Raw genomic sequence first — 72,089 nt, forward strand, 5'->3', positions numbered from 1 at the left:
CATTTGAAGGTGTGGTTGCTCATATCAGCATGACTCAGACTAATGCAACGATGGTTACATGCTCAAAATCTGCTTGTTTTGCTATGTTCTGTCATTATTGGATGTCAGTTATGCGCGCCTATCAATATATACCCTTTTGCGGAGCAGTTTTCTCTACAAGAACGAGATGGCGCTTTCAGCGGTGCAATATTGCCTCACAGAAGCATATGAATAGGGAACCATTACCACTTATGCCCGACTAGTGTGCGATCAGCTGTCGCAACTGGGCGTTCGCTCACTGTGTTTGATTCATGTTTGCAAAACGCGGAGCGGTAAAGGGACGACGTGTACAGTAATGAGCGGCAAAAATCGCGACTAGCACGGTAAGGAATAGAATGAATCTGAGCAAGTTCACTGACCGCTGCTACGTAAGGGCTGCCTTTGCTGGCGGCGCTTCACGATGCATTGCTTTCCTAGAGGATAAAAAAATCGGAGGACGCTTAAGCTTCGCCTTTAAGAGTGGAACGCGATAAAATTCATAGATACCTGACTGCTTCTCATGCTTCCCGGTACCTGGAGCGCATGTAACCGTAATGTTTACGAGGAAACACTGGCCGCAAACGCTATGCGCGAAGGCTGTCTTTGTGGTACAAACGCGGCCTTTTGCGTGGGCCGCGAGGCGGCGGAGGTGAGCGCCAGCTGGAGTTGGGCTCCGTTTATGAAACTGGTTGGGTAACCCCACTAGCGGAACGAATATTGGAGAACTATAGCAACGGGAGAATTGATCCTACCCCCCATTGCCTGGTCTTGACTCTGAGCCACCAGCGCCTAGCAGGGAATGAAGCTGCGAACACGGCGGCCCGAGCACTCATCTACCGGGTGTCCAAGTTAGATCATGAGTACCTGGAATCCGAAGGCAGCTATCTTGTTACATTCAAAAATATCGCAACCTTTTACAAAGATAGGCATCGCAACTACCCAACTCCTGCTAAAGGGCTTGACAAGGCTAATGAACGCATCTTGATCCGACTTTTCAATAACACTTTATTGTGCACGGCAATCTTGAAATATTTCGATTGTTCCTTCACTGGCAAGTGCCAATGCTGTGGGGAAGTGGCTGACACCTACCACATGGTTTGGGCTTGTCAGCTAAATTCCGCTCTTTCCCTCAACCCTAACCCGACCCGCGAGGAGTGGGAGGTGACGCTGCTCGGTTGCTCGGACGTACTGGCCCAGAAGGCCTTGGTCCAGAGGGCTAAGCTGGCGGCTCGTACCAATGGGGTCCCGGAATAGGGACTCCACCCATTGCGGAGCCGCTTAAGGGCTCCACCTCTCTTTTTGTTTTCAATAAAGGCTTTCAAGCAAGCAAGCCACCGAGGCACCCTCGTGCCGGCGCGCGCAACTGGCGGACGCCGCTGCCGGTCTGTGAATTGTAGAAACGCTGGAAAAGGGGTTTATTTTAGTTTTCGCTAACAGAATTTTTCTCGTATGGTAAAATTACAAACCGAGAGATATGTCTGTAGGTTGTGTGTATGCCGCAGTTTACGATTATTTCGCGTATGTTATTTTGAGAAATTCGATTTGTTTCAGTAAATTTCTTGCGTCACATGAATGGACTGGGTATGGGTGGTTCGAAAATCTTTTTGCCGAAACAACGTCCGATGCGGACGCCGGATTTTCTGTGACACGGGCTTGTTAACGTTATCGCGTTAAAATTCCCTCATCCACCAGCATTGCATCGCTCACCTCCAAGGGAAAGACTTCAACCCCGGAACGTCGGCAAGAGTGAACACCGCTCGTTGTACAGTGACAAAAGGAACAGCGCCGTTTTCTGGCATAGTAACTTTCTGGCACGTCATCTAAACTCACGCACTCCAACTCACACGCCACCATATGCCCACTATATTGTCAATGTACCAAGAAAAAGTGAATGGGTGAAGCACACTTCAATCAATGCGCCGAAGCATGGATGGCTGCGACTACATCGACAGCACAAGAATCTTCGAAGCTGAACATTTCGTGACGGCGCACAGAGTAAGCGAGTGACTAGCTATTATACCTCGTTGGTAGAAGCTATTAAAAAGCACAGAACATCTGCGTTCGAAGCCTTGCGCGCAGCAAGAACAAATCTATAGCAACTAAGAAGACCCGCGAGTGAGTTGGCTACAGAGAGTGACCACGCCCAAGAACTTTACCGAGCCAGAAATATGATAAGCCGCTGCTTTAAAGTGTTTGCCAAATTAAAAACGAAGAGGAAAACAATAATCCTGACTTAATTCAAAAGGGTAAAGCATGGACAGTTTGGAATAAACATCTAGCACCTTGTTTAGCAGAAGCACAGTATACTCTGCTCGTGCCGTTTAGGCAAGGCGTATGAGCTCCGAAAGCGCATCTATGTCCTCTGAAGCTGTGAGAAAAGCTTCATGATGTTCGCCCAGTCGCCGTCTGCAATACCAGCCGAAACAGAGGTTTTCTTAGCGCTACACCAATGTCATACATATCCATTGTAAACACGGAGGCAACACAGGCAGTTGAGGCAAGCAGTGGACGCGTCACCACGTGGTCAGACATGGCGGCGCCTAAGGAGTCGCCGCGATAATTATCAATATTTCAAGCGAATGACATGTGGTCGCTGTAGCTGTCGATGTAAACAAATGCAGCATTTGTTGCTTTGGGCAGTCAGAGGTGTTCTTCCGGGATATAGATGCGGAAAGCAGTGCTCCACAACGTATTGCAGTGAGTATGCTAAACGATTTCCTGAGAAGGAGTAAAATAGCTAAAATAGCAAGCAGCACGTATAAAATTAGTGGGTAGGGCTAACTTTAGTATTCATGTTGCAGCGCGATGCGTTGCGCATGCGTGCCGGCTCTCGTTGCGGCAGGTTGAATGCAAAGGGCGATGCAGACTCAAAGCCGCGTTCACGCATTGCAGCGTCTAGGTGACACTACGGAATCAGCACTTCTGTGCCCACTGCGGTAGCTTGAGGCGATGGCGTCCCTCGAGTTCTTGGGTTCGATCCCGATGGCGGTGGTGACGTTTCGATGGGGCTGCAATGGAAAACGAGCTCGGGTATTTAGATTTAGGTGCACGTGAAAGAACTGCAGTGGATCAAAATTATTCGGGCGTCTGCCACTACGACATGCCTCATAATCCGATTGCGGTCTTGGCGGATACAGCCGCACATTTCAATTAAAGTTTAACACTTCTGCCACGATGCGATGTGCAGTTTGAGGCAATGGAAATGCTTAGCTTCACGGATGGTATGAACAATGGCGCACCACACCTCAAGCAAACATGTCTCGCTGTGTGTTCTTTGTACTACGCCAACGACTAGCAGTGTGCACGCAAGGTAACGCTTAACATCATCTCACCGCTCTCGCATTCCACTAAACGTTCAAGAAAGTAAACATTCGCCATCAACATCACCGCTAATTATGGTTAGTCAAAGCAGACAGCACAGAAAGCTTCTTACATCTTTTCTCCAAGTCTGTGGGATCCGCATGATTTTTTCTTCCTTTCCCTTTCCCCACTGAGGAGTAGCAGGCTAGAGACACGCTCTCCAGTCCGACCTCTCCTCCTTTCTCTTCATTAAAATCTACTCCTCCTCCTATTCTTCCTTCCTCTATGCTAAGCGCGTTTCCAGAATGGCCTGCGAAACAGCGAACATCTGGCTGCTTGGTTAGTGCCCGCTGTTAAGGCTAGACCCGCTACGGGGATAAGCCATATTTAAGGGTTATGTAGCAGCGCTCTTGCACAATGCCTCTTTGTTCTCTTTTCTCTCGTCTTATACCCTTCAGCTTTTCTTTCCCTCACAGCTCCTATACGCTTGATTTCAACTCATATATTTACAGGTTGTATTTCGCAGCCGTCATAACCACGTGACCACGTGGGCTTGTGTAGTGGGCTAGTGACAATTTCCTCGGCGTTCCATCATCCTGCGTTTTCTTACATGTGCGCGTTATACCTTTCCAAGTCTGGTGCCTTTGTTTGCATCATTCCATAATACGGCAGCACTTTAAGATGGCGTTTTGGGAGTACACGTTGACAGGTTTCAATGACTTTCTCGACCAGCGTATTGTCGCGTTCACGGAGCCGATGCCCGCCAGCCGTGTCTGCAGCCTCTGCGGTCGGGTGCCCTCTAGCTCTGTACTGCTGCCCTGCGGTCACGTGTTGTGCGAAGATTGCCGAGGTGAAATCCTCAAGGAAGCTGAGTGTCCCTTCGATGGAAGACCTTTCACGGAAGGCGAACTTGTCCGTCTGGCCTTCGAGCTGTGCGACCTGGAGCAGCGCCGTGTTTTGTGCATGGTCGCCGGTAGGAAGTGTACCACTTTCGTGGGAAAGCTGTCTGAGCTGAGAGTCCACCTGCGCCATTGTCGCAGCGGCAACATGAAGTGCGCTAAGTGTCACCAAGCCGTTGCACGTGACGCGGCCGTGAATCACTACAGGCAGTGCTGTGACGCAAACGCTATTCGCCACTGCGTGAGTCACGTGCGAGTGCAGAGCGCCATCGAAGAAATACGAAGCATCAAGGAAGACCTCGAAAGCCTGCGGCAGCGGGCTTTGTGCGAGCGTGACGGTGATGACGATCTTGTGAACGGTGCCAACGGATTAGTCGAAAGACTGACCAACCTTGATCTTGTGCTGTTCGAGGTCCAGGGAACGGTGGCTGGCGTCGACCTTGAGGGCGCTTCGCTTCAGTCACTTAAGAACATTTCACCGACGCCAGGACCATTTCGCGCTGCATCGAGGCCCGGCGTGTCCATCGTCACTTGCGAGTTCATGGCTGTATACGCTGCACGCGACTCTATAAAGCAAGACAAAAAGCAACACAAGATATCTACAGAGTTCTACACGCTCAGTGGTTACACCTTCCAGCTGAATTGCGAATTCTCCTTGTCGGGAGGTGAAGGCAGTGAAGAGGTGAATGTGAGGTTCATCTTGTTTCTGCACGAAGGTGAATGGGACGATTACGTTGAATGGCCATTCTCGAAAAATGTGTCATTGGTCATCGCTCACCCCAGAGATGACGCCAGAGATGTCAGGCTGGCAGTCAAGATGGATGAATACAAGGTCGCCAAGAAACCGCGCCCTGAATCTTGGAATTCGGGAAGCTGTACCGACAAGTTGAGGTGGAACGAAATCGAACTCCAAGGCTACATTGTTAAAGGCTCCCTCTACGTCAATGTTGAATTCGAATGACAGTGGGAGAGCAACTGCTTTTGTACGCTTTTTTTTGTCGGTTCTGTTTATGAGCAGGAGAACTCGATTGGATTTCATGGTAGCCGTGTGATGCCTTGTCCTATCGCTGGAACAGCAAAGTTCACTCATTTCGTTTTCCTTTCTTTCAGCCAAATAAAGCCTGTCTTGGAGCTTCAACGCAATATTTTTCTGAGGTATACCTTTATTATTGGAATTCTTATGCAGCCACATGGTATATGTAAGTCATAAATGTCACTCGTGCTTTTAAGCAGATCGATACATTCGGTCTGATCAGTGCAATTACCTTCTTGATGACTATTTGGGCTGCTACTTGCATACCGATTATCGATGCCGATGTGGACAACAGTCTCACAAGTAAGTTTAAGGATTCGAAATGAAAGCTACTGCTCTTCATTTATTGTATTGAGGATGTTGTGGCCATTTGGCAGTTTTCTTTTTCTCAATGAAAGACGAGTACTGAAATAGTCAGCTTATATTGGCCGTTAACCTGATGACGCTTCCTATTGCAGTTCACTACCACTCGTAGTTGACTTTAAAGTAGTATTTTTTTACAGTAGCCGTTGCTATCGTTATCGAAGCGTGGCAGGTGTAAAAACGAAATATTTCGGACTCGACACGGGCATTTGCTTTCCGGTTTAGTACAGGTTCAGATTCGGAGCGAATACTATAAGTGTTGGAACCGGATCGGGGATTACAGAAACAGTTCGTCTGGTTCGAAGAAAAAAAAATAATTCGTATAACACCAGCACATGCGCTGTGCTCTCGAAACAATATGTACCTATACACATTCGCTTTTGTATTGTGAGGAGCCTAAGAGGGCAGTGTTCTTTAGCGCTGGTATTAGCTTGAAAAATAAATCGAAAAATGATTTGTCATCCAATCAATAATATTCATTTTGTATTTCTACATTCAGTACGCTTCATGGCAGAAGTACGGCTGTCCAACGCATTACCTAACCACTACCCTCCCGGAAAGTTTCTTGTTCACTGATTACTAACAAGCACATGTAGAAACATTTGTCCCAGTTTTCATTTTTTTTTGATGGCGCACAGACGTATAGTAAAGGTTCAACGGAAATAGGAAAGTTTCCAATGCGGTTGCGATAGAAAAAAAAAAAGAAAGGTAATACACTTGCGAGAAAAATTTTCGAACGACATAAAAAATCAAGCACTTTACATATAATCTGTGTTGCGCAGGATAAAAGTGAGTTCGAAGCATTCTAAAGCCAGTAACAACGCTATTGCATTATCAATCAGGCTGTTTATGTTGGGGCCATGTAAAGGGGAAATTAAAATGAAGCTGCTGTGTGGAGGCACGGTAGCTTAGGCTACTTAAGTAAAGAAGTGGTGAAGTGTTCGCCTGCTAAGCACGAGGTGGCGGGATCGAATCCCGGCCACGGTGGCCGCACTTCGATGGAGGCGAAATGCGAAGACCCATGTACTAAGATTTAGGCGCACGTTAAACAACTCCAGGTGGTCCAAATTTCCGGAGTCCCCCTCTGCGGCGTGCCTCATAACCAGAGAGTGCTTTTGGCACGTCAAACCCCATAATTTAATTTTAATGAAGGAGCAGTGAAATATTGAATTGCTCTTCTGCCATACGACTGGGCGCATGTGCATCGGCTAAGAAATCGGATCTGCTGGAATGAGAGTACTCAATATTAAATAAGTAAGGCATGCAGGCAGAACGTTCTAATTTAACAGTTCAGATATTCACTTAAAATGGGGACTCAGTCATTGCAGGAGCACGCTTTGACGTCAAAGTGGAATACGAATTGATCATTTTTTGTTTTAAATTGACCCAACTGAAAGTAAACTACTAAGAGCCGAAACAAAAGACGAGCAAAGCTTAAGTTGGCACCAGCGCGGATTGCTTCCATAGCTCGAAAATTCGATGATAAAGTCATTGAGGGCCGCCTCCACTACCGTCGCTGCGACCAGGCATTCGTTTGCATCAGATCGCACGCTGCGGGATTCAATGCTAAGTTCCGGGTTTCCGCTACAGGTTTCCATGCTAAGTGTTTCAATGAAAGCAAGTGGGGACTCGTGATCCCATAAACAAACTTCACATATTTTTTTTTTTGGATGGGATGGGCATGTGCAATGTTGAGCCCCTCCCCGGGCTACGCCCTTGACGGGGGCCCATTCTGTTAGTCAAATAGGCAACCATCTACATGGTCTACGCGCGGATAACACTCCCGACTCACAGCTTTCAAGGTGGAAGTTGGGCAGGCCACATTAACTGGGTACCCCAAGTAGGTTCACCTCAACTTGCTAAACCAGCTACACCAGCTACGTCCGATATCACTTTAGTCAATTAGTGAACATCTCCGTCTTCGTCGTTCTCTTTTGTATCATTTGTTGGGCGGCGGACACCTTCATTTGAAGTCTGACGCTTGGGAGTAAAAAGACCTGTGGTCGGGGACCTGAAACATTTCGTGTTCTGTCAAGTTGCTATACGAAGGCGCTCTCGTGTAAGCTATTTCTTGTCCCGTTGTATATTGGAAATTATATAAACAGATCGTTCCTCCATGTTCTTTTTTTTTCAGGGGTACAACAGTCATTAAACAAGAAATGCAGTTGAGCCAGCCAGGTTATATGCAACGGCAGACAGCCGGCATGACTAGTCAAGTTACAAAAAACGTACCAAGAAAAGGGAACCGCACTCGAAGACGACATAGGAATGGGTGGCGTGAACAGATTGGGAAATTTGCAGACATAAGATGGGCGTCAGCTGGCGCAAAGCAGGTGTAAAAAGATATCTCCGGGGAGACCTTGATGCAGTAGCCTAATGTAGACAGATGAACATGGCGGTAATGAAAAGTTGTCAGTTCTTCGCACACTCGAAATGCGAAAGTTACTGGTAATAGCCTTCGAGTGTTATTGTCGAGTGTTTGAAAGAATAAATTGAAGCCCAGTGATAGTGCGCAAGCAGATGCCGTCACGTCATAATCACCACGCTCATTCAGAGCAAGGTCAACGCAAGACTGTCGCTGCGCCATCATCGGCTTACTAAAGATGGCAGATGCCTATGTGTTGAAGGCCGATAAACATACTGCGGCCATTGATTTTCGTGTACAAACACTATGTGACTCCACATATTTTGTGGCCTTTAGGACGGCGACACGTTTATTAGTCTCGCGTGGTCCGTGAAATCTTCGGTCAAGGCCTAATTCAGCAATCTAGAGAAGCACACACAGATGTGGCCCTTCCTATAGACTGGTGAGATGAAGGTTTCTGCAGAAGTGTGTGGCACGCTGAGACAGATACTTATTCTGCAAGAGTTCATTGCTGCTATGTTTTCCTGCTCATCATTTTTGTTGTTGACTTCAGGAGCCTGTACAAGAAATAGGCACCCCTAGGTTTCCGTATTCTACTTCATCATCGCTTTTTGTTTTTGTATTTTTTTCCGATATATTGAAAAGTGGGAACAAGTGCTTAGTTAAGAAACCCAAAACGCCTTTAGGCAGGCAGTGGCGTAACTTAGCAATTAATTACGCAAGTAAGCCTGGCATAACTAGTTTGTGCATTAAGCAAACTTAAAATCGGGTTAACATTAACTGGATCGGCATCCCCTCTCGACTGATTGACATTGCCTCCTCTTTAGTGTAATAGGATTATATTTCCCGTTCCACAAAGCTCTCAAGTGAAATTCAATACCACTGATTCATATACCGTTGGGACGCCGTGTTGTAAAGTCTCTTCACATAAGCATAAGCGGCAATTATCCTATTGACCGTGACACATAACTTCTTGCCTGCGACGATATGTTTTAGTGGGCGATTTATGTGGGGGTATGGACAGCTGGGGTGGATGTGTGTTAGATGCACGTTTGCATGCATGCTTGAGTGTTACCCATGCGTTTACTGTAACTTAATTGCTTATAGAGAGCTACTGTCTGTATTACGTGCATAATAACGCAAGAAAGAAAGAAAGAAAGAAAGAAAGAAAGAAAGAAAGAAAGAAAGAAAGAAAGAAAGAAAGAAAGAAATGAGAACGACTGTGACAGAACGATTGAAGTATATGGCCGCTATTTAAAAGACCGAGGCTGTATTCCACCATAGTAAAGTACCTACAATTTTTCTTGCGCTTAAACAGGGCGTGACGTGGACAATGTGGCTGGCATGAGGAAAAGAATGGTTCAAACCGTATTCCAGTAGTTATGTTGTACTTTGCGCTGACTCTATAATGGTAGCGAACTGCTGCTATACAAAAAGTAGTGGGTTCTAATCCGCTGCCAAGGCGGCTGCAATCCGACGCGATCAGAATGCAAAGTGTTCTTATATAGATGTAAGGGAACCCTTTAGATAGTAGCAAGTCGTCAACGTGACGTTGATTACGCTTGCGCAAAGTCATTAGCGCTCCTCAATGGAGTCAACAAAAGTAGACCCTGTATTGATTTGGCACTTTAAAATGAGAAGTTAGCACTTCTAGCCAAAGGCTGCATGAAGTACTGACAACAATAGCAAGGTTTATTGAGGCTCTTGAATTATTTGGAGGGTGTTCTCTCTATATGATGGCGCGAAAGGTGACGCAGCACGCAAAGCAACTCGTGCAGGCATAAGAACTGCGTCTCTATTCGCGCATGCCACGCATTTCACAACGCTGGCACGATGAATAGTGCGACCTTTTGTAAAGTCACAGGTGTTGAAACTCGCTGGTGCACGAGATTAGAGAAACGCAGAACCTTTGGTGTTAAGTGCTTTGTGAAGGATTAGATAACGTTAGCTTACGTTTATTGCCAGTTCCGCTTAGACCAGTGATACAGCAATTCAGCAGGCATGCTAGTGTGCCTACAGTGCGCCTGAGCACAACGGTCTTACTGCAGCCGTGGAAAGCAGAATGCGGCGTGGCTCCGTAAATGGGGCGACTGCGCCTTGCGTTGATGGTGCGTCCATTTTGATTCGTCGTTATTATTATTTTTTTTTGTCAACCGAACGCACTCCGCCATCTTTGGAAACTCTGGCTCTAAGCCTTTGCGCAAACGCCGTGCATGCACCGTCGAGTGGGAACGCGCGACAACGGTGGTGCGGTGGCTGGATTGATGGATGGATGTTATGAGCGTCCCCTTCGGAACGCCCCGTTCCGACGGTTGCGCCACCAAACTCTTGTTATTTTATCGCCTAATGTCCTTCCTATGCTTAAAAAAAAAAAGAAAAGCAAAAAGAACCCACGATCAATTCCCATAACCAAAGTGTCTAAGCCCTTATTGTTAACTTTGTTTTTGTACGCTTCCGTTGATTCTCATATCCCTACTTCCGACAATCTTCCAATCGCCTCTTATTTATCTCTACTGCGGACATGTTTACTTTCCCTCTGCTCTCGCTCAACCCAAGAGCTTCAAGGAGGCCAGTGATCCCTAAATCGACCACTGGATAGATTTATTCACATTCCAATAAACATGTTCCATCATTTCCCTAGCTTTACCGCAGCAAGCGCATGCTTCTTCTTCCTTCTTGTTTCTCGCTTTATAGGTGCATGTTCTAAGGCATCCTCATCTCGCTTCGAAAAATAATAAGATTCCCTTTGACTTATCATAAATTGTGTCTTTCCTGATCTCGTTCTTTTCTTCTGAATTAATTACGCATGGCAGGCTTCTTTTCCATTTCCGCCACCCATGAGATCATTTCAGCCTCTCTGACTTTCTACTTGACGCTCGTTGTTGCTGTGTTGCTCACCATACAGGCCGCATATTTTATGGTAAACTTCCTAGTTCTTTTCCTCCACTGTGAATCAATGTTTTTCCTGTAGAGATGCCTGAACACCCTTCCAGCCCATTTACGTTCTTCGATATTCCTCAGCCGTTCTTCATACTCAATTTTACTGCGAGCTTCCCTCACTTCAAAAATAGTCCAGCCCATATCACCCTGCACAGCTTCGTTTGTAGTCTTCCCGTGCGCGCACAATGTGAGGCGACCCACTGACCAAAGGTCAGTGGGTCGACACTGACCTTTCCACATACCCCGGAGAACCTCGTACCTATTGTATCCCCATAGCGCTCTGTGTTTTTTTATGGCCACATTTTCTCTTCCGCTTTACTGTTATTGTTCTTTTTCTGTGTTTACATATATCTTCTGCCGTCGTTTATCCATATAGTAAGGTATTTATATTCTTCTACGCGAGGTATTTCCTGGCCCTGTATTGTCACTGTCTGTTCGCTGTTTTCATTGAATACCATAAGGCTTGATTTTTCAATGTTAAATTTTAGATGTAATTTACCGCCTTCGTGTCCACAGATACTAGGCAGAGGTTGCATATGACTTTGATTGTTAGCCAGCAACACAGTGACGTCTACATAAAACAAACCTGGAAGCTCCTGCTCTACTACTGTAACCGCCTGTTTGCATGGGAGATTAAATCGGACATTACTTTCCCCTAGCGCCCTTTCCATTCTCCCCATGTAGATCATAAACAGCAGTGGGGATAAATAGGATCCCTGCTTCAGTCCCTTGTTGATATGAACTTTCTCCTTGCTTCTCATCCCTTCCCATTCAACGCGAACAGTATTTTCTAGGTAAATGTCTCTCAAAAGCTGTAGACAAGCACCACTTAAGCCTTCCCTTCCCAGAATATCCCACATAATGTGGTGGTCTACATTGTCATACGCTCCTGTAATGTCTAAAAAGACCACATATAACGGTCTGTTTTCTACTTTTTATATTTCAGTAAACTGAGTAAGGACAAACACGTTATCATCCAAACGCCTACCTATGCTGAAGCCATTCTGATGTTCTCCCAAAATGCCATTATTCACTGCCCATGCTTGCAGCTTTAATTTGATTAACTGCATTGCTAGCCTGTATATTACCGATGTAAGGTCAATGGCCTATACGAGTGAGCTCTATCATTCTATATATTTATTCTATATATTATATCTTATACTATATGTTATACAATAAATTAATTCTACGTTGTCACCAACTGTCTGGTATTCGTCTATCTTTTAGATTTTTTTCTCCTGTTTTTAACAAAGGTTTCTTACTTTTTGGTCCTAGTTCATTAATCAGCCTCACGGGAACCTCGTCTAGTCCTGTGGCTGTGCGCTTAGGAATTTTCTCTGCGGCTTTCTAACAGTTCAAATTTGTCAGCACCAACTCCTTTTTTATCTGCTTCTTTTTCATGCCCCTTTTTTCATTACTTACAACCTCGTCATTGCTTCGAAAAATTCGTCTGTCTTTTTTTCGGATATAGTTTAATGCCGCATCCCACTCCAGTTTGTTTTGATCTTTGTCTAGGATATGTTGTTGTATTGTTCCAGACATCCTGCCTCATAATTCTATGTGGTTTCAAATTTCTTGGGTGCTGCCTTCTTTTTCTCACGTGTTTCTGACAACCAACGTTCACTTTCACCGTTTATATTTGCTAGCGCCAGTATTTGAACCATAGATTTTTTCTCCCGGTATATTTCCCATTTTCTTCATCCTGCGGAAACTGCGCTTTTTTTTGCATGCCTGTGCTCTAGGGATGATTTCTGTCGTTCGGCGATCGCTTCTCGTATCTCCCTGTTCTACCCGTTTTTTTGTTTCTTTATTTTTCAACGAATATGTTGCTTCTCTTTCCGTATTTCTGTTGAACTATACTTACAAGCTCACTATATTCCGACTCTTTGCTTAGCCAATTGCCAAGTTCATCCTCGACTCTTGTGACAATATTTGTTATTTTTTCATTGTTCAAATTTGGAATGGCCATTTTGCGCTCCTTGCTCTTTTTCCTTGCTCAAACTTACGGCCGCGATTGCCGAACTACAGAACGACAGGAGCGCGCGCGCAGCCATTATGCCCGCCGCCGAAAACGCAGCCAAGGCACTAGCCCCGTCACCACCGCCACAACCTGTTAGCGCTGATAGCGCCGACGGCGAGAGCGCGCCCAAGAAACGCGCCGTCGCTCGCGCCCTACCAGAACTGAAACCCGAGTTAGAAGAGATTAAAAGTACGTTGTCGGCAATTAAAGAGAGCCTCCGCTTTCTCGGAGAGAATATGGCCCGCGTACAGTCAACCCTCGCGGCCCACGGTAATCGGTTGGGGACAGTAGAACATTATCTCGAAAACGTCGTAGCCCCCGCCATTGCCGCTGCTAAGCCAGTCTCGCCACAACACCCCACGCCCAATCCACCCACACACGCGGCCCCCTTCCACCCGTCAAGCGCCCGGGCCGACACCCAAAAGCATCAAGATGGCCAGGCGAGATGAAGCGTTCCGCATCTGGCAGTGGAACTGCAGGAGTTTCACTGCGCGGAAAGCCTCCCTGCAGCAATACCTACGCAGCCACGACGCCAAGCCCCACGTAATCCTACTGCAAGAAACTCTAACACACACCGCCACGTTCACCGGTTACCAGTGGTTACCAGGCCTCGCGGGAGGACGTGGTACCGCCACGCTGGTCTCTAAAAAGCTCACCTGCCTCGCGCATGACCTCGGCACGTCGGAGGTGGACAATGTCATGACGGAGATTCTCCCAAGCGACGCGTCCCGACAAAGTGTGTACATACTCAACGTGTACAGCAGCCCCAGACAAACGAGTCACCGTTTCCGACGCCTTTTCCAGAGAGCCATCCGTCTTGCAGGCTCAAACCCGCTCGTGATAGCTGGCGACTTCAACGCTGCGCATCGCACCTGGGGTTACGTATATGACACCCCCAAGGGCACCGCGCTGTGGCAGCATGCGAACGAGCTCGATCTCACCCTAGTGACAGACAAGACGTTCCCTACTCGTATCGGCACATCTACGCACAGAGACACCACTCCAGATCTCTGCTTCGTGAAGAACACAGCCGATGCCCGCTGGTCCAATCTTGCGGAGGATCTTGGCAGCGACCATCTCATACTAGCCGTGCACTTACCCAGCATCGTCAGGAAGCCCAAGTCGTACACGTGGGTTGACTGGGACCTCTTTCGCAAGACCCGCGCCTCACGACTCCCTCCAGACACTGCCCCGAGCCTCGAGACGTGGACGGCTCAGCTCAAGGCCGACGTCGTTAAGGCCACGAAAACATTTAGCACGGATATGCCAACCGAGAAGATGGACAGCCGCCTCGCCCATTTGCTCGAAGCCAAACAGTCTCTACTGACACGATGGAAGAGCCTGCGTCTCAACCGCAAGCTCCGCAAACGCATTGCAGAACTGAACCAGACCATAATTGAACATTGCAGCACCCTATCCAAACAGCAATGGGACGAGGTGTGTAACTCCGTCGACGGACAGGTCCGCAACGGGAAGACGTGGAACCTCCTAAAACACCTGCTCGACGACACCAACACCCGCACGAACCAGCGCCACTCGCTCACCAAAGTCCTTCACCAGGCCAAAGGCACCGCTTCGCCGGATGACATCGTCAGGACGCTTGTGCATAAGTACCTGCCGATACCCACAGGCCCGCCGACCCTACATCCTGATTACACAGGTACTGACAACAGCCTCCTAGACGCCGAATTTTCCATCGAAGAGATACGCCGGGCTCTCCACGAACTAAACGGCCGTTCCGCCCCGGGCTCCGATGGCATAACCAACAAGCTCCTGCGGAACTTAGACGAGCCCTCGGTCGTGTACCTCACGGGCGCCATCAATGAGGTGTGGAGGCGGGGCGAGTTACCTGATGCCTGGAAACTCGCCCAGACGATCCTCATTCCGAAACCGGGCAAGGCGCCTGGCCTCGATAACCTTCGCCCCATCTCGCTCACGTCGTGCGTGGGTAAGGTGGCCGAGCATGTCGTACTCAACAGAGTCGGCCGGTATCTCGAAGACCAGGACTGTTACACACACCACATGATCGGCTTCCGACCCGGGCTCTCTACTCAGGATACGATGCTTCTCCTGAAACACCAGATCATAGACGCCGGGGCTACTTGGGGCACCCGCGCCATACTCGGACTTGACCTGGAGAAGGCTTTCGATAACATCCAGCACTCGGCAATACTAAAGGCGATCACGACCTTAGGGCTCGGGCGCCGGTTCTACGAGTTCGTCCGCTCCTTCCTAACCCGTCGCAAGGCCGTGCTCCGTGCCGGAGACCTCACGTCGGAAGAAGTCGAGCTCGGACAGCGTGGCACCCCCCAGGGCTCCGTCCTTTCGCCAACGCTGTTCAACCTGGTGATGATTGGGCTCTCCGAACGCCTGTCGAAGATACAAGGCCTCAACCATACGGTATACGCGGACGATATCACCATCTGGTGCTCCGCGGGGTCGGACGGCTTCATCGAATCCGCTCTGCAGGAGGCAATCGAAACTGCCGAATCCTACCTCGACCACACGGGCCTCAAGTGCTCCTCCGCCAAATCGGAGCTGTTGTTGTACAGCCCAAAACGACAAGGCAAAAGGCCTAAGGGATGGAAACCACCGACCGAGCGCAACATCACTATCCGCACCAGAGACGGTCGCCCAATCCCCAGGGTCGATTCCATCCGAGTACTGGGAATGATTATCGAGGCGGGCGGATCAAACATCCAAACGGTCCACAAGCTGACGACAAAGACGGACAACGCAATACGACTTGTACGCAGGGTGGCCAACCGTCACCACGGCCTCAAAGAAGACAATCTGCTGCGTCTCGTACACGCGTTCGTCCTATGCCACTTCACCTACGTCGCAGCAATGCATAAGTGGAAACAATCAGAGCGTGACAAGCTCAATGTACTCATACGAAAGGCAGTGAAGCGGGCCCTTGGGCTCCCGATCACGACGCCGACGTTTCGACTTCTCGAGCTCGGTGTGCACAATACCCTCGAAGAGATCGCTGAGGCTCAGGAGAGAGCGCAGATGATACGTCTGACGATGACGAAGACTGGCCGTCACATCTTGCGCGAACTAGGGTACTTTCCACCGAACACCCAGGATCCCCCGGAGCTTACGCCGGTTCCCCGCGAGCTCCGCGACCTGATCACAATCGCACCCATTCCGCGAGACGTCCATCCGGAACACAATCGAGGCAGGCGCCTAGCCCGGGCCACCGCGTTCCTCAAACGAATAAACGAGAAAGCCGACGACGTCGCTTTCGTGGACGCCGCCGCCTACCGGTGCAACCGAGCCTACGCCGCGGTAGCCGTCTCGTCCTCGCAACGGACTTTAAACGCCGCAACGGTACGCACACGTGATCCCGAGGTGGCGGAGCAAGTGGCCATAGCCCTGGCAATGCTCGACGATAAGCGAACGACAATATTCAGCGACTCGAGACCGGCCATCAAAGCGTTCGAGAGAGGAGTCGTCTCCGTCAAGGCGTTACGCATTCTCCGCGGCGCTGATCCAAGCACCCTCAAACACCACACCGTCGTCTGGTTTCCCGCCCACCTGGGTCGGATCCCGGGCGCCCCGCCCAACCTCAACGAGACAGCCCACGACGCTGCGCGCGCGCTTACCGACCGCGCCGTCACCCCCGGGCAACCACGTCTCGATGAGTTGGAGGCGAACAGGGACGCCCCAGTAACCTACAATGAAATAACCAAACACTTTTACTTGGGACGACGTCTCTTTCCGCCCCCGCACCCCAAACTAAACAGGCCACAGGCGCTTACGCTACGCTTATTACAGACAGATACCTATCCGAACCCCGCCACCTTACACATCATCTACCCGGACGTCTACCCAGACAATGCGTGCCCCTCGTGCGGGGTCACGGCGACACTCGCACACGTGCTCTGGGAGTGCAGAAACGCTCCGCCCGACTCTACCTCCGACAAGTGGGAGAGGACGATACGAAGTCCGCTCCTAGAAGATCAGCAATGGGCCGTCCAGCAGGCTCGCGCAGCGGCCGCCAGGTACTCCCTGTCGGTCCCTGCGTGGGAGACGCCCACTGCGCGCTGACGTGCGTCCTGCAGGACTTCTATTAAAGTTTTTCCAATCCAATCCAATCTTTTTCCCGACTCTATATCCTCTTTTCAAAATGATGCGTTTATCCTCAATCCCTATACTTCTACACCCCTCCTCTTCAATAATTATTTCTTTCAACTTATCGTGAATTCCTTCTATCATCAGGCAGTAATCAATGGTCGATCGCCATTCGAGGTATTCCACTAACTCTTGATTCTTCTCTGTGCAATTATTTCCGGTCAACAAATACGTTACGCCCAGCCAAGTTTTCTTTCCACTCATTGTACCTGATAACCAAAGATGCTCTTGACATTTGAATTTACCGTTTTCTAGATTGGTATACAACTCCCATCTCCCTGGAGGGAAGGGTAATTCAGCCCTTCTTCGCTTCATGACGCAAAGGTGGCGCTATAGTCACAGACCCGTCACAAACGGCCTGTGTCGTATGCTGCAGCGCTCGTGTTACAGTGCGACTGCTGCATATTTGTCACCGTAGTTAAACTGAAAACCGTCTTCACAGTGACATCATCGGCAGTTACAAATTTATGAAGGCAGTCGAGGTCTGTCAGTTGCGAAGGTAACGTACTTGCCTTGTCCGTCAGCAGTTTGTTTCCTGGTTTGAAAGGCAAAAATGCAGAGCTCTTAACGCTGTTCAGTTCAGTAAATGGGTCAAACTGGCGTATACGAGAAGGTGAACAAGTTCTGCGCGATCGAATTAGCTCTTTATCACTTCTTATAAAGCGAGAGAGGCGTAATTTATTTTATGAGGCAGTATATATAGGTGCTGTATTCGAACGTATATCGCGCTGACAGTATTCTTACATAACTAAACGTGAAAAGGAATTGGTTTCGATTCAAGGCATGTAAAATAGAATGGAATATTTATTCATATCCGCCCAACTAAAACTTCTAGGTAAATTTCTTTTATGCCGGATCGTTGCTATTATAAGCGAGACGTACACGTTTGCAACACAAATCAACTCAAAAAGTGCCACAAGCGGCTTATGGTCAATCAACAGTGTGAATGGCGACGAGAATGGGATGACAACGGGCCGTCCACTTTGTACGCCGCAGCCTTCACCACCATGGGAGGATATGCCAGCCCGCCGCAGTTTGACAAGAGAAGCGACGAGTGGCCAGCTCATCAAGTTCGACTAGAGGCATTCTTTGAAGGCAGTGGCGGCACGGACGACAAAAGGAAGCGGGCCCTGTTGGTTGCAGCACTGACGACCCACACCGTGGATGTACTTAGTGGTCGATGCGCGCCAGACAAGGTGAACGAACTTTCTACGCCCGAATGGTAGCTTTGTTGCAGCACCACTTTTCGCCGCAACTAAACGAGATAGCACAGTCTTACAAGTTATTTACACGCGATAAGCTGCCAGGCGAACCTGTCAAAGATTTCATTGTTGCCATTCGTCAAAGAGCGGATACATGCAATTCTGGCGCAACGTTGAATCGAATGCTGCGATATCGCATCGTCTGTGGGCTGCAAAGTGCAAGAGTGCGTCGAAAGTTGATTGCGAAGCCGCAGCTGATGAGGACGGAAGGCGAAGAAATCGTGCTATCAGCCGAAATCGTAGAAGCGAGCGCGCAGCCACGCCGCTGAAGGAAGCGTGCATGCGATGGGAGGACAGTCTTATCGCCCAAGAATCCGGCTACGGATTATTCCGTGTAACCACTTTGGAGCGAAAGGGCACGAAGCATAGGATTGCCGGTTCCATTCGGCAGCATGCTTTAAGTGCCAACAGCGGGGTCATATCGCCCGAGCCTGTTTCCGTCGCGAGAGAGAGTTCATTGAAGTACAACCAGGGCTGTCGCGTCAGGTAATTACTCTATCGCCTCGGGTGGGGGGCACATCTGTGGGAACGGACGGTATATTTGCGTTGGAAGCAGCGGACAGCCATGTCAGCCACGTCGGCATCACGGAACCCATTGTATGCACATTGAATTGTGGGGGCCTTTCAGTGGGCATGCAGGTCGATACAGGGTCACCAGTGTCGGTCATCATGTGGCCAACCTATGAGCAAAACAAAACAGTGTAGCCCAAGCTGCGTGACTCGCCATTGAACCTGACTTGTTTCCTGGGAAGGCTTCCCGTTCGGGGACAACGCAAGCTCAAAGTTTCGTGCGGAAACCGGTCGACTGACGGATCCCTGACAGTCCTCGGTTGCTCCGGCCCCAATTTGCGCGGACGTGACCTGACCCAGGCGTTCAACATGCTCGAGGCGCCAGTAATGAACGTGAACACGACAGGTGAGTGAATGCCTTTCCCCGGCACGGACGGTGTTAACGTGCACCGTTTGGTAGCAGAATTTGCTGACGTGTTCGCGCCAGGCCTAGATCTCGTCAGGGGTACGCTGGTACACTTTGAGATGCGGGACAACGTGGTATCGCAATTCTGGAAAGCACGTAACGTTCCGTACGCTTTCGTCCAAGGGTAGAGGCTGAACTGGAGCGAGTTTTGGCCGCGGGCATTATTGTTCCTGTGCCTCATTCTAAGTGGGCCGCACCGGTGGTAGCGGTAGTAAAGTGCTACGGCCGCATTCGCTTCTACGGTGATATTAAACTCACGGTAAACAAAGCTTGTCACACTGAGCAATATACGTTGCCCCGGGTGGAAGATATCCTGGCGACATTGAATGGCGGTCAGGTTTTCACCACGATAGATTAGCGTGAGGCTTACAATGAGCTATCGTTGGATGAGGAAGTCATGCTACTTACGACCATAAACACGCATAAGGGACTGTTTCGCTTCTCTCGCCTGCCATTTGGAGTGGCTTCCGTGCCGGCAGTGTTCCAATGCCGCATGGCGACCATCTTGCAAGAACTTCCTGCGGTTCAGGTCTACTTAGACAACGTTATCATTGCAGAGAAACACAATGACTGCACCACACTGCACGAAGTATTGCAGCGGTTTCGGGAAAATGGCGTGCGCTTAAATGCTGACAAGTGGAAGTTCCCTCGAGCACAGGTGAACTTCCTGGGACATAGAATTAGTGCTCAGGGGCGGCAACCGAATTCGGAAAACGTGGAGGCCATTCTTGAGATGCAGGTGCCGCGGAACCTCGCAGAATTAAGGTCGTATCTGGGCATGGCAACATACTACAACAAGTGTCTTCCCAATGCATCTACGGCCATAGCGCCCCTGTATCAACTGCTCTGCAAGGAAGCTAAGTGGGAGTGGGGTCCCAGACAACAACGGGCATTCAGCAAGGTGAAAGACCTCCTCGAGTCCGCTGATTTCCTGGCGCATTTTGACCCACGCAAGCCTCTTGTCCAGGAATGCGATGCCTCCCCTGATGGGATAGCTTCGCAAGAATTAAAGTTCAGCCGAGCAAACGATTAGCTTCATCTGTTCGAGTGTGCGCTGTTCAAGACCGAGCAGCTCTGTTGGCTTGAGGAGTGGAGGAAGGAAGCAACATCTTACATTGCACGAGGCAGTCGTTTTCTTGTGGAAAGCCGCCGCACCATTTCAAGCTGAATTTTCTGCAGCTGTGTTGATATTTGTAGGCTGACTTGGCATAAATGCTTCAAGCTTCTCACACAGAATCATTTTGTCGGCCTTTCAACAAGTTCACTTCCCCACTTCTCTATAAATACTCATACACCATATGTATATACAACACGTTCACTTTCATTTGCACCTATTTGCTTGAAGCGTGTGCAAGAGTGGTTCGCTGTCTGTTCAGGATTATTTCAGCGGCCGGCATTCAGTCGGAGTCTTGACTGTTCTTTTCAGGGTAATTTTCTTCCATATGCCAGACGGAGCATCACGTAGCATTGAAGAAACCGAGCCAGACACGCGCCCTAGGAATCCGCACAATTATCGAGCTCGTCATACGCTCAGTGAAGCGTACTCGAAGTGCGCATATGACTATAGCGGGTGAAAATTTTTCTCCTGGAATCTGGAAGATCACGTTTTTCAGAAATCCCTGTCTCACGGCGTTAAACCCGGCGAAATTATCGCCCCTGGCTGGTATGTTTGTGGCCGAAGTTATAATTCCGTGCAAAGCAAGCGACGGTTTCCGGTTAGTTTTCTTCTTTGCAGGAATACTTTCACTCTGTTTCGGAGCCGGAGAAGCTTGGTATTCGCGAACCTCACTGACAGTATTCACTCCTTTCCTGAGACGTCTAGGTAAATTACGGGAAGTCGAAGAACCATTGCGACTGCTAGCGCAGCGCGTCCTGCCTTCTGCGTGTGAACAGACTATATAAATGCCCGCTTTGAGAATGACGTATTGCAGCAAGAAACGTCACACTCTTATACTTTCTCTCACAATGCGTTAATCACTTTCTTCCTAGTTTCTGTCTGAAAGCTATTAAGCACAGGTGTGTAATAACAACACAGTGAGTAACAGACCACGCGCGCTTCGCGACAGACCCCTGACCGCAGCGCCACTCCTTGCTGTCATGATGCGGAGAAGCAGTGAACTATGCCGGTTGGCACACTTACCCATCTAACCAGTGTAACGGTTGTGGCAATGACGGTGGCGCGTCGAGCAAGTGCTCGCGCAAGTACTGTTGCAATAAAAATCCCTTCGTATACTACAGTCACTTCAGAACAAAGCTAATAGAAACAGACTCTTGGCACAGTTTAACTTTAACAAGCTTTACTAACTGCTGTTTATATGTAGTCCAATTTATACTTGCGTGTACCCATTCTTTCAAATACTTGCCTCTTCTTCTTGTTAGTCAATAAAATAATCTGCGACAAGACATGCTATTCTCCAAACACCATGAAAACGTTGTTTAGAAGTTGGAAAGCTACTATCTATAGTATTTATATTTGGATAGCCGTCTTTATATGCTTCCTACTTACTTGCATATGCATATGTTTGTTGATAGATCTATTTGCTCTATTAGCGTTGCTCCTAAGTTTCTTTTTTTATTTACTCTAACCCCTCTATGCAGTGCCTGGAGCGGGCTCTTAGGGAAATAAAATGAATTGCATATGCACTCTTCATGCCAAGACAGTCTTTCAAGAACGTGAAGTGTTGATTACGCTCATCGTCATCTTTAAAAAATTCAACTTCATTTGACATTAGGTATCTACTTACGATGATTGCGGAGTGCTCAATTATGGAATACTGGCTTGTATTTTCCTGTTTATCGCTACATTTGACCTTCCTGATCAAAAGGGCGTATGTACCTCAAGAAAAAACATGGTTTTTTGTTGCTGCTATCTATATAGCACGCGCCACCACACACATTACCGGAATATACTTTCGCACACCACTAATTGAGATAAAAAAACTTTGCGAACTGGGTATATTCTTTGCAAACTGGCAAATATCCCAATGCCTTGCGTACTTGCTGGGAACGTTACACGGCAATTTGCTCCATGTTCTAACTCGCACCAACTTCCTGTACCCCGCCTGCTCTGGACATGGGAAAGCGAAAGCTGGAACGCTTCACCGCAAGAGCCTCACACTACCACCTCTGCTGGCGGAAGGAATAATTTCTGTTATACACATCAAGCTTTGTCGCCTATATGCACAAGACCGACTGCGTGCAAGAGAATGAGCATTGTTCCAATCGCCATGACGGGGATCTGGTGGCATGCACAAAAAAATATAAGAAAACTGAACAATATACAGCATACTTGTAATAAAACTGTACTTAGTAGCCTCACAACAGAGACTCAAATTTGTTTATCGCAGTTCTTTCTTTATATTCTCTTTTCTCCATCTGTCCCTTGTCTTGTTTCAACTTCTATTTGCAGGCCGTCATAGGAGAGCTTCATTCTCCGCAGCATTGTTTGCATCCCTCCTCGGATGATACTTGAATATATTCCCAATAGCAGCGGATTCCATGATGTCATTGGGACCAATGTACCATATGGTCTTTAAGTGACCTTGTTGACTTGCTTGTCCTTGTTGTTGTCCTTGTTGTTGTCCTTGTTGTTGTTGTCCTTGTTGACACGAAATGGTCCGTTATAGGCCGCGTTCTGGCTTGGCCTTCTTTTTACCCATACGAAGTCGCCGACGTCGAGTGTTGGTAACGTTGTATTTTGCCTTTTGTCAAAATTTCTCTTCATTCTTTCCCGGTACTTTTATCTACTGTCTTCAGTTCTTGCTGCTTCTGTGAGCTTTATATCCTTGTGAATGCCGAGGCTTATATTCGCAGGCAGATAAGATGGTCTCCCAGCTGCAGTGAATAGAGGAGTGCATCCCAGGCCAGTTGTATACGAGTGGTTGTGGTGGGCTACTGCCGCTTCCGGACAACATTTCCAACCACCTGGGAATGCTGCCTACATACTAATGTATTGTTTGATGTCCCTTATAGCCCTTTCAGCTAGCCCGGATCAGGGCGCGGTGAACCGTAACTTGATGTTACGCTTTTCAGCCCATTCCTGTAGCCGACGACTTCGGAAAGCAGGTCCATTGTCGGAGAAAATTACTTTTACATTGTCAAACATTTTCAGTTCAAAAATGAAATTACGCTGTTAGCATCTTCTTTACCAGGTCTTGCTGCATTCATTCTGGTGCCCTCATCAATGCACAACAGGAAGGCTTGTGTCTTCTTAACTCCTTCAGACTTTTTTGGCAGTTCCTCGAAGTCTAGATGAATAAGCTCAAATGGCGTGTTAGAATATTGTGGTATAGCCATTTTTTTGCGTCGGTTGTTTAAATTCTACATTGTTAATCTGGCATTTATGACATTATTAAACATACTCTTTTGTTTCTTGCTTGTTTTTTCTTTTGTTTTTGTTTCCTGTTGGCTGCGCCAAAATATGTAATAAATCTACTTAGTAGCCTTACAACACACTCTATTTTGGTTTTCGCACATCTTCTTTATATTTTCTTTTCTCCCCTTGCCCTTGTCTTGTTCCAACTTCTTGTATTCGCAGACCGTCATAGGACTGCTTCAATAGCAAAAGCATGGCCTATACGCTACGGATTTGCAATGAAAAACACGTCATCATTTCGCGAGCGAATTCACTGGGTGCGCATGTCACCTGCAACACGTGCTCGCACTCATTACGAAGTAATGTCGAAAAAGTGATGTAGTAATACTCACGTTAACGCTTCGCGCATCCAATGCACAAACGTTTTTATAACCCAAGCGCTTTGAAAAGTTACAGCTGAGAGCTACGCCCTGAGACATGAAGCAGAAATGCGCGTTTATCTGCGCGTAAATGCGCTTTTAAATGCGCGCAATTTTCAAACGCGCTTCACGTAAACTTAAGGTTGTGCCAAAAAGTAAAAGAATCGTGGAAAAGTTTCCAAACAACAACAAAAGAAAACTGCTCGAGAACTAAACTTCACAGAATAGTTGCGAGAAAACACATTCGTAGCAAGACATGGGGGCGGAAATGTGGCTCAGAATAACCCTTTTGCATTTCCTTAAAAGAGTTGTCGTTGCTTTGACTGCACACTAATTCTTAACCTGCTCCTTAAAGAAAGCTAAACAGTCCTTTAGACCACATGGCCAAATTGCGCGACATTCTGTGCATTATCTATAATCAAAGCGGCAAACTTGAAGAAATGGAGTAGCGTGGTACAGTCTTGAAGAAGCCTTGTTCCTTGTTCATAGACGCAACAGTTCAGCAGTTAGTCGCACTACGGTGAAGCACTGCCTGTGGTCGATGTTGGTTCGGACCAAGTGAAGTTAGTCACCAGTCGATGGTGGGGCTTACACTTGAAGGCTTGCCTGAACGCTGGTACTGCAGGCATAGCCAAGTTACAGAGGGCTCTCTGCGAAAAAAAAAGGTGATAATGAGACAGAAAACAACACTGGCAGTTTCGCCAGAACCGTGAAACGTTGGCAGCTATAAGAAAGTATATAAGCAGGGTCCTTCAATACTTTTTAAGCATTGAAGGACCCCGGTGTAACGTTCCGCTTAGCGAGTCGTGGCGAATCGCAGCATGCTAGGCATCCGCCACGGTGGCTAAGCGGCTTTATGCTTAGCACAAGGCCGCAGGATCCAATCCCGGCCACGGCAGCCACATATCGACAGGGGCAAAATGCAAAAACGCGCGTGTTCCGTGCATTGTGGGCACAGTAAAGATATCCTGGTGGTCAGAATTAATGAGGAGTCGCCCCACTACGGCGTTTCTCATAATAAAATCGTGGTTTTGGCATGTAAAACTCTAGAATACAAAGCACGCAAGGAAACTCGTGCTGGTAGAATGAAGAGCACCCTGGGACCTACGAAACGTCCACGGGAAGCTTTTCGTGACGCTTGAATAATGACAATATCCTGACGTAGAAATACTGTATACGTTAAATAAGTATGCGAATTCAGCGTAACTTAACGTCTGATTCTTCTCTAGTTGAAAAAAACAGAAAGAATGCGCTATATTGCGATTGGATGTTGTGCGGCAAAGCCGCGTCTTGTTCTCGCAGGTGCTATGTTCAAGGCACTCGTCATGTTCACGTTATTTAATACATGGAGATGGAGGAATCGCCATTCTCTCCAACCCTTGCAGCATGTGTTGTCCGGGTCATTGCGGCAAAATAATTAGAAAAATAAGAAAACGTTAACGTTTTGTGACTGTAACGAGCAGATTATTGATTCAAGCCGCCAATTAGAAAAAAAAAATTGCTGAATGCCACATCAAAAACTCTGACATTGATTCTTGGACATGCCAGACTTGCAAAGCGGCCGACACTCGGGTTCCCAAGATAGCGCATGAACAGCATAAAAACGAGAATGAAAAGGCAGCGATGAAAGAGCGTTCACTGAACGATGTCATGGCTTCAATTGAGTCACTGTCGTCGAAGTTCAGCGATATGTTGGAACGCCTAGCAAAATTAGAACTGCTGAAACACAAATGCTGAAACATAATGACACACGGTTTAAACTGGAGGAACAACATAAGCAAATTGTAGGAATGGAGGGTTCGCTCGAACACATTTCTTCGCAGTACGACACGCTACTGAAAGCGATTCAAACACAAAAGGAAGAGATTAAAAATCTGCAGACGACAACCGTGAACCTAGGTGCGAAATCAGACAGTCTGGCAGATGAGGTCGCGCAGATGAAACAAACGATTGAAAGTTTAGAAGAGTACTATCGGAGAAGTAATATGCAAATCCACGAAATAGCTCAGTCAAACAATGAAAATATGAGAGATATCTTGAATATTGTGCTGCCAAATTGGGTCTGACTAAGCCAATGGACGGACAGCTAGAGGCAATTCACAGAATTAGAGTTCGGACAGGGGCGACTCCGTCTGTACTCGTTAGGTTCTCAAGCAGTTCAATTAGAGATGCATGGCTAGCCAAAAAACTTACGCTAAAGTCCGATAAAATCTTCAATAATGAAAACCTGACATCATATGCGAGGAAGTTGTTGTGGATGGCGAAGAATGCAGCCAAAGAAAAGTCGTACAAGTTTGCGTGGGTGAAGAATGGGTGAAGAAGGAGCCGGTGTTATCAGAATTGAAAATGAAGCGAGTTTATCCAAAATGACGTAGACATGGAAGTAGAATCTAACACAATTAAAGGCTGGGTAAATTACCGGCAGAGATACACCTGCGAGGAAGGAAAAACTGTATTTCTTGATCTGATTCATATTAACATCAAAAACATACGCAAAAATTGGGATCTATTAGAGCTTTATTTGGAGCCATATAAAGACTCCTTAGATGTGATTATCCTGACCGATGTGAATGTCGGGGAAACCAATGCTACGTTATATCAAATAAAAGATTTTGAACAATTTTCGGTATGCCGTCACGAGAGAAGAGGAGGAGGTGTTATAATATACGTTAGGAACAATTGGCTATGCGAAAGACTGACCATAACTATGAAAGAAGCAGGGATGCTGCTGTTATCAGTCGAATGTGCACGTTCATCATTCATAATCATCGCTATCTACAGGCCACCAGACAGAAATATAGGCATACTTTTGGGAGAATTGCAGCATCTCTTAATGACACTAGAGAAAAAAGATAATCCTGGTAGGCGATCTCAACATAAATACCTCTTCTACTACTAAAAATTATGTCAGTGACTATTTGACTCATTTCAAGTGATGGCTTAGAATATAACATCACAGGAATTACACGAGAAGAATTCTTAGAGAACAATCTTACGACGTCATGTATTGACCACATACTAACGCGTGTTTCTAGCATGCAACCTGTAACAAGTATAGCAAAAAAAAAAAGTTGCTGACCATTATTTCATTGCTCTCACAATATTTAGTGAAGAGTTAATGAATTCACGTGCGGGAACTAAACAGGAATTTCACATCTTCGATAACCAGAAGATTGACAGATTAATTAAGGAATATCATTGGGACACCTTATTAACACTAAATCACTTACAAGCATACGAAAAGCTAACTGGCATATTTAAATCAATTTATGATAAAAGCCGAGAGATAATTACTATGAAAAAAAGGAAAATCGAGAAACCATGGATTACTAATGAAATTAAAGAGTTAACTTACATCAAAGAAAAGCTGTGGCGCCGAAGTAGGGCTAATCAGTCAGACGTGCAGTTAGGAGAAGAATTTAGGCAAACAAGAAATAAGCTAACAGCTTCACTGAGGCTAGCAAGGAATAAATACTATAGTAATAAGCTGACCGAGTGTAAATTTAATTTGAGAAAATCGTGGAACATAGCAAATTCCCTAACAGGCAGACAAACGAAACGTAACATATACGAAACCATAAGAAATAACTTCCCCAGAAGACAAGTGGATGAAATAGCAAACGAATTTAATAACTGCTTTACTAATACTGTTCAGAAACTTAAGGGAAATTACCCTAGGGGTACAGGTAACATAACAATCAAATCCAACGTCAACTCTGCATATTTGAGTGAGGTAACTGTTCTAGATATTTGGGATGCAATAAGGTCATTTTCCATTACTAGAATGCCAGGATATGATGGGATTAGATTTCGTGAGATATTTTTCAACTTTGCTTGCTTAAAGAGTGTGCTGCTATATATTTACTCTAAAGTTTTTAGGACGGGTCAGATTCTCAACGCAATGAAAATAGCTTTGATTAGGCCAATTTACAAAAACGGCAAAAGGCAACAGTGCGAAAACTACAGACCTATAGCAATCTTGCCGACATTGTCGTGTGTTTTAGAAAAGCTTATGCACAAGAACATGGTTTCCTTTTGCGAAAAGCGTCATCTGTTGTCTAATTCACAGTATGGTTTTCGTTGCAAGAAAACACAATCACACTACTAGAGGACTTTGCAGACGTAGTCAACAGTGAAATAGAGAAAAATGAGATAGTAATTGGGCTTTTTTTAGATTTGAAGAAAGCTTTCGACACGTTAGATCACGAAATACGCCTTGAAAAATTAGCTCAAATAGGACTCCGCAGGCCTTTCATAGAGGTTTTTAAGGACTACTTCAAAAATCGTTATCAGGCCGTTGGAATTGTAGATATAGACAGCGGGTAAATACACATAAAGCATGGAGTACCACAATATCCGTACTAGGCCCACTACTTTTTAATTTTTGTGTGAACGATTTAGCCCATCTAGCGCTAAACTTAAAGTTATACGAAATTGCTGATGATACGGCTTTAATATTACCCCATGAAAATGTTAATGAATGCGTTACTTTGTTACAGGACGATATATACAAAATAATGGCATGGTTTGAGAACAACTGCATATTTGTGAACGGAAAAACACAGTTAATCTGCTTTCACAGCCCGCACAAAAAAGTGCAGATAACTGCGCATCTATACCTGCATAGTGAATACTGCATTGGATGCTCTTGCCAAAGTATGCAGTATGCCACAAAAATAAAGTACCTGGGTGTTATTTTCGATGAATATTTTTAATTTGTCCATCACATACAATATGTGGCCAAAAGGCTTCGAGCAGTATGTGCAGTCATGTACAAAATCAGGTCAGTATGTGACGTTCGGTTAAGAAAAGTCACATATAAAGCTCTAGGGGAAACCATATTACGATATGGCATTACGATCTATGGACTTGCTTCGCCATATAGGCTAAACGTGTTAATTAGAATAATACAAGAAATAACGAATAATGTAGCATACGGAACAAACAGCAGTTCCATCGGCAACAGTGAGCTGATGCCAGAACATAGTATATTTGATCTTAAACAACTTTTTCTCTCCGTGATACTTACGAAGCATTATTTCGATGAATCCTTAAAAAAAAGAAAAACGTCAGAACCCGCGATCTGCGCAAGACTGAAACATTCGTTCGGGCTAAAGCATTCACGAACTACGGTAAAAGAACGCGATCATTTTATGTACCGTTCTACTCTAATAAAACACAAGTTCCCAAAGTATCGTCATTCAGGAAAATAAAGATTTTGTGCATCACACGGTTCTGACAAGTGACTGGGAATATCAGAAGCAAAACATGTGACAGGAATTTTCTGATGAACTTTCGCTAGCAATTGTATAAAGCAGACTAGAGTATTGTGTTCTTTCTATGTGTATTTTGTTCTTTTTTTTTCCAATAGTCTTTCATAACTGCTACTTTTCCAACACATTGACAACTGCATATGATGAAATAGAGGGATGTGCTGTACATTTATTTTGCTGCTATAACCCCGTAACAATATGTCTTTGCTTAAACTATGGCTCGTGCAGGAACAAAATACAAGTAATTAGACGAGCGATGGAGGAACAGGGGGAAGGCATGGAAGGAAAGAGGGTATGAAAATGTGTCCGTGTGTGTTGCCTTGTTGAAGGCAAACACACAGTGGTCCGCCTAAATGCATCGATGCTTTCGCGGACTACAGTTTACTCTTTGTGGCGCATACAAGAAATTTATTTTTGCTATTGTACATATTTTTATCTCTCTTCCTATTGTTTCCTCTGTTCTTAGAGCAGAAGACTGTGTGATTTTGGCCAGAGCACTGCCCAGTCCCGCTCAAAAGCATCATTGCTTTGGCGGGCTGAGAAAATATTTGACTGTATGTTTTATGTCCTAATAAAGAAAGAAAGGACTGTTTAATGAAAGGAATGAATTGCACGCATATATCCTCCTGTCTTGCATGCGCATACCGAGCAATAAAACCAGGCAAACATAGATCAAAGGCTGTTGCGCAAGAAATCAAATTGAGCATCAAGTAGTGAAATAGAAGGCTCACTTATGTACGAATCTCTGTTCGTCTTAATAAGGAAGGCCTCCAGTGCAAGTCAACAAGAGGCTTTGCCACTCCTGTCCAGAATGGTAGTCTCAGAAAATCGAGCGTTACAGCCACACGCGATAGCATGAGCCACCATGTTCCTGGTCTTCGTCTCTTCACACATGTTTCGCGTTATGTTCAAAACGAGCGAGCTCTCCCAAATCAAGTTGTTCCTCATACATTACATTCCTCGTGGCACAACGATTACCTCCACCACAGCTGTGTTGCGGTGTCGCACTACAAGGCAGCTGCACAGCAGAATTACTCGCGCTGAGCAAGAAACAGCGGCCTTCATAGCTGAAATCATGTGAGAATGCTCACCCGATGAGGTGCATGCTCGCAAGCGTAGCATCTCGGTGGGGGACGAGATGAGATCGAAGGAAAACCACCGGCGTTTGTCAGCACCAGAAGAAAGTATTGCGTTTATTTACGTTGTCGTTCACGGTCTGCTCCACCATGGCGCGATATTCACGGAGCTGTTCCGCAAGGAACGCTTATGTATGTGCATGGACGTCCATGAACCTCCATGGACGTCCTTCCTAGAATATCTACGCTATACCGACACCAAAGATCCTGAACCCTGTGACGCACAATGCGGCAAGGTAAGACCAAAACAGGAACGCGAACGTACTTGAAATCCGTCGCCGCAACAGACACAATTAGGCCATACGGATGCCAGCTTCGACAGGGCTACGACAACGGGTCAGATAGCCGTGGTAGTACGTGACTCACAACTTGCGCGTAGATGCCACTACTCTCCAGGAGCAACGGCGCTCGCGACTCGAGCAGTGGATAGCACCGTAACGCACCACCAGGATCCTAACGATAATCGTATACTATCTCATAACTAAGATGCCGTACAAAAATCTACAAGCGATACACCACCAGCACATAATAAAGACATCCTCAAAGACCAGATTACTTCAAGCTACATGCTAATGGTTACTGCCAAATGGGTATTTGTACGTCAGGAAATCGGTGGAAATGGCAAAGCAAACGCGCTATGCCGTGACTACAAATGCCGGGATCCTTCGATCCCCTCGCCAACCATGATCTGTACTTAGATAGAAGAAAATTACACCTCGAAAGGAAAACGCTACTTCAGGAACTACGAGACCACGACACCCCCTTCAGAAGTACTTGCAACATACTAAGCAGAGGCGCCTATAGCCTAAAGCTATTTCAAACTTTTCTATTCCAATTCTGCAATGAGTCCTCCACGATCGGTCAAAAAATATTCGAGTCACCACCCACTGCGCTTGTGTGTTACGGGACGTCATAAAACCGTGGAAAAGCCGCATCTGATATGATGTGTACACAGATTATGTATGATTAAACCGAAGGAGGTGCAGTGGTGGCGTAGAGGTAGAACATGCACCTCGCATTCAAAAGGACCGTGGTTCGAATCCCGGTACCGCGCAATTTTCCACCGGATTAAAAAAAAACGCGTGTTGATAAAATTGCATAGACAGGCCTGGAGTGTGGCCTCACCCCGGTGACCGGAACCGGTAACGCACTCCCTCACCAAAGCAGGATTTACAACCCTAGTGCAGAACTTGGCCACTACCTCCTATATGAGCACAACAATCAAACCGCGGCCCGCAGTCCCCAGAAACTGCGAAGCAACTGACCAGGGCGGTGCTCAGACCTGCGACGCAGCAGATGGTGCTAAGAATCCCTGGTTCCGGAGACAGGCCGCCATTGGAACCTCAACCTGGCAACATTTAACGCTAGAACGTTATCTAGTGGCACTCACGACGATAATGGAAGAGAGACTAGTCCAGAGGAATTTGAAATCCCACAAGTACCACCGGAAGAAGTAACGAAAGCCTTCGGAACTATGCAAAGGGGAAAGGCAGCTGGGGATGATCAGGTAACAGCAGATTTGTTGAAAGATGGTGGGCATATTGTTCTAGAAAACTGACCACCCTGTATACGCAATGCCTCATGACTTCGAGCATACCGGAAGAATGCTAACATAATCCAAATCCATAAGAAACGGGACGCCAAAGACTTCAAAAATTATAGGCCGATCAGCTTACTGTCCGTTGCCTACAAAGTATTTACTAAAGTAATTGCAAATAGAATCAGGAACGCCTTAGACTTCCTCAACCAAAGGACCAGGCGGGATTCCGTAAAGGCTACTCAACAATAGACCATATTAGCACTATATATCAGGTGATAGAGAAATGTGCGGAATATTACCAACCCTTATATGTAGCATTCATTGATTACGAGAAGGCGTTTGATTCAGTCGAAACCTCAGCAGTCATGGAGGCATTGCGGAAACAGGGTGTAGACGAGCCATATGTAAAAATACTGAAAGATATCTATAGCGGCTCTACAGCCACCCTAGTTCTCGATAAAGTAAGCAACTAAATCCAAAAAAAAGAAAGGCGTCAGGTAGGGTGATACGATCTTTCCAATGCTATTCACAGCGTGTTTAAAGGATGTATTCAAAGGCCTGGATTGGAAAGAATTGGGGCAAACAGTTCATGGAGAAATCCTTAGTAACTTGCGATTGGCTGATGATATTGCCTTGCTTAGTTACTCAGGGGACCATCAGCAATGCATGCTCACTGATCTGGAGAGGCAAAGGAGAAGCGTGGGTCTAAAAATCAATCTGCAGAAAACTAAAGTAATCGTTAACAGTCTCGGAAGAGAACAGCAGTTTACGATAGGTAGCGAGGTACTGGAAGTGGTGAGGGAATACATCTACTTTGGGCAGGTAGTGACCGCGGATCCGGATCATGAGAATGAAATAATCAGAAGAGTAAGAATGGTCTGGGGTGCGTTTGGCAGGCATTCTCAGATCATGAACAGCAGGTTGCCAATATCCCACTAGAGAAAAGTATATAACAGATGTGTCTTACCAGTACTTACGTGCGGGGCGGAAACCTGGATGCTTACGATAAGAGTTCTAGATAAATTGAAGAGGACGCAACGAGCTATGGAAAGAAGAATGATATGTGTAACGTTAAGGGATAAGAAATGAGCAGATTGGATGAGGGAACAAACGCGAGTTAATAACACCTTAGCTGAAATAAACAAAGGAATGGGCATCGGCAGGACATGTAATAAGGAGGGCAGATAACGGATGGTCATTAAGGGTTACGCACTGGATTCCAAGGGAAGGGAAGCGTAGCAGGGGGCGGCGGAAAGTTATGTGGGCTGATGAGATTAAGAAGTTTGCAGGGACAACATGACTACAATTGGTACATGACCGGGGTAGTTGGAGAAGTATGGGAGAGGCCTTTGCCCTGCAGTGGGCGTAACCAGGTTGATGATGATGATGATGAAACCACAGGAAAGAAAAGTAATTATTCCTGATTCGACACGTTTTTTTGCCATTAGCGAAAAAGGCGTTGTTTGACCAATTGCTATTGGTCAAACGTTTTCGGGCTACGCCCACTTTACCTGTCTGTCATGCGACGTCACGAAACGACAAAAATTCACCACCTCAAAGTGGCGTGCACGGGTTAAAGACTTTTCAAGGTATTTTTAACCTTCCGTTGCACCCCGTCGCGATTTTCGAACAGCCACGGCAGGCTAAGTAACGGGAAGCGTACCAGTCACAGACGCCGACACCACCCTGCTCATCCAGCTATCTACCTTCACTGCGCTGCCTCAGCCCTATCAAAACCCTCTCCAGTTATGCGTGCCCCTCGCCTCTTTTCAGCCAATTACGTAAGAACATTTGCTCAATGTAGCCAATGTTATTCGATTTGAAAGCAAAAGAAAGTGACATCCTACAAGCAGAAAGCGCGTCTGATTGGCCGTTTCAAACAACGCTGCGCGTTACCGCCCGCCGCTTGCGTTGGTGATTACATACATTTGACGTCAGGGGAGTGGAATAAGAACAGATTGGTATGGATTCACGTTATAGGGAAAGCACAGTCATGAGGAAAGCACAAATCGGTACACTCCTAACAGAACCTCACAAACACCATTTTCATAGACTAAAAGGTACAGACATGCTCAAAATGCTCAAATTGTGCTGACATGCACCAATAACAAACAGACCATTTGCGAACGCCCAGCCACTCGACTGTCTTTCCACACTTAACACAGATACATCGTTTGCCCCCTTTCACACTATTAATGCTCATGCATTAAGAAGTTGGCCGTTTCGGCCATAGGGCGAAAGACTGACAGGGATAGCAAGGTATAGCACTGCGCTTGTGCTCTTAGGACGGTGTTGTAACTACACATATGGGGTCGCGACGTGGCTAGAAGCAGCGCACGAAACAACGACTGTTTAGTGGATATGTCCTGGCAGCTAACAGGCGTCTTAGAACGCTAGCGCCATGAGCACCGCCAGCGGCGTTGCAGGCGCCGAACCGCGACATTGCCCTAGAGGTGACTTACGGCAAAGCGTCGGCACTACTCTGCGACCAGGGAAATGTTAAATCTGTAACGAACACTGGTGACAGTACCAGCGGAATCGCACACCACTTTCCGATTTTGATGTCATTATTATTTGGCATGTAAGGAAGAAGTGCGCCGTGCCGAGCTCCGCAGCTGGATCGCCAGCACTACTGAAGTGGGGCTCGGGCTAAACGCTGTTCCTGGTGTGACTGGCTGAGCCTACGCTGTTGCGTCTTCTTGGCCGCTTCCTTCGTGTCATCCATAGCAGTGTCGGACTTCTTTGCCATAATTGGTGGAGGTTTGCTGGGTCTCCTGCAATCCTGGAATTGCGCAGCCGGACTCTCCCTGCCATCATGACCACCGAAAGCGCCACGAGCTTACCACCACCTGCTCACCAGTCTACCGTATGCCCCGGCGCGTTCCGCCAGCGGGACCCTCCAATCTTCAGCGGCACTGACGACCACGAAGTTGATGACTGGCTCTCATCATACGAACGCCTCAGTCGGAACAACAAATGGGATGACATCACGAAATTGACCACCGTCCCTTTCTACCTCACCGGAATTGCCCACTTTTGGTTTCGGAACCACGAAAGCGAAGTCCCAAGCTGGACGGTGTTCAAGACAAAGTTCAGCGAGGTCTTCGGCCGCCCTGCTGTTCAAAAGCTTCGTGCCGAACAGCGTCTGCAGTCGCGCTCTCAGCAGCCTGGTGAGAACTTTACCAGCTACATCGAAGATGTCATCGATCTCTGTAAACGCGTCGATGCATCCATGACTGAGGGCAATAAAATCAAGCATATCATGAAGGGTATCGACGAGGACGCGTTTCAGATGCTCATTTCAAACAGCCCCTCTAGTGTTGCCCAAGTTATTGATCTGTGCCAAAGCTATGACGAGCTCTGCCGTCAACGCCTCCTCACCCGCCGTCCTGTTCCCCATCAGGAATCGTTGTCCGGCTAGACCTCTCCTTTTCCAGATGCCACCCTATTCTCGAAAATCAAGGCTTTCGTCCGGGAAGAAGTTGCTCGCCAGCACTCCCTCATCTCCAACCCACCGGAGTCAAGTTCGTCCTTTAGGCCGACCCTACGATACGTTATAGAAGAACAAGTGTCCGAGGTCATTCCTCTGGAACGGGCGCCTCAACTCACCGCCCCAATGACTTACGCCGTCGCACGACCACGACCACCGACCTTCCGGGCTCCGCCTCCTATGCCTAGCCCTGTTTTTACCCCCACGCCGCCACGACCTCCAGTCCATCGAGTAATTCATCCCTGGCGTACAACGGACAATCGGCCCATCTGCTATTCGTGTGGTATTCCCGGTCACGTTGCACGCCTGTGCCGCCGCCGTCCACTTAAACCACGTGACGACCCACGGACAGCCGCGTACGACCAACCGTTGCCTTACGCTCCTGACCGCGATTTACCCCTTCCCCGCCCAAGCCTACGTCAAGTTTCTGACCGCCGTTCTCCTTCTCCTCGTCGCGCTCGCCTTCCCCGATGCGTCGACGTCCCTCTTCTGCAGACACGGAAAACTAGTGGCGCAGTTCCTGAGGCAAGAACTGCGTCATCGCCGCAACGCTGAAGCCCTCTTCTTTCGCCGCCTAACGTTATTGATGTCGCTGTTGAAGGTGTCTCTGTGCTTGCCCTCATTGACACAGGTGCCGCCATATTGCCGAAAAACTTTGCCGCTCAATACGAAAAGTCGCGACGCCTTTCTTCGGTCCTTTACTCCGCGCGGCCACAACACAGCACGTCCAGCCGGTGGCTTCGTGCACCGCCAGACTTGAAATTCAAGGAGGCTCTACGCAGTCGAGTTCGTCGTTCTTCCCCACTGTTCCCACGATATTATTTTAGGTTGGGATTTTCTCTCCCGTCACCAAGCTGTCATTGATTGCTCCTGTGAAGAAGTCGCCTTCTCTTCGCTTGGCAAAGCCATATCTGATGACGTTTCGCTCTCCAGCACCAAGTTGTCCCTCACTGACGACATCCAAGTACCTCCACACGCATCCGTTCTGGCACCTGTATCCTGTTCTGTTGCCTCCGACGCTACCGTACTCTTCACACCTTCGACTGCTTTCGTTCATCGCCACCTCTCACCCCTCCCAACTGCGCTGCTTGGCCTTCAAGCTGGCGCGACTCACCTTCCTGTATACAATTACTTCCCATTCCCGATTACGTTGCTTCGCGGTGAATCTTTGGGCACTGTGGAACCTTACGACACCATTACCACGTTCCAACTTCCTATTGTATCGTCAGAGGTCACCACCCTCTACTGTAGTCCCGTGACTGCCACATCGCCTGAAGACGTTTTCAACCATATCATCGACAATGCCTTAAACCCCAAGCAACGCCATGACCTTCTTCGTCTCCTCGAGAAATTTCGCCCAGCTTTTGACAGCCATACCACTTCTCTGGGCCGAACGACGACTGTATGTCACCGAATTGACACCGGTTCTCACTCCCCGCTACGTCAGCGACCATACCGCGTATCGTCGACCGAACGGCGCGTCATTGATGAGCATGTACGTGACATGCTAAAGCGTGGTGTCATTGAACCATCCGACAGCCCATGGGCATCGCCAGTAGTTTTAGTTAAAAAGAAAGATGGCTCGATCCGCTTTTGTGTGGATTACCGTCGCCTGAACAAAATAACCCGAAAGGATGTTTATCCATTGCCGCGGATCGACGACGCCCTAGACAGCTTACAAGGCGCAGAGTTGTTTTCCTCCCTCGATCTGCGCTCTGGTTATTGGCAGGTGCCTATGGCTGCAGACGATAAGCCTAAAACTGCTTTCATCGTACCAGATGGCCTATACGAATTTCGTGTGATGCCATTCGGACTTTGCAACGCGCCCGTCACTCTTGAGCGGATGATGGACACTATATTCTCCTGGGCCTCAAATGGAACACGTGCTTGTGTTATTTGGATGATGTAGTAGTGTTCGCACCAGATTGTCCTACTCACTTTCATAGCTTGGAGCAGGTTTCACGCTGTCTCAGTGACGCTGGCCTCCAACTAAACCTGAAAAAATGTAACTTTGGCGCCCGCAAGCTGACAATTCTCGGACATGTCGTGTCGAAGGACGGCGTTCTCCCTGATGCCGCTAAGCTCCATGCTGTTACAGAATTCTCGAGACCAACCTCACTAAAAGACTTGCGCAGTTTTATTGGCCTCTGCTTGTACTTCCGCCGCTTTATTCGAAATTTCACTTCGATTATGGCACCAGTGACAGAGCTTCTTCGAGGAGACCCGAATCTTTCCTCATGGTCCGCGGCTTGCGATGATGCCTTTGCGACGCTACATCGCCTGCTCACAACACCACCGATACTACGCCATTTCGATCCAACTGCTCCCACGGAAATCCGATACGGATGCTAGCGGTGTTGGTCTTGGCGCTGTGCTCGCCCAACGAAAGCCCGGCTGCCAAGAATATGTGGTTGCTTACACGAGCCGCACTCTGCCAAAAGCTGAAGCCAACTATTCCGTCGCGGAAAAAGAATGTCTCGTGATCATCTGGGCCATCACAAAATTTCGCCCATACTTGTACGGCCGGTCCTTCGATGTCGTTACGGAACACCACGCACTTTGCTGGTTGTCGTCTCTCAAGGATCCCTGCGGCCGCCTAGCCCGGTGGGCACTGAGGCTCGAAGAGTACGATATCCGGGTTGTCTACCGCTCAGGCAAGAAGCACGCCGATGCCGATGCTCTTTCGCGCTCGCCTGTCCACGCCGACATTGTCAGTGTGTCCGTCCTAGGCGACCCACTTCTCCCATTCGCTTCGGTCGACATGGCTTTGGAGCAGCGCAAGGACTCCTGGATTTCATCTTTGATAGATTACATCTCTAATTCACCTACACGCCCACCATCCCGAGCTTTACGCCGACAAGCTTCGCACTTCGCCATCCGCGACGGAATTGTCTATTGCCGTAACTACAGTTCCGACGGCCGCAAATGGCTGCTTGTAATACCTCGGCAGCTCCGCACTGATGTGTGCGCCACTTTCCACGCCGACCCTCAGTGCGTACACGCTGGTCTCTTCAAGACCTACACCAGACTACGTCATAGGTTTTATTGGCGTGGTATGTACACATTTGTGCTAAGGTACATTCGCTCTTGCACAGAATGTCAATGCCAGAAGCCTGATCCTTGCCGCCCTTCTGGACCAATGCAACCTTTGCCGTGCCCTTCGCGACCCTTTGACCGGGTTGGGAGAGACCTCTACGGGCCTCTGCCATACACAGCTGCTGGCAATCGCTGGGTCATTGTAGCTGTAGACCACCTCACGAGGTATGCAGAAACGGCCGCTCTGCCAGCCGCGACGGCTCATGACATTGCCTCTTTCCTCCTTTAACGCTTCGTTCTACGTCACGGCGCTCCCCGCGAACTCCTGAGTGACCGTGGCCGCGTCTTTCTTGCCGATGTCATTCAAGAACTTCTCGCTGAATGCCGCATTATTCATCGCTGTACCACGGCATATCGCCCGCAAACAAACGGATTGACAGAGCGCTTTAACCTAACTCTTGGCGACATGCTTTCGATGTATGTCGCCTCCAACCACACCAACTGCGACCTCATCCTTCCGTATGTCACGTACCCCTACAACACGGCACCCCAGTCAACGACGGGCTTTTCTCCCTTCTTCCTTCTATATGGCCGCCAACCATCATTTCCCATTGACACTATTCTCCCTTAGCGTCCCGACTTATCAGAGGGTACACCGGTTTCCGAAGCCGCCCGGTATGCAGAAGAATGTCGGCAACTAGCTCGCTCCCTTACAACGCAAGAACAAGCGCTACAGAAATTTCGTCATGACGACGGGCGCCCCCACTACCAGTTTTCGCCTGACGCTCTTGTTTGGTTGTGGGTGCCTCCTACTTCGACACAAGGTGTTTCCTCCAAGTTTGTATCCCGATACCATGGACCTTACCGGGTTCTACGCCAAACTTCTCCGGTGAACTACGTTATCGAACCTCTGACGCCTCCTACGGGCCTGCGTCGCCGAGGCCGCGACATTGTGCACGTAGATCGGCTCAAGCCGTATCACGAGCCCTTCGTCCTCACGACGCCTTAGGCCTCCTGTGCGGCTCCGTCTTAAGCGAGGGGAGAAGTTGTAAGGAAGAAGTGCGCTGTGCCGAGCTCCGCAGCCGGATCGCCAGCGCTACTGAAGTGGGGCTCGGGCTAGACGGCTGTGGACGCCCTTCGTGTCGTCCACAGCCGTGTCGGACTTCTTTACCATAGGCAGTTTTTATCAACTGACAATAAAAAGCATATGCTGCGAAATAAATGTTTTAATGCTGTTCATGACGCTCATCAATAGCCAAAATTTTGATAAATAAATGGGTAAAGACCATAAGTCTTCGCAAGAGCAGTTTTTCATTTTCAATATAATAGCACCTAACCAGCATATCGATCGAATTCATACGGGCCACCAAATCTACGCTGACGCCACCCGTGATTACGACGGTGAAAATTCGCTAAGAGTGTCCATATAATTGTTATCGCAACAAATTATAAAATATGCGGGCTCAACTAAAGACATCCACGTAATGCTATGCACGAATCGTTGCTGCACGAGACACCGGCTAATGAGGCAAGTGGCCATAGACGTGTGTCCTTAGTGGACGATGGTAACGTCGGGCTTGCCCAATTAGCGGACGTGTTCTCGGAGAGTCAGTTTCGGCGATACTATCGCCTTCACGTGATGTAGTGCTCAACCACCCAACCAGCCTGCACCTGAGGGCGCATGCGACAGTATCACCGAAAGTGATCGTGCCAGAGTACGTGCCCAGATTACACACAGCGGTGGTCACCAAGACCACATCCAAAGCCATAGCGTAAAAAATATCTGAGGACACCTAAGATATAAGTTCTGAATACGGAAGGATTGAAATCTAGCTGAACGCCACTGAGCGGTCCTTCGAGTTTTGCTGAGTGAGTGATGTAATATACATAGCGGTACGTGCCGCCGGAGCAAGTAAGAAGTAGCAGCCATGCGGCGCTGGCTCGGGCATGGCCGGCGGGCATCCTAAAAGCGAGAGTGAAAGTGACGTGGCGTTTCGGAGATGCACTCTCCCCTAACGCAACGCCTGTCGCTCTTACCTGGCAGCACGTGTTTCCTTTCGCCCGGTTTACTACGTCAAGGCTCGCTCGTGGCATGGCGTCGCAGCCAGTCGTATACTTTAGGCGCCGTTTAGTTGCTACAAACTACACACACAGGCTTTCTTGCTCAATGGGCCGTTTGACGCTGTCGCATAAATAAAATTGTGAAGCTCATTCGCACCTCTTGCTCCAGGTAACGCATCAGTGGTGAAAAGAGCGCGGTTAAAAGCGAAGCTCGTAGAACAAGTCGCACGTGCGCGACGAGCAGACACTCGACGCACTTGTCTGATTCATCGGTGTAGTGATCCTCGCTCGCGGCCACCAAACGAAGCCTCCGCTACTTCCCATTAGTGACTACAGATAACGGTACTTGTCGTTGACCCACCAAAAACGGCGAGATAGTGAGATACAACATAAAAAACTGTCTTCACTGAGGTCCTCACAATCTGGTCCTCTTTTCTGCGGACTCAATGCTGCAGCCTAAGCGTACTGCTTAATGTAGTGTTGTAAGACCGCCGAATGCCGGTTTGTGTCTGAGGCGGCAGGTTATCCGGACCCTTTCTTTAGCACGTTAGACCAGAAGTTTAGAAGTAGCGTCAGTTTGAAGCAATAAAAAAAGGTCGACACCTTTGCAACGGCAGCTCCTTAACCCAAGCTGGGCTCCCATCTATATGTTCCAACGACTCTGGGCAGATACCGTAGAGCTAAGCTTCTGAACGCACCTGAACTTTTTGGCCACCACCACACTCCGAAAAACACCGGACCAGGAAGTACAGCTGGTCCTCAGGGATGTCGCGGAAGGTTGGCCGTCTGTCCGCGGCCGTCGCCTCTTTTGCCACCCTTGCGAACGTCTGTGCCTCAGGCAGACGCGGGATGTTGCTGGCGAAGAGCGCTGCGAAGCTGGCAGCGCTGAGCTCTCGCAACTCGCGCGGCAAGTCGTAAGCGCGAAACACATTTCTCTTGAGCAGCGCGTCGTAGTGCCACAAGTCCGTGACCAGCAGTTGGAGCTGGCGGAACATCGGGTTCGCCTGGTCGTACTGCGGGCGTCAGAACAAGTGTACCCCATGAGTCTCCTTTATTTTTTTGCCTATACGTATGTTCCAGTTTGGACGAGAGTAAGATCCATTAGGACATTTGAAAAAGGCCCTCTTTTGAGGCGCAGCTCCACGTAGACTCACAATAGTGTTGACGTTATACTAGAATGCTATAACCCGAAGACGGGAAGTAGAAAGCCGTTGACGACGTCTTGTAGTGTTGCACTATAACGTCTTGCAAAATATATCGCGCTGCGCCGCCCCATCAAAGACTGAAAGCCGAAAGAAAAAGAAGATATCCCGTATAGTTTCAAGAAGCACAGAGCTGTGGTTCTCGCTTCAGGACACTGACATCAAATGTTAGGTCATCATTCAATATTCTGTTCAATGACACCCACGACGCACGCTTTCGTGCTTCTTATGGTCAACCTATAAGTGCGCTATGCCGTAAAGCAATTCCAATTTTTTTCTGTTCCATTTCTGAAATCAGCCCTTCAGGATAGGTGAAAAATCCGCCGTGGTTGCTCAGTGGTTATGGTGTTGGGCGGCTCAGCACGACGTTGCGGGATCGAGTCCCGGCCACGGCGGCCGCATTACGGTGGGGGCGAAATGAGAAAACACCCGTGTACTTACATTTAGGCGCACAATAAAGAAGCCCAGGGGGTGGAAATTATTCCGGAGTAGAATAGATTCGAATTGCGCTACGTGTATGTGTGTGTGTGCGTGCGTGTGTGCGTGTGTGTGTGTGCGCGCGCGTGCGTGCGTGCGTGCATGCATGCGCGCACTTGTGTTTCGACTCTTTATGCACTCACACAAAGCTTCTCTTCTGTACATTCTACTCGTTGGATCTGCTGCATTTTTTTACAGCGAAGCTGCTGCCCTCTAGTTGACACGGTACTTTCATAGCGTGATCACCCTAAACGCCACGGCTGGATAAGAGGTTCGTGTTTGAGTTTCCCCGTAATAGAATAATGGGTTGAGAGCCCAGCTCTTAATGACCCGTTCCTGCGGCTTGCGTCGGCAGCAATGGCGGCATAACCGAGTGAACGTGCTCAACGGCGAATGGTGAAGGAGCGAACGCGGAGCGGCAGTAGAAAGACGTGAAGCGCGAACGGCGGAGACTGATAAGAGCGGCGCTCTTCAACGACACTCGCCTGGTAAGCTGGTTTCGTGAGGAGCTGCCTGACCACTCGATGCGTACTCGTATCTGGCCTCAGCCGGACCGCTCGTTTCGTACTATCGTTTGCTCGCGTTAGTTCTCGCTCCCGCTTGTTTCGTTTGCTTGGTTTAGTCGCTTTAGCGCTTACTTCGATTCTCATCGTTACCCCCCGTGGTTGCTTAGCGGTTATGGTGTTGGTTAACCACGAGTTCGCGGAACCGAATCCCGGCTAGGGCGGCCGCGTTTCAGTGCAGATAAAATGCGAAAACACCCGTGTACTTAGATGTAGGTGCGCGGTGAAGAACCTTAGGTGGTCCAAATTTCCAGAGTCCCTCAGTACGGCGTTCCTCATAATCAGATAATTCATTTGGCGCTTGAAACCCTATAATTTATTTATCTTAATTGTCGTCGCTTGCGACTGTTTTGTTATCGCATTCTATGCAGGACGCGAATCTCGTACTACTTCCTGGAAGCCAAGCGGCACCAGCAATTACACTGGAACCTTCAACAAGTCATGTGTAGAAGCCGACGCGTTTGACCCGCAGATCAGATTTTCCTCAATTGCCGACCCTGTAACATGTCTCTCTAAATTTCTTTGCCTCAATATATTGCGAAATGAGAACGCGTACAGAGTGGCGCTCGTATTTCGCATTAGGGATTCTCGTAATCGTCCCTGAATTTCTATTCACGTTTGTTTTCTCATATTCGAATGACAATTCGATGCTATTATGTCTGTAGGTTGTGTTTAAGTTATATTTTACAAATACTCTGACTCATTTCGCTTTGAGAAATTAAATTAGTTAAATAACGCACGTAGGCTCGGCGGAGAGCCCATAGCTATAGGCAGCTGAAAGGCTTCGTGTTGTAGTTTTCTCATAAGAGATATATGCTTTCTCGTTTATTCAGATTACAAACCGATGCTATGGTTTCTAGAGTTTGTGCGCAAATCGTACTTTACAAAGTTTCTGAGGCCTACATAAATGAGGGCGTATACCGTACAAACGGTACCGCTACGAGTAGCAGAAAAGTCTAGGCTACTTTCTTTCAGTATTACCATTGAAATTGCAAATTACTAGTCGTGTCAAAAAAGGTTGCAGTTTCTCCCGAAAGTCGAAGCATTCATTCCGATGAAAAATTATTAAAGAACTATATGCATTAAGGTTAGTCGTTTTATTAGCTTTGAAAACTGCTGTCAACATTCGCTTACTAAATGAATTACCGAGTACGGTGTCACACACGCCCATACAAATCAGAACAAATCTCACTCAATCCACCGTGGGCACTCGCTGTCAGAACGCTGGCGTGAGGGGGAGTGGCAACAGCGGCGAGCGTATTCGCATCTTCCTGGTTCTTCCTTCAGGGTAAACCACGTGCACTTGAACACAGCGCATGCAAAGCCATCAGCGATCCAGCGCCCGCTAGACTTCGCACTCGCCGCGATTACCTCCAAGATAGAACACGCTCATCCGCGCTTAACGATGCCATTCACAGCCGCGGCCGCAGTAAAAGCGGAGACCCGCAATACCGGCCCTGGCCGCCCCTTTCTCCTAGCGCGCGCATGCGCAAATGATGCGTCTTACGGAACGTCAAAACGAGACCCTGGCAGATGTGTCTGCAATGTATGTCCACGCCAAACAGAAGACATGAGATGCCGTCCTTCTATTCGCAACATTCGCTTACAACACAAGCAGTGCCAGAAGAACTCGCATGGTAGAGTTTGTGCGCGACTGAACGAGGGCGTAGAAATAAACACATACACCGAGAAAGCGCACGTCCACGTTCAATCGCACGTACACACTCTATCATGGTTTCAAATCAACTAGCCCGCCAACTTGTTTGAAATCGGATGGCGCACGTCCATCTGGTTTGCGCAAGTAACTCGGTGACCAGGAATGACGCTATGCTCATTGTTACGATCACGCGTAGTGTGATCGGCCTCACTTACTCACTCACCTTGAAGTTGTCGTCGTAGAAAAGAATAAATCGTCCCAGAATGGCGACCTCCTTGCAGATGAGGGTGGCTACGAAGGCGGCAAGGACAGGCAATGGGTGCCTCAGATCGAAGAGCGGTGGCGTCCTCAGGAAGTTCTCTATCACGACTTCTCTGGCCACGAGTATCCGGTAAAGGCGAGATGTAGCGATGCCTGGCGTGTGAATGACTGTCAGCCTGGGCTGCTGCAACGACTTCTTCAATATGCGAATACCTGCCATGCATATACGTATGTAAAGGTCGAAGAACCCTGCTTTAGTGTGAAAGGGCACGTAGGCGTAGGCGCGGTCCAAAGTGTCCCACGTCAGAGTCATATTCCACGCATTCACTGCTAAGCGAGACCCGATTGCTGAGAAGAGGTTCCTGAAAGCTTCGCCATATACCGTGCCCAATTGATTGACGGACAGTGTGGTGAGGCGAAGCATTTGCCACGTATAAGTCTTGTCACCGGGGCCATCGTATTCAACCTTCCACTTGGCGAGCGGTAAGGTGACCTCAAGCGCCTGCATGCACTTGTGATGCCGGAAGCTTCGCTCGAAGGACGCAAGACCGTTGTCCTCCAGCATGCGTGTTGTGAGGTAGTTCGAGACGTACGGCAAAAGCAACCAAACAGTGTAAGCACCGAGGTAGAGCTTGAAGTTCTCAGTGAAATTGTTGCGGCTAAAGTGGGTTGCGTTCAGCTCAGCGAATAGCTTTGGTTGCAGGTTCACAATCTCGTCTTCGGGCCAGAGCTGCGAGTCGTCTCCAAGGTGGCCGTTGACGGCTTACCGAAGCTCGGGATCGCTGAGGTCAACATACGCGGGAACGGCGACTGGGTTCCAGAAGTAGTTTATCTGTTGGCTGATGTAAAAGTGCGTGGTTGTTACGGTGTGGATCATACTTGAATAAGACTGTCCCGTACCGCCCACAATCTCTGCGCAGCGTCGCAGGTAGGTGGCTTGCTTCCCTGAGCGTATGAGCCAGTCAAAGTGCACTATCCACTCGATGTTGCGGTCATCCAAAGTTGTGTAAATAATATTCCGGTTTGGGTGCGATGGATGGCGACCCACGAAAAAGGCCCAGAATATGGGCATACCGAAGTGTAAAGACGACTTCACGAACGTTCCGAGCAGCTGAGGTCTCGACGCTGGTGACTTGTGCGGCCAGGAAAGGCCTAGTTCCAGCAGAAATTTCTGGAGAGTCCACGAGTTATCTCTGCCTCTCTGCAACCCAAAATGAGAGAAAGGATACAATATTTAATCACATGTGCTTCGCAAGCACCTCACTTAGCAATCCGTAGCCATGGTTCTGAGTTCGATAGCACTGTTGACATCAACGCATCCAACGGCCGACATTAGACGGCGTGAATTCGGCACACGCTACATTTATTCACTAGCGCATATTTTCTAAGCTAAAAAGCAATTGAATTGGGAACAATGTATCGCCACTTCACATTTCTTACACCTGTCGCCCTCACCATGAAACGAAAAGTGAGCAGTGAAATTTCGTGCCACATTGTATAGGTTGCTGCATTTCTTGAATATGACGAACGCATGCTCTACACGTGTGACCATGCCAGTTGCCTGATACGTCTCGTTGTGACGGATATAGTGGAGTCTAAAAATGCCACAGCTTCGCCCGAAAGACGGAGCATGGATTGCGATAGCAAATTAGTGGACTAAGTTCTATACGAAGTGAACATAATAGTTTTGTCGGCCGTATGAACTCGTAAATATTCGCTTACGAACTCAATTAACAAGCATGGTGCCACGCGCGCACCGGCAAGCAGAAACACATCTCACTTGATTAGCGTGGACACTCGCAGTCAAAACGTTGGCATGAGGAAGCGCAATCGCAGCAGTGAGTGAAGTGACCATCGTGCTGCTTCAGGCTTTAACATGAACTAAGCGGCGAGGACACAGTGCACACAAAGCTATGAGCCCTCGGTGCACCTAGACTTTGTACTCATCGCAGATCAATTTCGAGATAAAACCCGCACGGCCCTGCTCAGGTAAGGCATACGCAGCCGCCGCCGGCGAGAAACCCCCCTCCCCTTCTTCGGTGCCTTGTACGTGGTGGAAGACGGCGTGCTGTCTTCCCGCCTTTCTCCCTTGCGGGTGCGAGGTGAAGCCACCACCCTCGGCCACCCTCGGCCACCCTCGGGCGCGTCCACTCGCACCTACAACATTATCTCGCACCTACAATTAACTCTTTTTTAACAAAGTTAAAAAAGAGATAATTGCATAGTTCATAAACAAAGAAACACCTAAATTCAGGTGCTTCGGTTAGGAGAAATTTTGTAGCGATAGAAGTTATATGGCCACTTTAGGCACACTTGTGCCGTCGCCGTGAGGTCCCGTATAAGTGAAAGCGTGTGAGGGTGACCCCGCGAACGCAGTTCAATCTCGCGTGCGGGAGCGATGAACGCTGCCCGGATGTGTGGCCTCTCCTGTGGCGCGCGAGGCAGGGTGGTCCTGCTAGGGAGGAGGGGCGTTCTCCTCCTGCGGCTGCTAGGATTCCTGGATGTTCTCATCCCCCGCCGCTCCAAACAGAGTGGGGATAAGCGCGGGTTGTTAAGTGGGTTGTTACCTACTTGGGCCTGCTGATTGATCACCTGCTCCCGTGGGCGCCGGCTGCCAAGGCCCTCATCCCTCCAGTGCAGAAGGTCAAAAAGGCGGTTGGCCATATGCTGCTCCGCGGCAGAGGATGCACACCACAATTGGGTATCCAACTAGACGTCGCCGCGAATACGTCAGTGCTGCTTTATGCATTCCCTTTCGTGGCCCTCCCACGGGTTCGCGGAGAGCGCCTGGAGCTTCAGCACCGGAAAGCCAACCGGATGATTCTTTGCGTGCCAGGGACCTCATACATTGCTGCCACTCTAGCCGAGGCACACACTTGGTCGCTGGCCATCCTGTTCCTACAGCCTGGCCTCCATCACGTTGGCAGGCTTCATCGCTCCCTGGGTAGCGTGCACCTGCTTTCAAGGTTGCGGGGCCGACCTGACTCGCACATCGGCAGCTTGTGTCAGCAATACGAGGATGTTGTAGGGCGTCCTCCCACGCTAGCCATCAAAACAACTCCTCCAAAACATCAACCACTGGAAGTTTCTACTACGCCGGAAGGCCTCACGAAAATTCGATCCCCATCCTGCGCACTGTACCAGGCGCCCGCGTACCTGTTTAAGGACAGACTGGACCAACATCTCCACATCAACACGGACGGCTCGGTCCATGCAGACTCAGGATCTGCCACTGCCTCCTGCGTGATCCCTGCCCTTCGCGCACAGGAGTGTGCCGGCTTACTTTCGCGGCAAGCTTCACGGCTGCTGAGGTGGCTGGCCTCCATCTGGCTGCGGACATGCTGGCGGAAGACCCCCGGATTTTCTGGTCGTGATTCTCTGCCACTCGCGAGCGGCGCTCCTTGCTCTTCACCGACCGGAGACCGCCGTCGTAACCCTGCTGGGGGAAAAGCTTCGCGCCCTTGTTTCAGGTTGCTTGAAACTGTCGCTGCGGTGGCTCCCCTCTCACGTTGGGGTCCCGAGCAACGAGGACGCTGAAATCCTGGCAAAGGCAGCACACCATGCCACTGTACCAGTCAGCACCGCTGTAACGGTCTTAGACTATGCAAGGCACACGCTGCAGGGACACCTGACGGTGCTCGACCCGGACCAGCACTGCGCCACTTCCTGAACGCCATAGTGTTTCTCAATATATTACCTAGAGGGAAATCTGGCGCTGCCGCGCTGTGGTTTGCATGGGCATGCCGGTATATTGTGACTTGGGATTGACCTCGTTCTCGGAGATGCAGGCAAGCAGCGTTCCGTCTGTCACAATGATTAATTTTCTACTAAAACAGCAGGCAAAAAGCTGTTTCAGCTTTGTTATTACACAAACATGTTTTCTTTATCTATGGGAATTTGTTATGCCATGTACAATTATATGAAGCTTAAGTATCAGCGGGCCGCTAAAGTTGGAGAAATGACGACAAAATTCGTGCTTGCATTGGAACTGTTTGTCGTGTGTTCTTGCTTTTCTTCCGTAGACGGTGGCGCCTGATTTCCCTCTTGGTGTTATAGTGAGAAACTCTATACTGAACGCAGCCTAACAAGGCAGCAGCGGTCTCTCCTACTGCGGCTCCAGATCGGCTGCTGCTGGACGGCAACCCGGAGTTACATCAAAGGTCTGGCTTCATCCCCTGCCTGCTCATCATGCGCCGAGGAGGAAACATTCAACCATCTACTTTTTTCCTGTTCCACCTTCTCCAAAAAGAGGGCTTCTGTCCACGTCTCATTCCGACGCCTCGGACTCCCAGCGGTCTCTGCCTCCCAGCTGCTGTTTTCCGACCTGCACCACGGCTCCGCCTTCAGGCACCTTCTTACGTTCCTGGAGGACACGCGGCTGTGGTGTAAATTGTGCATGCACCGCATTGCTACCGCTGATGATAGTGATCTAAAGAAAGACGCTTCACAGCGGTACCAAATGGTACCAGGATCTCCAATGGCCTTGACCCTCTCTTCCTTCTTTATGTCCCCGTCACCTTCCCCAAGGCTCTGAGTGGTCCTCCTTAAAGGGCTGCATAAAATAGCTCCTCTTCCTCTTCACAATCACACTCCCTCCGCGGCGTCTACTGTGGCGTCCTCGATTCGCGCGGGGAACGCCGTAGTAGACGTCGTTGGCGGACGCTGTCGGGACACGTTGCCGGCGCTCGTGAGTATGCGTGAGTCTTGACAGTGATCTGCGACGTGGCCAAAGGTCGCGCTCATGTGGGCCTCATCCATATGCCTCACCGTCAAAGCGATCTCCGATGTTTGCAGAGCGCGCGTCGTGCCAGTAGCTTCGTATGCGCTAAGCTTTATGCATTTCGGTCGCGTTGAAGCGACAGAGAGAGAGAGAGAGAGAAAGAGAGAGAGAAACTCTTATTTTTACGCCAGCGTCCGGCACTCAACACTAATCGGTCAGCTACCAGTCCTCACCCAACGTGTGTTTACAATTGCTAGTATGTATAGCGGGGCGGGGCGCTTCTGGCCGCGCTCGACGTTTCTGCGCAGGCGCGAGTATGAGCGGTTGCGAGAGAAAAAATCTGAACGCCTTTCGCCTTGAAAATATGGCGCTGGCTAGGCACTATGGAGGAGGTTTCTTAGCGAATGTTGCATGCGTTTGTCCCCTAGACATGCGGCATTGCGGAATGCAGTGGAGTTTGTTCACGCTCCTGCGCTAGCTGCCCGCGCGGTCAGGCAGTAGGCACGGACGCCCCATTTGGTGATCGCTGTGCCAGAAGGGGCAAGATTCTGACTCGTGTTGTATAAGTCGCGGGTCGCTTTTTCATCACGACGATACATTGAATCTTTTACAAGCACTGCTCCAGGAGGGCACATGTAACCGGCAAAGGGCTGCCTCAGGAGAGAACTGAGGTTATAATAAAGCAGGCGGCGCCGGATCTGCAGGGCACCCAAGGGGTCGTGGGGGGATCAATGGTGGAAGCAGGGGCGCCTCGTGCGTTGCGGCCACGGAGGCTGAAGCGTGCCAAAGGGTGTTCGCATAAAAAGTTGATTGTCTGCGAAGCGGACAGCCGATCTTATGCACCCCTGGCACGTGCAGGCCTCGGCGAGCCTCAACTAACGGACCAGTCCAGCTTCTAGCTTTGGTACCCCCATTGCCGCTTTGGTGTCCTGGAGCAGCCGCCAATAATGCGAAATAATGACACGTTGTTTCAATTTGTAGAAAACATCATTGAATAAATGTAATTGCTTCCAGCCGGCACCTTATGACGGTAAGATCAGCACTACAGTTTCGCGAGTCCTGCTGGCACGCCTAGGGACAAACGCATACAACACGCGTTAAGAAACTTCTCCGTAGTGCCCAGGCATAGCCATATATTCAAGGAGCAAAAGTCCAAACATTTCCTCGCGCAAACACTCTTACCCGCGCATGCGCGCAAACGTCCAGCGTCTGCGCAAGTGCCACACCCCGCTGTACCTACTAGCACTTGGAAATATGCGCTCCGGACCTTCGAGTACGGACTCTCGTGTGTCAGCAGAGTATAGGAACAACTCACTGTTTCGGGAGGTAATTGCTGCCAGATAATTCACGGAAAGGGCTACACACATTTGTATGGTTCCATTGTGGTGCCTTTATCCTTGAGAGTGCGGCGTATATATGGGTGGAGACTTCAAACGAGTAGACCGCAAGGACGGATATTTAGCAGGTTATGATGACGTGATTCGCCTTGTTCACTCGCTGATTGCGCACTTGTCGAACACCCGCGCGAGTCTACCCCCTGCTTGCTTGGTGTTCGAAAGAGTTTTACCAAGCTGCTGTAATAGAAAGCGTGTGGTGAGACTAATGGTGAAGGAGCTCGGCGGTGCAGGGACGATAATTCCGGCCCATTATTACACAAACTGTTTCCCTTCTGTTTTCCGCACTTCGTAGCAAAAGAGGGTTTGCAGTTGCACAAGTAAGGGCGTAGTGTTCCAGTAGCATGGTGTACTCCGAAGACGCGAGCTAAATCGCCTAAGTAGAAGCCACAAGGTGTAGACGTTAATGAATGCCCTGATTCCCAGTGCTTCTTGGCGAGGCTTCATGCCTCACTATAATGGGAAAGATTTTGCTGAACTATTGCATCGCTTATGCTCCGGTGGTCGCTGAGGTGAAATCGATGCTTTCTCGCTTACCTGGCTGAGACACTTTAGCAGCAGCGCCGACGCCTTGTCTTGCGCCCTCAGCGGGTGCTTTGGGATGTGACGCAAGAGGTGACGCTTGAAGACCTGGGCGTTGAATAACCTCCGGTATTTTGCCAGCGGCGACCTGTATCCTTGCGAATGATACCGGTCCCAGCCGCCACACACGTGCCTGCACCAACGGATGGCAAGCGCCAGACAATATTCTCTTTAAGCGAAATATTTTTCCGAAACGCCAGTAAGTGGGTGACCAGTAAGTCGATGATGCGCGATTCCGATGACCTAATAGAAGATACGAATGCGCATTTAATTTTAATTTTGCGGCTGGCTGCGTGGTCTGGTAAGCATTGCACATATCTCCTCGTAATTACGCGTCCGAACGTTCCGTCAACCGACACCAATTACGATGCGCCTGCGCTTTCCTCGGGAGGCGTTAGCTTCTTGATCATTAGAACGCACACCATAACCACCACCTCGATTTGATATGCGCTTTGTGTTAGCCTCATGACGCAAGGAACGGCACAATCAGGGCTGCTGGTGTGCATGATTCGTTCCGAACCACTTTACATTATATAACAGAAAACGCTGAATCAGATTATCACTTTGCAGGCGCTGTCACAGGGGAAACGGACCTGGTGGAAGAAAGGAGAAAGTGATGGCACGATGGACCACACAAACCGGCAATATTTACAACATAGACTCTGGAAGGCCTTGTGCAAATCAGTTTTCCCGATTCTCCATAGGATGATGGAACCTACGTCGAAAGGTCACAAGAGTTGCTGTTTTTGGATTTATTACAAATGCTGTTAGACAAGGTTGGGAATGGGGTTCTATTCGAGGTCGTTCGTTTATCAAGCTTTGGTACAGGTACTGCAAAATTTAAAGAAATATTACTGTGACTTTTCACTTCGTGAACGCTGATTCGCGCAAGCGTATGGGTGCCATTGCTATATAATTTGAATAGAATTTGTATGGACTCTGCATGCACATTTCTGCCGTCGTCGGCACCGCGATGTTCCGCATAAAGTGCAAGGGCGACAACATCGTCCCCACGTGCCGTATTCTGTTTGCACGGATGAAGCCATGCGACGGTGAGCCGACGATGGTGGCTCCATTTGGCGCGCGAGGGAGGAAAGCGGCAAGGAGGCTCGCCGGGAATGGGTGGATGGGGGGTGCTGCAACGCGCCGAGCTTGGAAACGGACTTCAGGCTGTCGAGGAATTTCTATGCTACTGCGTCTTTCCCGATGCGCCCACATTATCGCAAGCAGCCTAGCACGTTCCTCGGTAGTAGTCTCCGGGGCATGCGAAGCCCGCGCCTTTCGTAGCGCTTGTGACAACTAGTGCGCGGCACTTATATGACGATTTCAAAATCGGTTGACTCGTGGTTGGCCAGCCGCCGCTTGCGTTACTGCTAAGCGGGCTCCTTCGTAGTTCCTCCAGCGCGCAATTCTCTTCTTCACCTCCAGGCACCTTCCTCCTCCAGCGCTCGCTTCCTTCGCGGCTTCAGACATCGCATTGCCGATTTCATTAGACACTTATAGCGCAGCGGCAAGCGGGCCCAGCGTGCCAGCGTAGACGCCCCTGCGCATGTGCTACCGCGCATGCGCACTTTCTATTTGCGAGCCATGTACGCTATGCTTGCGCGTAAATAGTAGAGGCCTTTCCATTTAATGTGCGAAGCAGATCGATGATGATAGCACGGACAGAAAAACAATAACGAAGATTTATTTAGTTTATTTAAAGATACCTTACAGGCCTCAAGGTGAGGCATTGAGTAAGGGGGGCAGTACATAGAAAATACATTGAATACAAGACATCTATAAACCGTATCTGTTTACAACCTACAACCAAAGTACAACTGAGATGAAAAAAGAATTATTTAGATCACGATACACTAGGGAAAAGAAGAAACATAAGAAACATAATATAATAACAAGGAATAAATCACACAGATTGTTTTCAGTGAAGTCGTGTAATTAATAAGAACAGTAATGATGAAAAACAATGACAGAAAAGTTACGGACGCGACATTCCAACGAAACGGTAAACATAGCGACATAACAGTAGTAATGCGAAAATAAGCTGTAAATATAGTGCAAGTATAGAAAGCATTGTGCGAAAAACGTAAAACTTCACTTTTGTTTAGTCATGTATTCAGTCAAGGCATCACGGAATGAATCGTAGTTAGATTGGCTTGCAATGCTGTCCGGGAGCGAATTCCATATTCTGATAGCACGAGGAAGAGCAGAGTAATGGAATGGCTTTGTAGACCCGTAAAGGCGGGCATAGCTGAAATGATTATGAAGCCTATGTGACGTGGAGTAGGGTCGTTTCAAGCATGCGGGTGTTCGAGTGGAGTGAAGGAATTTGTGGAACGGTGTTAAAAGGGCAAGTGCTCAAGGATTGTAATGAAAGCTTAAGTTTTATTTGTGTAACACTAGACTGGTAGCTGTAATCGTTTATGATGAAGCGGCTTGCTCTATTCTGGATCCGTTCTAGCGTTTCAATTAGGTATTTCTGGTGAGGGGACCAAATGGGAGATGCACACTCGAGCTTGGGACGAACGAGAGTTAGGTAAGCTAGCTTGCGAACATTTGAAGGAACATTTCTTAAGTTGCGTCGCAAGTACCCCAACGATTGGGAGGCATTAGCTGAAATGGACGTGATATGCTCTGTCCAAGAAAGATTTGATGTGAATAGAACCCCTAGATACTTATATTGTGAAGCTGTTGTAACAGTGTAATTGTTATTATGGTAGGGACACTGTGAGGTTGCCGACTTCCGGGTAAAAGACATTACTTTGCATTTTGTGGTATTTAAAGTCATTAGCCATTTATTGCACCAGTTATTGATTTGTTGAAGGTCTTGCTGAAGAACGAGATGATCTGAGTTTTTAATAGGGCGATAAATTATGCAGTCGTCGGTGAATATTCTGATGGTGGAGGACAAATTTTGAGGTAAGTCGTTAATAAATATTAGAAAAAGCAAGGGACCGAGGACGCTACCCTGTGGTACACCAGAAGAAACGTCTGTTACGGAGGAAGAGTAGGTATTTGCAATAGTAAACTGCTGAAGATTAGACAGGAAATTTCGGAGCCATGACAAGGTAAGACAGTCTAAATTAAGTGCGGAGAGTTTTGATATTAGGCGACAATGTGCGACACGGTCGAATGCCTTCGAAAAATCAAGGAACAAGCAATCAATTTGTAAGTTATAATTTAAGTTAGTGTGTAGGTCTGTTGTAAATTCAGATAACTGTGTATCGCACGAGAGGCCCTTCCTAAAGCCATGCTGATTATGAAAAAGGAATTTGTTAGTCTCAAGATGTCTAAATCTGCGAAGCGATAATGTGTTCAAGCAACTTGCAGGGAATGCATATCAATGAAATGGGACGATAATTCTCAGAGGAGTTCCTGTTGCCATTTTTAAATACAGGTATAACTTTCGCCATCTTCCAATCTGCGGGAAGGTGGCCTGTCGCAAGTGATTGTCTGAATATGTAAAAAAGAATTTTGCTAGATATTTCTACAGTATTCTTTAAAATCTTTGAGTTTATACCATCTATGCCACATGAAGAAGACATCTTAAGTTTATTTATGAGAGAAGAGAGGCCCTCCAAAGTGACAATAGGTTCCATGTATTGGTAGCCTAATTCTGAAACAAAAGCTATATTTGAAGTGTTCTCTTGTGTAAATACAGAGCTGAAGAATGAATTAAAGACCTCTGAACATTCACTGACTGGAATAGAAATATTGCTGCTGTTTTGTAATGATAATTCATTTATTTATTACTTTATTATTTTCCAAAACTTGGCAGGATTGTTCTTAAGCAGCTCAGGAAGATCATTAGAAAAATATTTATCTTTAGCTTCGCCTAAAGCTGAGCAGTACGATTTAAGGTACGTTTTGTAATTCTGCCACGCTGCTGATGTGCGATCTCGCTTAGCGATAATATACAAGCGTTTCTTCTTGTTCCTCATGCGCTGAAGCTTTTTAGTAAACCAAAGGTGCAACTTATCGTTAGTTATATTAACGAGTGGAACATACTTGTCTACTAATGTGCACAGAGTATTTTTAAACATGAGCGAGTTTTCTTCAACGGATCTATCGTAAAATGATGGCCACATTGTGTTTTCGAAAAAAGTTTCCAATTCTGAGATTATTGTTTTATAATTGCCTTTATTGTAATCACGAATTTGTTTTGTCGTTTTACCCGTAACCGGTGGCGTTCTGTTTATCGTTATTTGGAGCAAATGGTGGTCGCTGAAACCATCCAAATATTCTATGTGACCTATTGTTTCAGGTGCTGTACTAAGAATGAGATCTAGAACATTGGCACCACGTGTGGGTTTCGTGACAGCTTGAAAGAGATTAAAGTCTAAAAACAAGTTGATGAATTCAGACGATATATGACAAGGCGATGATAAATTCGTCCAATCGATTAGTGGATAATTGAAATCCCTAAGAAGATAAATTAAATCAGCCGGGAAGAGTTCAATGGCTTTGTTGATTGTGTCGCGGAGAGCATTAATGAAAGAATTGTTAGAATGTGGTGCACGGTCACAATTACCTATTAGTATTCTAGAAGATGACATCGTGCAGGCCACCCAAACAATCTCGAGATCAGAATTAGTGTTGACCAAAAATGATGTAATGGTTTTCTTCACACCAATCAAGACACCACCTCCTCTTTTAATAGAGCGGTCACACCTATATATGTCGTACATGTTTGAAGCTGAAAAGATTTCATTATTTGTTATTGCAGAATGCAGCCATGCCTCTGTGAAAGCGATAATGTCCGATTTACACTCTTCCAAGAAGGAAGAGATGACATCGCGCTTTGATAATATGCTTCGTATGTTGGCGTACGATAATGACAGCGAGGGTGAAGTCGGGGTTAGCTTTAGTACTTGGCGACTCTGTGCGCATGCTCCAAACCGTAGCTATCTATTCAGCGGGACCACTGCACTTGCAGAACCATCGTAGATATAAGTTCTTGATTCAATACGCAGCTTGTCTACTGAAAGCTTGAAAGCTTTATTCTGGGTTTTCGCAAATTCAATTAGCTTTTGTCTAGCACGTCGAGTTTCCGGTGAAAAATCTTAGCGAATGGAATATGACGTTCCCTTCAGTTTGTGTGCCGAAGAGAGAATGCGATCTTTGTCCTTAAAGACGGTCAGCTTGGCTATGATTGGTCTGCGTTTGTTCTCGCTATATCTTCCCAACCGATGCACCCGCTCAAATTGTTGTTCACTTATTTTGATGCCCAGCTTATCCCCACAGAAGTCAATTATTTTTTGCTCAGACTTTATCCAGTCTTCTCTAGGGTTATCTTCCAAACCGAAGAAAAGCAGATTCGAACGTCGCAGCCTATTCTCGGAGTCGTTACAGCGTGCCTTAATAACCGCCACCTGCTCAGAAACCACGCGTACAGCGTCGGAATCTGTCCCAGCTTTATATGCGCAATTTAACTCCATTGCTTTTTCCAAAGACACAATCTTATCACCTAAAATTCTAATTTTGTCGTCAGCTTCCACTTGCTTCTCCCTGGCAGACTTCAAATCGGCTATCAGGGAAGCTTGACCCTCTTCAAGCCGGCGGATAGCATCTATAGCTTGGGCAAGTGAATCTGCTTCACCTTTTGTCATAGGGCCAGGATTAGATTCTATATCTCCCGAAAGCAATAGTAACATAGCAGACAAGGAACGAAATTTGCAAGTAAACAGAGCCATCAAAAACTTCAATTTTTCAACAGACTGGGGTGGGCACGACACCGCCAACAAAGAGTAATTACTGCTTCTAAAACAATGCGCAGCTTTCAGGTAACTAACCCGTAATAATAACCAGCGTGAGTGCGACATCTTGGATGCGATGTCGTGCCCGAAGTGGGAGCCAGCCAGCTGTCCTTTATATCCTGCCTCGGCCGCCGTGAACGCACATGATGTAATCCCAGGTTGCCAGGTGGACCACTTGGATTCATCTGTAACTGGCGGGTGATGAGCTGAAGTTAGCAATCGTCGATGCGGATTGGCAGGCGGCAGCAGCAGGTCGGCAGGCGGTTGTCGATCCGGGCGAAGACACATGGACGATACCATCAGCGTTATCGTAGCCTGTAATAATAACCAGCGTAAATGCGACATCTTGGATGCGATGTCGTGCCCGAAGTGGAAGCCAGCCAGCTGTCCTTTATATCCTGCCTCGGCCGCCGTGAACGCACATGATGTAATCTCAGGTTGCCAGGTGGACCACTTGGATTCATCTGTAACTGGCGGGTGATGAGCTGAAGTTAGCAATCGTCGATGCGGATTGGCAGGCGGCAGCAGCAGGTCGGCAGGCGGTTGTCGATCCGGGCGAAGACACATGGACGATACCATCAGCGTTATCGTAGCCTGTAATAATAACCAGCGTGAGTGCGACATCTTGGATGCGATGTCGTGCCCCAGAGGTCATGAAAACATCGATGGTGGCACGCAACTGATGACGACGGCGGTAGGGATTCGACGACACGATGACGATGACAATGACGATGGCCGAGACAAGATACCGACGCCCCTTACTTTACTCACTACTGCACACTTTTCGCCTCGAAGTAGTTCGACAAAGGGAAATTTACGACAGCTTGCTTTTTCTTCTTTTGGGAACACATACAAGTACAAGCATTATTCGACATTTTGGAACATTGTCCTAGCCTTCGAAGCGTATATAGAGCTTCCACGTGCATTCCACGTGTGTCATGCAATTATCAGACGTCAAATGTGCGGCATGGCTGGCGACACAATTACCGACGTTCAAAGTCGGTGTCTTTGGAAAACGATCCTCTGACGACGGCTGGTTTGTGTAAGTAGGGCGAAAAAATAAACGTGGTACTGAAGCTTTCTTACGTGCCGCTACGGTCGCAATGCAGTGGCCGTAGTCGGTAGTCGAAGCCACGACCTTGCTAAACCGTAAACTTCCGGCCGCGATCGGTCTCCCATAGACATTGCCACCTCTCCATCGCTTTACTCTTATACGAGTTATAACCTCGACGTGCGGCCACCTACGTTCCTTTAGATACGTTTCGCAAACTTCGAGTATAAACCCCGCAGTCAACTCCAGGAAAAACAGCATTTGCTTGCTGCTGCCAAGGCTATCGCTTTAAGCAGCCATGCTAGCGCGCTCACCGGTAGAAGTCGTCGCAGGGGTGCACGCTGTGGTCGCGCGAGCGTTGCAGGTCTTCGTCCAGCGTGAAGTGGTCCCGCCGCCACGGATCGAGCCGCGTCAGGAGCAGCGCCGGCGTGGCTAGCAGCGTGGCTGTCGTGAAGAGGACGGCGAGCAGCACGAAGCAAGAGTAGCGCGGACAGGACGATACACCTGACGTGTCCTTGACAGGAGCGCAGCGTTGGATCGCGGGCGGCTTTGGAACCGGGGCAGGACGGGGCCGAGGACACAGAGGCAGCTGCAGGGGGCTCTGGCCGCGTCGCATGCTGAGGCTGCGATTGCTCGAGTTGGTTGCTGTGCCTGTGCTGCCACGAGCGTAGCTTCACGCGCGGCCTGAGGGCTGGAATTGCAGAGTCAGAAATCCGCAGTGGTGATGATGTTGATGGACCTCATTCGTGGCCCGCACCCACTAAGGGGGCAGGCCAAAAACCGTGCGACAGAAGGTAGCTAAAGGAAATTCTTATTTAAATTGATGAACGTAAAAAAAGAGATGCTGCAATAACTAGACAACTATACGAGTGAGCAGTCCGACCAAGTGGAAGGTGAATGTTAGAAGAGGATACAATCAAGGAGAAAATTAATGTTAGGGATAGATTTTGAGAAAACAGTTAAAGTGAAATGAATGCGGATCTGAGATGTAAAATGAAGATACAATGATTAGCACGGTAATTGTTTTGTTTCGGTTGAATAATCAAATGAAGCGGAACGAACGTCTCTGTGACTATAGCTATAGTGTCGAGACCCCAAAGGATGATAATACTGGTACAGCTACTCTTAATCCAATTTTGCGGAGTGGAGCTTCGAGTATTATCTTTATTTAGTATGAATATCGTGTGCACGATAAAAATTAGTGGTTTATTGATTCAATTTCCTTACAATGGTGGGAGAGAAGGGGCGTCGTCAGACGAGCCTGCTAGAGCAGCTCTTCTTCTTCTTCCCCCTCAAATAAGGCACATATATACCACGATTAAAAAGTGTCCAGTGTGTTCATAACTTTTATATATTATGCGTGTTTCAGTCGGTCAGTCAGTCGGGCAAGAACTTTATTGAAATCCTGAGGAGTTTCAAGCCGTTGGAGATGTCACGCGGGGAACTACTCCGGCCGAAGCCGTAGGCGACGCCCAAGTCGGGACGGGAACGTGGTGACGCTCCTCCAGTTCTTGGGCCCTCTGGACGGCCTTGAGTTGGAGTTTGAGGTCCGAGCTTTTGAGCGCTTCTTCCCATTCGGGCTCATTCGAGAGAGGGCCCTTGGGAAACGCGGTACATTGCCATAGCATGTGCGACAGTGAGCAGTAAAGTTCTTGGCAGCCTAAGCAATTTGCCGGGATATCTGAGTTCTAGCGGCTTAGTAGGCCTCGTGACGAATACGAGTCCGTTTGTAGCATTCGAAGCGCGTCCGCCCGTGCGCGTTCGAGTTTGGCGTGCGGAAACGGGAATTTGGTTCGGCCTTTTCAATAGTGTGTGGTAACTTCTTGGTTGTTAGTAGCGGTAATTAAATTGAATGTCCAGCCCCTCAGAGGTCGTGGGACCATCGCGGCGGCCAAGTTCGCGCGCACGGTCGTGGGCTGTTTCATTGAGGTTAGCTTTTTGCGGGTGAATCTTTCCTCATGTGAGCGGGGAACCAGGAGAGGCAACGTTTGCTCTCTTTTGAGCTCGCTAGATGTGTACGCGTTACTTCTTTAGACACGTTGCCGCATTCGTAGGCCCGAATTGCGGCACGCGAGTCCGTGAAGACATGAGGAAATGTGGAGTCTGCCATGGCGATGGCTCCGGCGATTTGTTCTGCTTTAGCGCTGGTGCTCGTTTTAACCGATGCGGATGAGGATCGCGTTCCGTTGCCGTCCACAACTCCTATTGAGAAAGTGGATGTGTTGTCGTACTGGGCCGCGTCCACAAATGCGGTGGCTTCACGATCCGCGTCGATGCGGTCGAGAATCGCGCGGGCGCGGGCTCGGGGCCTACCCACGTTTTGTTGTGGGTGGACGTTTATGGGAAGCGGTGAGACTTTGTAGTTGTCTCTAATTTGGCTCGGTAGTGTAACCGCGTGCTCGAGATAGGGAGAAGGGGAGACATTGGCTTGGTTTAGGATTAGCCTACCGGCTTTGGACGAGGATAGGCGGAGTATTTGCGCCATTGTCTGAGCCTCGATCCCTTCGTAGATGTTGTTGTGCATGCCTGGCTGATCAACCTTTGCTGTACTTGCTCTTTGTGGAATGCCCAAGACCTGTTTGATGCACTTGCGCATGAGAGTGTTTAGTTTCGTCTTTTCTATTTTCGTCCAGTTGTAGGCAGAGGCAACGTAAATAAATTATCTCATAAGAAACGCGTGGTATACGCGCAGAAGGTTATCTTCGCAGAGACCCTTCCTGCAGCGAGACTCCCTGGATGAGTCTGATCATGTTTTCGGTTTTGGCGGTTAAGTGTTTGATCGTGTGCCCGTGGCATCCGATGGCTTCCATTAGGAGCCCAAGAATTGCGTATGTGGTTGACTCGCGGAATCTGTTGTCTGTCTCTTGTGTGTGGAGCGATCGGAAGTTCGTCTAGAGGAGTTAGGTAGCGGACTCCTTGGCAAGACTTGCGAAATAGCAGTAGTTCCGATTTCTTGGAGGATAGTTTCATTCCTGTGTCTAGTAGGTATTCTTCCGTGGGATCTAGGGCAGATTGTTATGCCTGTTCCATGTCTGCAAGGGAGCCTCCCGCGCTCCAGATGGTAACGTCATCTGCGTATAGAGCGCAGTATACGTTTGGGATGTTTTGTAGCTTGTCTGCGAGTCCTTTTATCGCTATAATTGATAGTAACGGAGAGATGACTGGTGCCTTGCGGTGTTCCGACGGAGCCCAGCGTGTAGGGGTCCGACTTATGTTGCGAGACTCGCAGTCGGGCTTTTCTGTCTTTTAGGAAGTGGTATACGTATTCTTGAAATCTCTGGCCGAGGCCAAGGCCTGCCATAGACTCTAGTACGAAGCGGTGCAAGACGGTGTCGAATGCATTCGTGATATCGAGGTCGAGGATGCCTCGAACGGCTCTTCTTTTAACGTCGAAGATCTGTCTCTTTAGGAGTAACATGACATCTTCGCTGGATAGGTGGGGTTGAAACCCTACCTTGTTGTGTGGGAGGAGTTCATGTTCCTCAATGTAGCGCGCCACTTGGTATTGAATTACGTGCTCGGCTACTTTACCCACGCATGAAGTAACGAGATTGGGCGTGAATTGTCGACGTTAAGTGGTTTGCCGGGTTTTGGGATGAGGACCACCGTGGCAGTGCGCCATTGCGTTGGTTCCTCTCCTGTTTCCCACACGTGGTTGATGTCTTTCGTGAGTAATGTAATGGCTTGGTAGTCTAAGTTACGCAACAGTGGGTTGGTTACCCCGTCGGGTCCTGAAGCCGACATGTTTAGGTTGTGTAGCGCCTCTCGGACTTCTGCTTCCGTGAAGACAGCGTCTAGTTCGGGAGTGGTTTCGCACTTTATGCTCGAGTAATCGCTGGGGTGAGCGTCACCTAGCGGAAGGTATCGTTTGGCAATTTCCCCTTTTCCCCCTTTCTCTTTTATGTGAGTGTAGAAGCCGGTCTAGCGCATGGCTTTGATTATCCTTCGTTTGGCTGTCATCTAACATGCATTTGAGGAGGTTCCAGTTTCCTTCTGTCCACATGCGGCCGTCGACTGCCGAACATAGTTCATGCCATTGAAGCCTTGTGAGCTACGTACAGTATTGGTTTATGTCTCTGTTGAGGATCGCGATGCGTTTGCGCAGGTGTCTGTTGAGTCGCTGATTTCTCTATCGTTTAAGTATCGAAGCCTTGGCCAAGAGTAATTTGGCGAGGCGAAGGTCAACCCTTGGGACCTCCAGTTCCATTTGTATGGTTTTGGTGGCTCTGGTTACGTCACCCTTTATCGCAGAGAGGAGTTCCGCGAAGGAGGCATACGCGTTCATATCTTCCTTCCTTAACTTACGGAAGGTATTCCAGTCGGTGACGGTAAAAGAACGAGGTGGGGACATCGTGTTCGGTATTTCTCTGCTTATGACGAAGCGATCGCTGCCCAGGTTTTCTTGCGTGCTCGTCCATGTGTAGTTTGCAACATGTCGGAGTAACGTGAGCTCCGGCGTAGTATCGCGCCGCGCTAACGTACCCAATCTGGTGGGGAACCTGTGGTCCGTCACCAGCGTGAGGGACAGGTCGTCTATTGCACGCGAGAAGTTGTTGCCGCTAGGCTTGATTGTGATGTAACCGCACGACGGGTGGGGGGCGTTGAAGTCATCTGCGATAATGAACGGTGAGTTTCGTGCCAAGGATGTGGCTTTAGTAAGGATCGCGTGGAAGGATTGGTTGTAGTGCGCGGGGGACATGTTTAGTACAAACACACTTTGTTTTAAGAGTCAGGTAGGTACGAGCTCGATTAGGATCGCCTCATGCGACTGTTTTTCGGTAGGGCGTCGTGAACGATGTGCGCGAATTTTCTACTAACGAGCGTGGTAATGCCTCTCCTGGCATCCCCTCCTCTTTGGAAGACGGTGCAGTATCCTCAGAGCGTAAGGGTTTCGCATAGGGTTTCCTGTAATAGTATTACGTACGGCTTTTTGGGTTTAATTTCGAGGTACTGTTGCAGCGAGGATTTGCGTTTTGCGTAGCTAGCGCAATACGACTGCCAAATTTCTAAAGTATTCCGTGGCGACTTTGTTTTCGGCAACCTCTACATGATTCGCTAGGGTACGAATACTTTCTACGATCTCTCTCGTAAGGCGCATAATTTCGTCTAGGGTGTCTTGCGGTGCATTACTCTCTTCTTCCGTCTCTGGGAGCGGAGGAGGTTTGCGTTTGGCTGTGCTTACTTTTACGTTGTTACGTTTGTCTCTTGGGGTGGCGCTTGTTCGGGAGCTTTAAGATTTTGAATCTGCTGTTTCGCGTCATTAAGCTGCTCTGTAAGCACTTGTATGGTGGCTCGGAGAACCGCTAGTTCTTCTCGTAGTGCTGTGACTATCTCGCTCTCATGCTCGGGCAATGAAGACCGCGTTACCTGTCTGGTAGATGAGGCGCCCCGTTGCTGCTGCTGCTGATGTTTCCGTCGCACTTGGTCAGCCCACGTCCGTTCTTTGTGGCCGGATATAGGGCGCCCCCTGGAGCGGGAGCGGCTGCTGCGGAGGGCGCTGCGGCGCTCGGGTGTCGGCGTGACTTAGCGACTCCTTGTGGTCGCTACGGAATTTCTCGAGGTGGCGCTCGAATCGCAGTGACTGGCGCCGCTCGGTCCTCGGGAGCGGCTGCGGCCGCATTGGTTGCGTCTGCGGCGGCGTCTCTGTCGCACGATGTAAGGGACTTGAAACTTGCGTTTGCAGTCCTTGTCGGCGGTGTAGTGTGGTCTGCCGCACAGGATGCAGAGAGGAGTACACTGCCGATCTTCTGCTAGTGTTTTGAGGCTACTCTTCCGGCACCACGTGGTACCGGTGTTAGGGCAGACATCCGCGCGGTGACCGATGTTGCCACAGTTGTAGCAAACTTACGTGTGTCTGCGAAAGAGCGTGCATCGAACAATGCTTGCTCCGCAGTAGATGTAACTAGGTACTTGCATTCCTTCGAAAAGGGGTGTCATGGCTGTGGTGTTCTTCACTCTCTTCACCTCCAAGGCATTGGGGTTGCGTTTCGTGATGATCAGTTCTCGGAGTTGGCAGTCGTTGAGCTCGAGGTCAATGCCTCGGACTACGCCTTCGCAGGTATTATTGGGTGGGGCCGGGTATACCGCGACCCGATACGTAATGTCTTTCATGCGAATCTGTTGCACCGTGGCGTATGCTCTTGCGTTGCGTTCGCTGGGGGTGCAGGTGATGAAGATATCCTGAGTTACGTTGGGGCGTATGGACTCTTCCGTGAGGTCTTGAGCAGCCAGTGCAGCCGCCATTGCCAGAGCTTGCTCAACCTGCACTGTTGAGGATTTGGCCACGTTGAGACCGTCTCGGGGACTCACGATGACACGGAACGTGTCCATCGGTAGCTGAGGGAGTCTCGAGGTAGCTACAAGGCGCGGGCATGCGCTGTTCGGCCCGCGTTGCAATCGCCCTCACTTCGACTGCAACGTGTACTTGACGAACCTGCACCTTGTGGTTGATTGACCTTGCCCTTGCGTGGTTTGCGGTTATATGCCGTGATCCAGCCCGGGTCATTCGCGTCTTCTGGCGATATCGTCTCGCCGGTGACAATTTCCGTGGCGCTAGTGAGTGACTTGCGGTGTTAGCCTATGGGCATACGGGCCTTTGAACGCCGACGTTGAAAATTCGAACGCAGAAAATGTTTAAAAAGGGTCTACCTACCGAATTAAATCCGGTATCGACGGAATACGTGTAACTTGTTGCTTTCATTGGGGCGCAATTCACTTCAATTTGTGGTGAATAATTTTGTGAAATCAGTGGTGATATCGGGAGCCGATGTTTGCTTGCCCGCACTAGTCGGCGCCCCACTACCGAACCTCTTTTTAGTGTAGTATGATTATATTTACTGTTCCTCAAACTCTCACGGGGAGTTCAATAACACCAATTCTTACACCGCTGCGATGCCTTGTTATAAGGTCTCTTCAAATGAATATAATTTTCAGTTGACCGGTTGACCGCGGCACATAACCACTCGCCTGCAACAATTTCTTTCAGTGGACGATCTGATGTGGAAGCGTAGGCATCCTGAGTGGATGTCTGTTAGATGCACGTTTGCCTGCATGCTTGAGTGTTCGCCATGTGAGTGCTGTAGTTTTATAGCTTATGGAGAGCTACTGTCGTTTTGCTTGATACCGAGCCGAAACTCAGAAGGGCTCTTCAATGGAGTCAACAAAAAAATGGCCAGGCTTAGCTTGGTTAAGCCAAGAATGCGTTGCATATTGTGTTGGGGCCCAGCTTTTCCTCTGGCTGTCGTGACGTCACGTCACGTGGTTGCGCTAAAGGTCAATGGTGGCTGCCCGGCCGCGCCCAAGGGCTGAACGGAGTGATTGCAATATGCAACGCATAAAATAGACCCTGTATGGTTTTGGCACTTTAAAATGAGAAGTTAGCAGTTTCAGCCAAAGGCTGAAAGAAGTACTTAAAACAATTGCAAGGTTTAGCGAGGCGTTTGAATTGTTTGTCTGCACCCACAGATACCACACATTTCACAACGCTGGCATGACGAGTAGAGTAGTAGAGTAGACTCTACGACCAGTAGAGTCGCAGGTGTTGCAACTCGTTGGTGCACGAGATAAGAGAAACGGAAATCCTTGAGCGTTACTAAATGCTTCGTGAAGGATTAGATAACGTTAGTTTACGTTTATTGCGAATTCCGCTTATAACAGTGACAATGCAGTTGAACAGGAATGCTAGTGTGCCTACAGTGCGCGCGCGCACAACGATCTTACTGCAGCCGCGGAAAGCGGAATGTGGCCGTGACTCACCAGATGGGGCGACTCTGCGTTGCGTTGAGAGTGCGTCCATTTTAATTCGTCGTTATTATTTCTTTTTCAACCAAACGCACTACGCATTCTTTAGAGACCCTGGCTCTAAGACTCCGCTCAAATGCCATGCATGCACCGTCGAGTGGGAACGGTGCTGCGGTGGATGGATGGATGGACGGACGGACGGATGGACGGACGGACCGACGGACGGAATGACGGACGGACGGACGGAATGACGGACGGAATGACGGACCGACGGACGGAATGACGGACGGACCGACGGACGGAATGACGGACGGACGGACGGAATGACGGACGGAATGACGGACCGACGGACGGAATGACGGACGGACGGACGGAACGGACGGACGGACGGACGGACGGACGGACGGACGGACGGACGGACGGATGGATGGATGGATGGATGTTATGACGGTCCCTTCTTGAACGGGGCGGTGGGTTTCGCCGCCAAGCTCTTATTTGATTGCTTAATGTCCTACCTATGTAATAAAAGAAAACCACAATGAATTCCCATAACCAAAGTTTCTAAACCCCTATTGTGAACTTTGTTTTACTATGCCTCCGTTGTTGGTCGTTTCCCTACTTCCACCAATCTTCCAATCGCCTCTTATTAATCTTTGTTGCGGACTTGTTTACTTTCCCCCTGCTTTCCCTGAACCCAAGGGCTTCAAGGAGACCCGCGATTCCTAAATAGACCGCTGGGCAGATGTCTTCACATTCTAATTAAAGCTACTCCATCGTTTCCTTAGCTTCACCGCAGCAAGACCATGCTTCTTCTTCCTTCTTTTATCTCGCTTTATAGATGCTTGTTGTAATGCATCCTGATCTCGCTTCAAGAAGTAATGAGGTACCCTTTGAGTTATCATAAATTGTTTCTTTCCTGATTTCGTTTTTTCTTTTAAGTACTTATCGTGGCAGGTTTGTTTTGCTTTGCTGCCACCCATGATATTATATCAGTCTCTCTGGCTTTCCGTTTGACGTTCTTTGTTGCTGTGTTGCTCACCATACAGGCCGCATACCTTCTGGTAAGCTTCCTAGTTCTTTTCCTCTACATTGAATCAACGTTATCCTCTACAAATACCTGACAACACTTGCAGCGCATTTACTTCCTTCAGTATTCCTCATTGCTTCTTCATAATCAATTCAAAACTTGTCCAGCTCATATCACCCTGCGCAACATCATTTGCACTCTTCCCGTGAGCGCCCATTGCGAGGCGACCCACTCACCTTTGGTTCACATCGAGTCCTGATTGCAGCCCTGATTTAAAGCAAACAACCGCATTTCCAAATGTAAGTCCTGAACCATTAAACTTTTCCACATAACTCGGAGCACTTCGTACCTATTATATCCCCATAGCGCTCTGTGTTTGTTGTGGCCGCATTTCACTTCCCCTTCACTGATAACCCGCCGTGGTTGCTCAGTGGCTATGGTGTTGGGCTGCTGAGCACGAGGTCACGGGATCAAATCCCGGCCACGGCGGCCGCATTTCGATGGGGGCGAAATGCGAAAACACCTGTGTACTTATATTTAGGTGCACGTAAAAAAAATCCCAGGTGGTCAAAATTTCCGGAGTCCTCCACTACGGCGTGCCTCATAATCAGAAAGTGGTTTCGGCACGTAAAACCCCATAATTTTTTCCCCTTTACTGCTATTGTATTTTCCCGTGTTTCCTTATATCTACAACCTTCATATATCCATAGACTAAGGTACTTATGTTCTTTTATGCGAGGTATTTCCTGGCCCTGTATTGCCACTGTACGTTCGCGGTTTTATTTGAATACCGTAACACTTGCTTTTTTAACGTTAACTTTCAGACCTAACTACTCGCCTTCGTATCCACAGATATTAGCCAGACGTTGCATATCACTTTGTTTGTTAGCTAGCAACATAATGTCGTCCGCATAAAACAAAACATGACGCTGCAGCTCTACTACAGTACCCGTCTGCTCGTATGAGAGATTAAACCCACCATAACTTCCTTCTGTTCATATAGGAGGTTGTGGCCAAGTACTGCACCAGGGTGGCCAATCCTGCTCTGGTGAGGGAGTGCGTTACCGGTTCTGGTCACCGGGATCAGGCCACACTCCAGGCCTGTTTGTGCAATTTTATCAACACGCGGATTTTTTTTTTTTTTTTTTTTTAATCCGGTGGAAAATTGCCGGCACCGGGATTCGAACCACGGACCTCTTGCACGCGAGGCGGGTGTTCTACCTCTACGCCACCGCTGCACTTCTTGCCATTATCCCTCAAGAGAAAAGTGTATAATAGCTGTGTCTTACCAGTACTCACCTACGGGGCAGAAACCTGGAGGCTTACGAAAAGGGTTCTACTCAAATTGAGGACGACGCAACGAGCTATGGAAAGAAGAATGATAGGTGTAACGTTAAGGGATAAGAAAAGAGCAGATTGGTTGAGGGAACAAACGCGAGTTAATGACATCTTAGTTGAAATCAAGAAAAAGAAATGGGCATGGGCAGGACATGTAATGAGGAGGGAAGATAACCGATGGTCATTAAGGGTTACGGACTGGATCCCAAGGGAAGGGAAGCGTAGCAGGGGGCGGCAGAAAGTTAGGTGGGCGGATGAGATTAAGAAGTTTGCAGGGACGGCATGGCCGCAATTAGTACATGACCGGGGTTGTTGGAGAAGTATGGGAGAGGCCTTTGCCCTGCAGTGGGCGTAACCAGGCTGATGATGATGATGATGAACTTCCTTCTAGCGCCCTCTCCATCCTCACCATGTACATGATAAACAGCAGTGGGGATAAAGGGCCGCTGCCTCGGTTCCTTGTACATATCAACATTCTCCTCGTTTCTCAACCCTTCCCATTCAACGGAAATGGCATTTTCTAGGTAACTCTCTCTCAAAAGTTGTAGACAAGCTTCGCCTAAGACTTCCCTTTCCAGAATATCCACACAAAATGTTTGCGTCTATGTAGTTATGCGCCCCTGTAATGACTAAAAAGGCCACATATAATAGTCTCATTACTACTCTCGATATTTCAATACACTGAGTAAGGGCAAATAAGTTATCAGGCAAAGGCCTACCTATTCTGAAGCTATGCTGAAGTTCACCCAAAATGCTATTATTCTCTGCCCAAGGTTGCAGCTTTAACTTAATTGCCTGCATTGCTAAGCTGTATCATCATCACCATCAGCCTAGTTACGCCCACTGCAGGGCAAAGGCCTCTCCCATACTTCTCCAACTACCCCGGTCATGTACTAATTGTGGCCATGTTGTCCCTGCAAACGTCTTAATGTCATCCGCCCACCTAACTTTCTGCCGCCCCCTATTACGCTTTCCTTCCCTTGGAATCCAGTCCGTAACCCTTAATGACCATCGGTTATCTTCCCTCCTCATTACATGTCCGGCCTATGCCCATTTCTTTTTCTTGATTTCAACTAAGATGTCATTTACCCGCGTTTGTTCCCTCACCCAATCTGCTCTTTTCTTATCCCTTAACGTTACACCTATCATTCTTCTTTCCATGGCTCGTTGCGTCGTCCTCAATTTCAGCAGAACCCTTTTCGTAAGCCTCCAGGTTTCTGCCCCGTAGGTGAGTACTGGTAAGACACAGCTGTTATACACTTTCCTCTTGAGGGATAGTGGCAACCTGCTGTTCATGATTTGAGAATGCCTGCGAAACGCACGCCAGCCCATTCTTATTCTTCTGGTTATTTCAGTCTCATGATCCGGATCCGTGGTCACTACCTGCCCTAAGTAGATGTATTCCCTTACCACTTCCAGTGCCTCGCTACCTATCGTAAACTGCTGTTCTCTTCCGAGACTGTTAAACATTACTTTAGTTTTCTGTAGATTAATTTTCAGACCCACCCTTCTGCTTTGCCTCTCCAGGTCAGTGAGCATGCATTGCAATTGGTCTCCTGAGTTACTAAGCAAGGCAATATCATCAGCGAATCGCAAGTTGCTAAGGTATTCTCCATCAACTTTTATCCCCAATTCTTCCCACTCCAGGTCTCTGAATACCTCCTGTAAACACGCTGTGATTAGCATTGGAGATATCGTATCTCCCTGCCTGACGGCTTTCTTTATTGGGATTTTGTTGCTTTCTTTGTGGAGGATTACGGTGGCTGTGGAACCGCTATAGATAGCTTCCAGTATCTTTACATATGGCTCATCTACACCCTGATTCCGTAGTGCCTCCATGACTGCTGAGGTTTCGACTGAATCAAATGCTTTTTCGTAATCAATGAAGGCTATATATGAGGGTTGGTTATATTCCGCACATTTCTCTATCACCTGATTGATAGTGTGAATATGGTCTATTGTTGAGTAGCCTTTACGGAATCCTGCCTGGTCCTTTGGTTGACAGAAGTCTAAGGTATTCCTGATTCTATTTGCGATTACCTTAGTAAATACTTTGTAGGCGACGGACGGTAAGCTGATCGGTCTATAATTTTTCAAGTCTTTGGCGTCCCCTTTCTTATGGATTAGGATTATGTTAGCGTTCTTCCAAGATTCCGGTACGTTCGAGGTCATGAGGCATTGTGTATATAGGGCGGCCAACCTTTCTAGGACAGTGTTCCCACCATCCTTCAACAAATCTGCTGTTACCTGATCCTCCCCAGCTGCCTCCCCCCTTTGCATAGCTCCCAAGGCGTTCTTTACCTCTTCCGGTGTTACTTGTGGGATTTCAAGTTCCTCTAGACTATTCTCTCTCACCTTATCGTCGTGGGTGTTACTGGTACTGTATAAATCTTTATAAAACTCTTCAGCCACTTGAACTATCTCCTCCATATTAGTAGCGATATTGCCGGCTTTGTCTCTTAATGCACACATCTGATTCTTGCCTATTCCTAGTTTCTTCTTTACTGCTTTTAGGCTTCCTCCGTTCCTGAGAGCCTGTTCAATTCTATCCATATTATAGTTCCTTATGTCCGCTGTCTTACGCTTGTTGATTAACTCACAACTCACAACAGCTCACAAGCTATACCGCTACCGTTTGAGTGCTCGGTTTAAATATGAGGTAAAAAAAAATATTCATATCCTCGATGCCTTGGCACATTTAGAAACAAATGAGAAATATTACAATACTAGACGTGGAGAAAACTGGAAGGTTGCTGTACCACGCTTGAATTCTGGTATGGAACGTTTGTGTTTCTCTCTGCCATCTCTTTTAAACTATTATCAGTCACTAAATTTTGATTTATTTAGTTGCTCCACTGTTACACTTAGAGACCTGTTTGCTTATTGACTAACCTGATTTCAGCTATTCTGGTGTTTGTTTTTATCTAGCTCAAGACTTTTTCTTTTCTTCTGCATTTATCAAGTGCCTTGATACGCTTATTGTCTGTTCATTCTTTTGTGTTGACTGTGTTTGATTGATCTGGCTCAGGACTTTTTACTTTATTTATTTGCTTTGATCAAGTGTTTCGATTTGTTTATTGCTTGTTTATGCTCTGGTGCTGTCTAGACGCTGCCTTATATATGGGTCTGCGGACTCGTCAAGCCGCCAAGTGGCAGCTTTTTTTCCGTAGCCCCTCCATCTGTAGCACCTGATGGAAAATAAAGATTTGATTTGATTTGATTTGAACTTAGAAAGTTCTGCCAGTTCTATTCCAGCTGTAGGGTTAGAGGCTTTCATACATTGGCGTTTCTTGATCAGATCTTTCGTCTCCTGCGATAGCTTACTGGTTTCCTGCTTAACGGCGTTACCACCGACTTCTATTGCGCACTCCTTAATGATGCCCATAAGATTGTCGTTCATTGCTTCAACACTATGGTCTTCTTCCTGGGTTAAAGCCGAATACCTGTTCTGTAGCTTGATCCGGAATTCCTCTAGTTTCCCTCTTACCGCTAACTCATTGATTGGTTTCTTATGTACCAGTTTCTTCCGTTCCCTCCTCAAGTCAAGGCTAATTCGAGTTCTTACCATCCTATGGTCACTGCAGCGCACCTTGCCGAGCACGTCTACATCTTGTATGATGCCAGGGTTCGCACAGAGTATAAAGTCGATTTCATTTCTAGTCTCACCATTCGGGCTCCTCCATGTCCACTTTCGGCTAACCCGTTTGCGGAAAAAGGTATTCATTATCCGCATATTAT

The 72,089-nt window shown here is 48.2% G+C and overlaps 1 protein-coding gene and 1 pseudogene across 1 annotated transcript; both read left to right on the forward strand.

The window, feature by feature from the left end:
• The first annotated feature begins 3,999 nt into the window (after positions 1–3,999).
• LOC129384134 (uncharacterized) lies at positions 4,000–5,178 on the forward strand. Its single transcript, XM_055069291.2, has one exon. The coding sequence runs from the start codon at positions 4,000–4,002 to the stop codon at positions 5,176–5,178; it is 1,179 nt and encodes a 392-aa protein (XP_054925266.1).
• Positions 5,179–18,082: 12,904 nt separating this feature from the next.
• LOC140213205 (uncharacterized) lies at positions 18,083–52,379 on the forward strand (annotated as a pseudogene).
• The last annotated feature ends 19,710 nt before the right edge of the window (positions 52,380–72,089 follow it).

This window comes from Dermacentor andersoni, chromosome 9 (assembly GCF_023375885.2).
Source record: "Dermacentor andersoni chromosome 9, qqDerAnde1_hic_scaffold, whole genome shotgun sequence".
NCBI lineage: Eukaryota > Metazoa > Arthropoda > Arachnida > Ixodida > Ixodidae > Dermacentor > Dermacentor andersoni.

Coding starts and splice junctions, on each gene's coding strand:
- LOC129384134 (XM_055069291.2), top strand. CDS start 4,000: ATGGCGTTTTGGGAGTACACGTTGACAGGTTTCAATGACTTTCTCGAC.